The following is a 70,427-nucleotide window of genomic DNA, read 5'->3' as shown; positions in this document are numbered from 1 at the left end:
GTTGACAAGTAAAATGATTTAAATATCAAACATCACATATTATCAAATTCAATTAAAATTAAGAGAATCGTCTGTAATCCTCAGAAATATTAAATGTTGAATGAGAGATCTTGTCCCTCTAATGGTCACATCTATCACCTAAATATTATAGCTAATGGGTCTACCAAAAGGATTGAACCTAGGGGAATCGGTAATTTGCCCAAATATCCTTGTGGGTAAGTAGTATACCATAATAAAATTATGTGATATTATCTTCATCTATTCTATAATAAAAGAGCGACTTTAGATTCTACCCAGTAAAAATTCATGTAATGACTTAGACCAAAATGTCTATTTACAGATTTCATATTGGACCAAAATGATCCTGCTACAGATACTGATCCGACCAAAGTAACCCTGCTATAGTTCCTGGGTTGGGCTAAAGTGCCTATGCTACATATCCAAACGGACTAAAATACCTATACAACAAATTGAATCAGATAGAAACACCAATGATCCAAATCAAACCAGCAAATGATAATTAGAAATCTCCAAAACTCTCAAGAACCATCTTCATCTTTAACTTCTCTCTCTTTCCCCACTTCCATCTGCCCTCTTCTTGTTTTTCATTCTTATATTCTTGCAAAGCTATATTTATTAGTCGACCATGGCACGACCCATGGCAAAGAGGGACAACCGCTTCGACGTAACTGGATTTGACCACAAAGAGACTCACGACCACGACAGAGACAAAAATATAGAGAAACAATTAGAATATTTTCACTTTCACACTAGAGACCCACGACGTTGTCATTGTCGTGGGTTTTAGATGGAGATTTCTAATGGGTATTTATGCTGTCAGCTTGATAGTTTTGAGATGGAGACTATTTGTGGGTATTTGTACCTTTAGCTTGATGGTTCTGAGATGGAGATTTCTGGTAGGAATATTTGCCTTGGACTTGATGGTTCTGAAATAAGATATTTATGGTTGTTGCGCTACCATTGTCGTGGTTCTAAGATGAGGTGCAAGCACATTTGCTCACCATGGGTTTCCAGCACTTTGTGTTTGCCCCCATAGTGTGAGCACTTACCTTGCTAAGGGATGAGCAATTCTTTAGTATTGTCACTCGCCTGGGGTTCAAGCGCTTAACTCACCCTTTTGGATGCGAGGACTTTTGCTTGCAAGGAGCAAAGTGCTCGCAAGATGTTGTTGCTTGCCTAGGGTAGCAAGCACTTTTGCGCGCATAGGACGAGCACTTTTGAAAATATCACTTCATTTATTTTTTCGAATGTTCACCTTTAAGAGGAGCACTTTCCGAGATGGGCTCATTTGCTCACCCTTCAGGAAGAGCACTTTGCTCGCCCTTCAGGAGGAGCACTTTGCTCCCTGAGAGGCAAGTCGTTGTTGCTAGCCCTAGATCAAGCACCATTTCCTCACCATCGGGTGTGATAACAATTTGGTTTCCCCTACTTATCCCATAGTTCGAGCTATTTTCACTTGCTTGAAGCTTGAGTTGTTGTCGCTCACTCGGGGTTCGAACATTCCTTACTCCCCCTTCATGCTCTTCAAGGAGTGAGATTTGTTGCTCTTCAAGGGGCGAGCATTAGTGCTCACCTTGGGCACGAGCACTTTCGCTTGCTTGTGTGAGAGTTATTGTTGCGCGTCCTGGGGTTCGAGCACTCATTGCTTGCCTGGGGTGCAGATACTTTTGGAGAATGAGGTACACTTTACATGCTCCAAAGCTCCCACGTTGCTCAACCAAGGGTGCAGTTAGGCTTTGTTTGTTTTGGACCGAGCTTCCAACACCCTTTGCTCACATGGGGGTCGGTTACTTTTTGAGATTAGAGTATGGTGTACATGCTCAGTAGTTGAGCTTCCACTATATTTGACCAATTTGATTGAGATTGAATACTTTTAGCAAATGGATACCTTATACATGCTTGAGAGCCAAGTTCTCCCTTAATTCAACCAATTTGAATGGGGTCAGATACTTTCGGAGAATGGGTATGCTATACATTGAGCTCCCATTGTATCCGACCAATTTAATCGGGGTCTTGGCGAATGGGTACCTTATATATGCTTGGGAGCTGAGCTCCCACTTAATCGAAAACAATTTTATTTGGGTCGGATACTTTTGAAAAAACGGGTATGCTATATATGCTTAGGAGCCAAGCTCCCACTTAATCTGACCAATTTGATTTGGGCCGAATACCTTTAGAGATTGGGGTATGCTTTTCATGCTTGGGAGTCGAGCTCTCACGTGATCTGACCAATTTTATTGGGGGTCAGATGCTTTCGCACATTGGGGTACGCTTTACATGCTCGGGAGCTCCCATGTTGATTGAGGTACTCATTGGTCGCCTTGGTAGACGAGCAATTACCTCCCACAGTGTTTTTCAAACATAATTTTTTTTCTTCAAATTTGAAGTATTCTATATAGGAGGAACCGAGCACTTGCCTTGCACGTACCCTTGTACTAGTTATCCAAAATGAAACAGCTCATGATAAAACAAACAACTTCATTTTCATAAAATCATTTTGGATGTCATAGGTAATCAAGTCATTAGACAAGGTTAAGAGAATGTGAGTTTCACACTCAGTAAACAAATCAACCAAATATCAATGTGAAATGAGCAATGAAGTTAATATAACGTAATAGCTATGTTCAAAGAAAAATTCTACATCCCACACTCACATCCCACTAGTATTGTGTAAATCCCACTAGTATTGTGTAACACTTTTATTACTTTTCGATCATCCTTTTATTTTTTTCAAAAAGGAGCAAGGAGAGAGATCAGTCAATTGATAATAGGAATGGAAGTGACGGAATGAGAGTGAGATAAGAGTACTAGTGTTATGCTATAAAATGTGATATGAGCCATGATTACCTTTATGAATGAGTTAGAAATGATACGGGTTGTGAGCCTAAATGGATTATGAGTCCAATGAATATGGGCTATGAGCCCAATTAGAGACCATGTGAGTTCAATAAGATATGGGCCATCATCCTAAATGGACCGTTAGCATGATAAGATATAACTCATGAACCCAATTGAACCATTAGTCCACTAATATATTGGGGTCATGACCTTGATTGGGCTATGAATCCACTAAATTATGGACAATGGGCATTGGACCACAAGTCTACTAAGATATGGGCCATGAGCCCATGGATCCTTGATGGAGATCTTGGGCTTGTAGGATTTTTGGGTTCAACATGATTTGTTCCCTTTCAACTAAATTGGTTTGTGTGCCATGTGTCCTAAGGGAAGAAATTTGATTCCTCTAGAAGATCAAATACTAAAATACTAAAATAGTTTATATAATTTACTTAATTGACAGGTTAATCATTGAGGTTTAAAAATGATGGGAGGAGGGAGTCATCTAGTGGGATAGAATGGGAACCCCACCCCTTCCTCCACCCCCTCTCAATTAACTCTATAATAGACCCTTTAATGACTGAGCTCGAAATCGTCACTCTCCAAGAACAGTGAAAAGGGAGAGAGAGAGAGAATTCAATTGTGTAAACTTTCGTGATGATCTTCTTCCCTCTGATTATATTTTTATATCACTTCTTATCTCTACACGACCTTGTTTCACACTAGAGTTTATACTGGAATTGCACTTGGAACGACAACGTTTTATTTACACTACCTATATTCACAAAACGACAATGTTTTCATTAATACATATGATGCCGTATTAACTATCATCTTCCTCTACATTCTTTCTTCTCCTTTCACTCCAATGTACAATTCTTCCTCCAGCTATGCCTTTGTGACGCCCCCAGATCATCGCTTGGGATGTAACGGAGACTTGGAACGTTGGGACATGCAACACATGGTTACACACTCTTGTTCATGATAGCGAATATGTAATGCATCCTAATATGCAACTAGTTTCAACAGTTAGATCAACTCTTTCAAATGCTCTAATATATGAAGAGTTAGTGCTATGAACATCATAATCAAATCTAATCTTCACACCATGTCCGGCTCCTCCTCAACCACTCGTATCCATTGGTCCATCCTGGTCGGTCTCCTCCGATTCTGATACAACTTCTATCATTTCAGGGGGAATGGTAGTGGGAATACCATAGTGAGATTCCTTGAAATCTTAGTAAGTTAACAACTAACATGCATAAAGATATATTATGTATGAAAAATGATAAACATGACATGTATGCATGCAGAAAAATCTGTATTATTCTCTCATCCATCTTTTCAAAATTTCTTTCAAGTCACATGAAAAACATTATGATGCACTTTTTCTTAAAGAAAACATTTTCCAGATCATCTTTAAAAAATATAACCTTTCATCATCGTTAAAGCAATCATTAACATTAACATTAACATCATAACGTATGGTATAATCTTAGTTCCCCATATGTACTATGAGTACTTGTTGGCGACCATAGTGCAACTCATGTTGAAACTACTTTGTCTGCAGACTCGTTTTCAATGTATTGGTAACATAACATTTCATCATAACATCATTATCGTAACATCATAATATCATAAACATGCACCCACTAGCCTTAGGTGCCATAAATTTAACTTCGCTCTAGTATTCTTTAAAAAGAATCAATTCAAAGCCTGTTAACTGTTCTACGTCAACTCAGGCCGGGTTACCACTCCATTTTTACTTGCTCCATAGTGGATAGAGGAGTTCCACTAGGATTATTCCCCATCTTAGCCATTGGGGTCGTGATAAAAAAAATTTTCATGCAATGCTAAAAAATATTTTTCCTGACATTTGTTTGTAAAGTATGTTTCATGTGAAAATGAAAATTTCATAACATGATGTTAGAGACAAAGTAGTAATTTGGCACTTTACATTAAGTGGAAAATATATTTTCAAAATATTTATATTTGAGCCTTAGTAGTAATTTGGCCTTATCATGTATGTAACCAATACTCAATGTATCATATAACATGATGTTTTATGCTTAAAATGACATTTATATCATGAATATGACATTTATCAATAAATCATAAATAAATTATCAAATTGTAAGTTAGAGACTAACTTGCAAACTTTCCAAAGTTAGAGAATCGATGTGGTTGTAATCAAAGTTATTCTAAGTTAGGATTTGAACCACTAAGGAAGATATTCATAATCAAGGGTTTCTAAAATTGGTATTACCTCAAAATTTTTCAAAATTGCCATTAAGGCCCTAAATTTTTACTATTTGCAATCGAGCCCCAAAATTCACCAAATTTCACAAACCCCATATTTTGTATGTTCTAAAACCATATATGCCTTTAGAATTGCAAGATTCAAGTTAAACATATACCAAACATACCCAACCCGTGGCATGCATCTCTTAAGGCCTATATATGATTTCAAGTTTAAAACTTCTATGGATGCTTGCGTGCTCAAATTGCATCAAGTGGAAAATATAAATATAACCTTAGGGACAATTTAAAAACTTTAATTCAGGTCATACAAATTCATCCCAACACTTAAGCAAGGGTTAAGGCCAAATCACTACTAAACCATCCACTAAGCATATGCATGATGTTTTTAGCTTTTCTTTTACAAAGAAATGTTTTGAAATCTAACTAAATCATGCATTTCCATTCCTATCCCAATCACAAGGCTTTTATAAATGCTCATTATTCAAGCCTAAGCAATCTAAGCAAAACCCCTCATATTAAACTTAAATCAAGTAAAAGCGATGCATGCTAGATTCTCAACATAAGATAGGAATTTATAACCTATCATGACATGCTTTCAACCTCAAATGTAAACCTTCAAAGTTTATTCCAAGAAATTAGTGAATCATATAAAATCATATTAAGACATGTCATGGTTAAAAATTCAATCTAAAGCAATTTATTCCATCAAAGCACCAAATCTGACCCGGTTTGCATCTTTCTTGCTTAACCTTAATTAAGCTCAATCAAAATCTCATTCTCAAGCCACAAATTAAAACCTAACATGTCATTCTAATACTTAACAAAAGATGGGGCAAGATTACTTACAAAATCATGGCCCTTTGAGCTCCAAACACAACTCACTTCAAGAACACTCTCAAACCCACTTGGTTTCACTCTGTTCTCACACTAAGAGGGAATGACTTTCAAGAATGCTAAAGGAATGCTTTGAGGAGTGGTGTGAGTAAGTGAGGAGTGAAGGGGGGTATTTATAGGATTCATTGGAGGGGTGAGGGGTGAGAGGCACAACAATGGTTAGGCTTGGGATTGGTGGAGGTGGGCAGTGGAGTGTGGAGGTGCAAAAATCCAGTTTGTGTCATCCTTGTGTAGGTGAATAGTACCCTATAACTTCATGATTTCATAAAGACCAGGTGCTACAATATGTCTATGGGTGCAAGGGCTGGCTTGGTTTACAAATAATAGCAAAACAAAAAAAATAAAAAATAAAAATAAAAAACAAAAAAAATGAAACACAATTCTGAAAGGGAATCATGCTAGCCGACGGGTTGAGGTCTTCCAACCTTGACCAGTTTTTGCTTATTTGTTTGTCTCATCTTTCTGGTTTGTTTAGCAGGTATGATGACCTGCATTTGAAGCCTTTTTAGGTGAGGAAGTAAGGCTTGATTGGCTGCCATGTGATTATACATGAGCAGAAAATGGAAGGGAAGCAAATAGATGAGGGTAGCCGAGTGACATGCAGAATTTACTACCATTGCCAATTGGTTTGGCATTTCTTTGGGGACTAAATTGTCAACAAGCTCATGAGTGCTTTGAGGGACCTCTTAGGGATTGGAGGCAAGGGTGGTGGCATGTGGAGGTGGCTCAATAAGGAGTAGAAAATCCATGAAGAAACTAAGGGCATTCGGTTGGGACTCAACTACACCTCCAAAGGAATTAGTTGGGTTTTGGTTTGGTTTCTTGGAGCCATTTCGCCGAATGCCAAGTCTAAACCTTGAGTGCTATGGTGAGGTGTGAATAGTAAAATTTCCCTTGAAAATGTGGTGGAAATGGCATGGGCTAGGGGCTGGTTTGATGAAGTGCACATGGTGGTGCACTGTTGATTGGTGGTTATTTGGGCATTGACATGGCTTGGTTCCAATTGGCATGTGTTGGGTCAATCCTAACCTTCTAGGTTAGTCTAAGAACAATACAAATTAATAATAAAAACAAAAAATTTCAGATCATAAATGTGACAAAAATAATTTAAAGAAAACTATGCAAAAATCATGGTTTTGAGGTTACTATTCATGTGTGGGATGAATAGTATTTTTTAACTCAAGTTAGAAGCTTAACCCTGGTTGGGTAGGAACCCTTGGGTGTGTGGTTCATTTTGAGATTAAGAAAAACCAATGGTATGGTGTATGTGGGCCTCATTTGGAAGGATGAAATTAAAGGCAAGGCTTGTTGGGTCTCATAGGTTGGGCCATTTGTGTAGGTCTTGGATGTGGGCTTTGGTGTCGATTATTATATGGGCCTTTTGTCAAGATTTGTGGGGCTTACCTATGGACTCAAAGGTCTACTAAGTTGGGTCTCAATCTTTGATCTTTCTTAGGTTGGGCCAATGGCCTTTGCTCCCATTAAGTTAGGCCCAATGGCTTCATGCCCATCACATATTAGACCTAATTTCTAAGGTTCTTCAAGAAAGGTCTAGAACCTTATAATTTCCAAATGGGTTTAGGGCTTATGGTACCTATTCTTAGCTCATCTCATTCTTAGTGAGTTAAGGCCCTAAATAAAACATTCTTGGGCTATTCCTACATCCATCCAACACTTAGCCTTTTAGCTTAGTCCATCAATATGCCATGTGTGATTACCACTATTGGCCTCTTGGTAGTCATCCTAAAAAAAATAATATTAAAAACACTAAGTTCTTCCTATAATTCTAACTAATCCCATTGTGTAAATCTCATGCCAAACTAAAAAAATAATAATACAATAAAAATAATCACATCCTAAACTAGTTAGGATCTTAGTGCTAAACTCAAGTCCTAAAGTGAGTTTAAAAGTGTGTTATATCCTCCCCCCTTAAAAAAAGATTTCCTCCTCGAAATCGGGGTCTTAGTTAGTGCAAACACAAGCATACATAAGTACCAAGCATATACTTACCAATGGCTCTATGGTTTGGTGCTTGACGAGGAGTCTTCGGTGTCGTCCTCTGATAGCTCCTCCTACATGTGGTAGAAGTACCTATACTCATCTGAGTCATAATAGGCATTCATTCACTCTTTAATCGCCCTTCATTGCTCAATTTCAACACTTTCGATTTCTGTAACCGCTTCTTATCAGTAGCGCACATAGCTTGTCAAAGAATTAGACATCTTTGAAGTATCAATGGAAGGGGGAACAAAATATAGTCGCTCTTGCTCTACCTGGCGTAACCCTAAAGCGTGATTGGACTCAGGTCGAGCTATTCTAGTGTCCAAGCCAACGAGTACTAGTCTAACCAATCCATCTAGTGGGGTCAAAAAGTTGACGCTCTTTGTGGGGTAGGGCTCTCCTTGTCTTGATGTTGCCTCGTGATGTAAAACATGAGTCCGATGATACTCAAGTCTTTCCTGCTGGGTCCAATAGATATCAACCATATGGTTGAATCTTCTTCTTTGGCGCTTGGCTCTAAGTCTCCAAACTCAACTAGGTATCATGGAGAATCGTTGTGCAGCTCTTCCGTCTCCGGCCATGGTGATGCTGTAAATAATGAGGGAGTTCGGGTTTCACGTGCGAAAAGAAATGGATGCCATGAGTGCATGAATAAATGCGGATGCTATGATGAAATTCGATGCACACAAATTACAATCCAAACAAGTAGGGGTATTTGGTCTTCATATCGTCTTCTTTCTCCCATGTAGCTTCTTCAATGTCATGATTCCACCAAAGCACCTTAACCAGAGGAATTTTCCGATTCCCGAACAGGAATTTCCAGTTAGTAATTTTAATTGGAATTTCCTCATAAGTTAGGTTGGGTTGTAACGAAATATCTTTCGTACCTATGATTGCTGGTGTTTGCTTTCCAAAACTTTTCTTAAGAGAAGATAGGTGGAATACATTATGGATTTCTTGGAATTTAGTTGGAAGGTCCAATCTATATGCAACTGATCCCACTTTTTCCAGTATTTCGTACGGTTCCACGTATCTTGGACTTAGCTTACCCTTCTTCCCGAATCGAACTGCCCCTTTCATTGGTGATACTTTGAGGTAGACCAAATCACCAACTTCGAACTCAATGCTCCTCCTCTAACGTTTGGTATAACTCTTCTGTCTAACTGTAGCAGCCTTCATCCTTTCTTTTATTAACAAAATTTTCTTTTTCATTTCTTACAGAATCTCCATACTATAATTTTTTCCTTCTCCCACTTCATCCTAGTATAAGGGAGATCTACATTTCCTTCCATACAAAGTTTCAAATGGCGCTATCTGAATGGTGGCTTGGAAGTTATTATTGTAAGCAAGTTCTATTAGTGGCAAGTGCTTTTCTCAATCGCCCTTCCCTTGCAGGACACAAGCTTTCAATATGTCTTCTAGAGTCTGGATCGTTTATTTAGTTTTCCCATCAATTTGAGGATGATAGGCACTACTGAATTTTAACTTGGTGCCCATTACATCCCCAAGACCTTGCAAAAAATGAGAGGTAAAATGTGTATCCCTATATGATACGATTGTCTTCGGAACTCCGTGCAGCCATATTATTTTTGTTACAAACAACTGAGTTAACTTCTCCATAGGGTTGGTATTCTTTACTGGAAAAAAATGAGCACTTTTTGTTAAGTGATCAACCATGACCCAAATAGATTTATTAGCCATTGAGGTCCTTGGTAATCCGACCACGAAGTCCATTGAAATATCCTCCCATTTCCATTTTGGGATTGAAAGTGGCTATAACTCACCAACGGGTTTTTGATGCTCTGCTTTGACTACCCTACAAACAGAACATTTATTTACATATTCGGCCACCCTTCTTTATACCTTCCCACCAAAAGTGTCCCTTCAGATCTTGATACATCCTTGTACTTCCCTAATGAGCAGTTTACGAAGTCTGATGTGCTTCCCTCAATATCTTGTCTTTGATCTTAGGATTAATTGAGATTACCTTTCGGAACTAATAGTATAACAACCCATCATTCCTAATTGTGAACCTTTTGGTCCTTCCTTCTTTTCAATATTTTACCTAATTTCTGATCATTTGGGATCTTCCATTTGTTGCTTCTTCACTTCCCCCCATTCTACAGGTGCAATCTCTTGTATTGCACTGAGAGTTGCATCAGGATGGAGATCTTTAATTAACAAACTCCTCATACTATACAGAAGTGACTCCATCTTTGAGGTGGATTCTGAAGAATCACCCTTTTGTGCTTTACGACTTAGCGCGTCTGCCACAACATTAGACTTTCCAGGATGATACTTGATTTCACATTGGTAGTCGCTAATTGTTGTCAACCACTAATTTCTTTGCCTCATATTTTGATTCTTCTAGATGAATAAGTACTTAATGCTCTTATGGTCGATATAGATCTCGCAAGTTTCGCCATACAAGTAGTGTCTCCAAATCTTCAAGACGAAAACTACAGCGGCTAGTTCTAAGTCATGGGTGTGGTAGTTTTGCTCATGGTTCTTCAACGAACATGAAGCATAGGCGACAACTCATTCTTCTTGCATGCGCAGGCATCCAAGCCTTGATTTAGACGCGTCGCTATATACCAATCCATTTCTCGACATCCATAACATTATAATTTCCATCAAAGGTTGGGGGATATCCCCGTAGCATTCCTAGCACCCATGACTTGACTGTTGGAAATGGCCTCAAAGAAGCGTGTAGTCGAGACAACAAGAACTTCTGAGCTCTCTAGTGAGAGTCTGATGATTCCTTGTGATATGCCTGACTCTAGGTTGTGGGTGCCATCTCTAAAGTGTGTTTTAGTGAAACAAACATTTAAAAATAATGCATATGAGTCCTATACGAACTCTAAAGCATGCCAGGGCACACCATTGTCCTAAAAAGTCTTTTCTTCCCTCTTAATATGAGTCTAAATATTCTCTTAAACTTGAGTTTTGGTACCAAACTTGTAACACCTTCTTCCATTAGGGTTTGGTCATAACATTAGATAGCACCAAGTATAAGGGATCGATAATTGCAATCCAATAAAAAAAAGGATCAATAATTAAAATACCTGAAACATAACTGAAAAAGGAGCATAGATTGCATGCCAAATTCAGCAAGTGTTAATTTTGGCTTAAGGAGGTGAAATTTTTAGGGCATGTAATCTCAAGCGAAGGAGTAGCAGTTGATCGAAGCAAGATCGAAGTTGTAGTGAATTGGAAGAATCCGACAAATGTGCATGAGATCCTGAGTTTCCTAAGATTAGCAAGTTACTACCGGAGGTTCGTAGAGGGTTTCTCTAAGCTATCAGGACCGCTCACTACCTTAGCCAAGAAGAATGCCAAGTATTTCTGGACGGAGAACTGTGAGCAAAGCTTTCTCGAGCTCAAGGAAAGGCTAACAACGCACTGGTGTTAGCACTAAAAATTTGGAAATTTGGAAAATTTGTAATGGTGAGATGAGATGAAACACTTACACTATCCAAACTGTTAATATTCTAATAATATTTTATTCAACTTTCAACTTTAATCTAAAACCATCTCATCTTATGTCACTTTAGGCCTTAATGTTTACAATGCCAAGCAAAGATGTTGCTTATGCTCCTCCTTGCTTCTAGAGTAGATTAGTATGTTGTCAATGAAAATGACAACAAAGCTATCCAGGTATGGTTTGAATACTTTGGTCATCATATCCATGAATGCATCATATCCATGAATGTGGCAGGAGCATTAGTTAGACCAAAGGGCATTACTAGAAATTCGTAGTGCCCATATCTAGTTCTCCGTCTTAGGGATATCATGTTCCCTAATCTTGAGATGATGGTACCTCGATCTTAAGTCTATCTTTGAGAACATCGATGCATCTTGTAATTGATCTAATAGGTCATCGATACAAGGTAAAGATACTTGTTCTTTATCGTTACCTTGTTCAATTCCCTATAATCAATACACATTCTTAATGACCCATCCTTTTTCTCTACGAATAGAATTGGCGCACCCCAAGGTGACCAACTAAGATGAATAAATCCTTTCTCCATAAGTTTCTCTATCTATTTCTTTCATTCATTTAACTCTAACGAGGCCATACGATAGGGGCTCTATGAATAAAGGTTGTAGCAGGTTCTAGCTCTATTATGAATTTTGTTTCTCTTTCATGGCCGAGGGGAGGGGTGTAAACTTGGTAGGTCGTCAGTGAACACCTCAGGATAATCCTCAACTATGGGTATTCCCTGAATTTCCTTATTTCTACCAGAATCTTTTGCTATGAACGCCAGATATTCCCACACTTCTTACAGGTAGTAGGTGGGGTTGGCATGATACCTTTGACCTTGTTGGCTCATTGTATTATCTTCCTTTTGGCATTATTCTCTCCTGCAAAGAAAGGAGAAGCCCTGTACCATTCCAGGCTAATCTGGACTGTAATGCTTCATTGCTTTGCTTCTGTTATAGAGGCCACATTAACCAACTCTGGAAAGTTACTAATGTGAAATCCGGCAACGTAACTGTGAATCCGAGGTTGCAGTCCTCCTTGAAAATTTTGTGCCTGCATCTTCTTGGTGGCGATCAGGTCTGAAGCAAACCTTCCTAACTCTATGAACTTCGCAACGTATTGTTTGACCGTGAAGTTTCCTTGCACTAGAGTGGCAAATTCTTGGGCCTTCTGTTGTTTCATCGATTCTGGGAAGCTTATTTGTCGTGAGAAGTGTAACGGGGCTGGGTGTGATCCCCAAACAACCAACCATGTTTCACAACCATGAACCACCACCACTTCGGGACGTAGCTGCCCCAACTTTACTCACCTATATTTTTGTGAACTCAAGAGGTCCTTCATCAAACCCAGGCTTAATAACATCTATTATTCAATCAAGAGAATAAACATTTTCGCAGGTGAGAACTTAGAGCACGAGAATAGAGGCAATGTCAAGAAAATTGTATTGAAGAAAAAAGCCTATCTACATCTCCATCTTTAATTAAAAATGGATTGGCAGATCATAACAACACGCTCAGAAGACCCCTATCTCTACGAAGAATCGAACTGAGTAACAAAAATAGAATTAATTCAACAATGGAAGAAGAACAAAAAAGCCAAGGATTCTTAAATAGGAGTTCACCCCCATTAAACAGAGAAGAAACCCTAACGAATAATAGAATTATAGTTTGAAGGCCAAGCAAATATGTAAAAAATAGAAACCCTAGAGCTTCCACATGTATCTGTATTACTATCAGGACCTAGGGTTTGAATAGCACAAAATTCATACCATAAATACAAGGAATTTCAGAGAGAGAAAGGCACTCGCGTAGGGAGCGATAGAGACCGAGAACTAACCCTAGCCTCAGTCGATGATAATCATGCCAAAACGTAACCGCCTCAGTATATTCTCAACCAGAACAATGCGTCTCACAGAGAGAACCAAACAAGGATTTTTGGGACTATGGAAAGCGATAGCGGCAAGAGAAAATTGGAGCAAAATGAATTTTGGTTTCAGAATGGAGATTAGGGTTTTGGTTTCAGGAGATATATAGAATGGAGAGAGCCGTGCTTGGGTCGGCATGACGTTGACGACGGCGCGAGTTGGAGAGGGGATGTAGGGTGGCATTTTGGGTCTAGAGAGAGAGAGGGGGGAAGAGGGAAGACAAAAAAAAATAGGGAACTAATCCACAAACAGAATAAAACCATTCTCTTAATTTCCTTCAGATGATTAAAAGACAATTATATCCCTAAACTACATGAAAACACATGCACTAACTTAATTAACAGAAGGATAAAATTAGAATGAAAAACATAAACGGAAGAAAAAAACGGATGGACAAAATGCACTGTAGCCGGCTCAATAGTAGCTTATAATAATAGAATAGATATTTAGAAAAATAATATTTACAGTTGTGAAATGTGTAAGTCCCGTGTAATTTTTTTTTAAAAAAAGTAAATAAATACCGAGTCTATATATATACATATAAAAAAAAAACTATGGAAGCTTATTTTTGAATTTCAAAGAAAAATTCAAAATTCAGCAACTAAAATTAATTAAATAGTTGCTATTCCATATGTTCCCTGCATTTTCTCGGCATCCAAACATCATATTTACGCATTTGACCAAACTATGTGCAATAATAATAATAATTGTTACTCGTAGTCATAAGGAAGTATAGTCAACAAAATACGGGAATTATATATATTCACATACGAGACCATCGTTTCAGTTTCACAGTTTGATCGCCAAGCCACAGACACAGACACACACCATGGGAATCATTGGAAACCTCAGTCCCGAGCAGCTCCAATTCTTCAACTCTCAAGGTCACCAAAACCAGTTACCCAAACCCCGGAAAGCTTTTTTCGTACTGTTCAACAACTTTTAATGTTTTTATTTTTCTTGTACAGGTTTTATTGTGATCGAATCGTTTGCGAGCCCCGAAGAAATGGACGCCATGAGGAAGAGAATGGAGCAGTTGCTGGATGAGTTTGACTGCTCCACCGCCTCTATTTTCTCTACCAGGAACCAGGTTTTTATTTCAAATTGATTCAGCTTCTGACTTTCAAATTGGTATCGTGTTGTTTTCGAATTATAGGAAATCAAACGAAACTATATTTGAGTTTTTTTTTTTTTTTTTTCAGCAACAGTTAACCGACAATTACTTCTACGAAAGTGCAGAGAATATTTCTTTCTTCTTCGAGGGTATGCATGTACTTGTTAATCTTGAGCTATTTATTATTAGAATTATAATTTTCCTGCCTTTATAAATCTCGAAGGACCTTTTTGATACTTCCGGGGGCCTTGTATTAATTTCCTTCTGTCTGTCTGTCTGAGAATATTGCAAAGAAAGTCTCGTAGTTGGGTATTCTGTAATAGTTCAAAAAGTAGATCCTAATATTTTAGTGAGGAGAGAGGTTCATGTGTTGGTTGATGAATTGCTGCTTTATAAAAATATATTGGAAATTGCGTTTGCCTTTTTCTATTTTTAATTTGGTAAGAGCGTATGAATACTTTTGGTGTTTCTGAGATGCCATCTATAGAGTGCTGTGCTCATTGATACTTATAACTTTTGTCAGAGAAAGCTTTTGGAGCTGATGGAAATTTAAAGCAACCCAAAAAACTTTCCATCAACAAAGCTGGCCATGGTTAGTTGTGAGGCGTTGTGACTTCCACTATTAGGAATTTTTTTTTGAGGGTTTTTTTTTTTTTTTTTCTTTTTACATATTTTTTCTATTAAAGTTTCCTGCACACTATTCATTGACAAGCAATCTTGTAACAAACTGGGTTATATATATGCAGCGTTACATGAGATTGACCCAGTATTTAAAAAGTTCTCGTGCTCCGAGAAACTGTCAAGTTTGTTATTCTCCTTGGATTACAAGAGGCCAGTGATCATTCAGTCCATGTACATTTTCAAGGTATTCCTTTTTCTTGTTCAATGATTTGTCGCTTCTTTGACATAATGTCCTTATGAAAACTCATTTGCTTAACTGAGATATTGGGAAGGCTTAAATCATAGAAAGACATTTAAGTCCAATATTAACTCTCACAGGGGCTTGAGTGTAACACATTGTGTTTATTAAAAGTTGATGGAATTTTTCAAAGATGTTTTTAGATGTATGCTACCTGTAAAAGAAGATGCACTTTAAGTATGAGAAAGATGTGCCCTCTTTGTGCAAGGATTTTGACGATAAGGTATTGAATACATGATTCACCTTTCAAAAAAGGTATTGACTACATTATTGATGATATGTTATTCTAAGGGAATACTTAGCATGATTGAAAATTGGAGATGCAACTTGATACTCACATATGTACATACATCTATGTGTATAAGTGTATTTTAATTATATAGGAAAGAGGGAAAAGTTTTGATTTTTAAAAATTACGGTAATTCTTCTATACACTTTTTTGGACTTGGGGTTTAGAGAATTTGTGGATTTATGGTTTAGGATTTGTAAGGTAAAAAAGTTTTGACGAATAGTGCCAAAATAGCTATTTCTTGGGGGCAAACGTGTTGTTTTATGGCAGCAGCAAGATTTTGTATTTCAAGGTTGTTCAAAAGGTTTAATTGATAGGGTAAAGAGAAAATGATTTTATTTTATTTTTTTTTTTTGGGGGGGGGGGGGGGGGTGGATTCTAATGGTTTGGGGTTTCATTAGGGTTGAAACCCTCTTTTGGTTGACCAAATAGTGTTTTGGTTGGATGGAATAGTATTTGGTGTAAGAGGCATGGTGGCATGGCTTGAACCACACTCCATTTAATCACATTTGTCCTCTACTTGACATGTGTCCTAGAGTTTCCAAATGGATGGCTAGGATTGTGCCATGTGTCCAACCAAAAGGTAATCCTAGTGATCCTTTAGTGAACTTGGATATCCTACATGGCGGTTTGATAGCTGTTTGAACAAGTTGCCACGTGGCGCTCTCCCCGGGTGTTACTATTCACCCAAAAGATCTCGAAACTTTTTATTGCACCATAAAATCCTAAATATTCCTATGAGTATAATGATGCAATTTGTTTCACAAAATTATACTCCTAAGTGCCTTAATTAAGTAGAAAGTCACTCCTGTCCACTATTCACTCGAGAAATTCAAAATTTTTTATTTTACCATAAAATCCTAAATATTCATCTGAATCTAATGGTGATTTGTTTCGCAAACTTATACCCCTAAGTGTGTTAATTAAATAAAGGGCAACTCCGCCACCATAGTGGATCGGGATCCAACTACACTAACAGACTAAAACCTAATCAATCACTCAATTCATGAAATCTTTTCGGGATTTCATGACGTTTCTAAGGTCTATTGAATTTCTTTTGGGTCATTACACATAGGCTTCTAATGTGGGGTTGTTTCAGGTCAAAATATGATGTAGACTACCTATAAAAAAAATGATATAGACACGGCATTAGGAGTTGATGGTGTAAACGGCTCTTTAGGTATAGATTTTCTCATTGCTCATTTCATATTATTAGTTTTGAAATCATTGGATGTTCTCTCTTATCAAGTTTCAATATTGCTTCAAAATATGCAATGCACACTGTGGTAGGGATTGGAGTAAATTGCTCTTTAGGCATAGATATGCTCATTGCACTTGTTGTGTATTATTATTATTATTATTATTATTTTTTATCAATGGACAATCTATCTTATCAAGCTCTAATATTGCATAAATAAGTTTGCATGACAAACCCTTTTAGAGCATGGAGTGTGTAAAAATATTTCTGGGTTCAGGCTAGTAATCTTCTTTTGTTTCAATCTTAGTTGCAAACTTTGTGCTTATGCAATGGCACTTTCTATTCCGTCCTCTGTATCATAGGAATTCTTCACATGCTCATGATTTGTGACTATTTTCCCTTGTTATTTTTATAATTGCAGCTTTGCTGGAAAGACAATTTTCCCCTTGTATATGTTTTTCGTTCTACATTTTATTTTTCTAGTGAATGGACAAATGTTTACAGGAGTATAGTTTACAAGCCAGACTTATGTCCCAAACCTACATTTTATTTTCCCCTGTATCGTACCTAAATGATAGTTGTAATAATAGGTTTGGATATGTTATACAGACTAACACCACGACAAACTAAGGCTACATTCTTAGTTCTCGATACTTTACTATGCAGATTAATAGCAGAAACTGCTTCAGGTGGTTTTTTTTATTTTTATTTTTATTTTTTTATTTTTATCACTGCACCAAATCTAGAATTCTTAACCTGGTTACTTTCTTCCAAACATGCTCATCTTTCTCGTAATTTTAAAAGAAGCATTTGGTATTTTATTTGCAGCAACCAGGTATCGGTGGTGAAGTAGTGCCACACCAGGATAACTCGTTTCTTTTTACTGAGCCACCAACTTGTACGGGGCTGTGGCTTGCTCTTGAAGATGCAACAACAATAAATGGTTGCCTTTGGGCTATTCCTGGATCTCAGAAGAGTAGAAACTTGCATCCTTCTAGCCTTTTCCCTCTATGGAACAGGAAAAATTGGCATGTTTGGTGTGATCTAACTTTCTTCTACGCTGTGTGTTTTCCAGATGGACTTGTTAGAAGGATGATTAGAGGTGAACAGGGGGTTTCCTTTGACCGGCCTTCTCCAACATACAACCAAAAAGATTTTGTGCCTATTGAAGTTAAAGCTGGGTCTTTGGTTGTGATTCATGGTGATCTTATTCATCAAAGGTTGGTAGAAGAAATCCCTTTTGTATCTCTTTCTGAAACAATGAGGAAGAGTTTCTTCGGTAGCAAGATGGCCTCAAAACTTGCTTTTTCCTTATGTTTGCACTGCAGTTTTGAGAACCAGTCCTTACAATCCAGGCACGCCTACAGCTGGCACGTGGTGGATACTGATGGCTGCAAATGGGCCCCTGATAATTGGTAAGCATCCAAGAATTTCGCTTAAGTATTCATTATGTTAGACTATAAATTAAATGATTAAATTCCCTCCTTTCTATTAGCTTAAGTTTTTAGATATAACATTGTATAAGAGTAGAGATCTTAAGTTTGAATCCCTCCCGACTTCACACTGTTCTCATTTTAATCAGTATTCCATGTCTTGGGCTCATTTATTTACGGGTAGCCTGACCCACACTTGATGGGGTGTTGGAATATAAATTAAATGATTAAGTTCATCTCTTCTTCCTACTACTTAAGGTTTTGGGACAAGTGGTGATATAACACCTTATTCATATTTATCAATGGCTTCTCCAATCCACACACAGCACCGGTTCATAATGTATGAGATTTGAACATACTCGATATACTTCCTTATGATTTTTTCCTGAACTTGTCTGAATGCTCTGTCTTTAACTTTCATCTGGTCAATTGAATTGAAAAGATCTGATTTGATGGGAGAGAGAGAAAGAAAGGGGGTGGGGTTGAATAACCTTAATTAGTTTTATCCTGATTTGTTTCTTTCTGTTTCATTGTATCCATTTTAATCCATTTTATTAGTGAATTAAATACGTCTTTCTACTAGCTCAAGTTTTTGGAACAAATAGTGATGGAACATTATATTTGAGCAGAGGTCTCTAGTTTGAACTTTGACTGTACACTTCACTCCCATTTAATTTAATATTTCACTTTTGAAACCCACTTTTAAGAGGAGTTTGGCCCACACACGATGGGTTTGTTAGAATGCAATTTAAATATATTGGTCTTGCTACATAAAGGAAAACATAGGCAGAAACAATTGTATTAAAGAACTTGTGTTCATGTTCTGATGCTAGAAATGTTCTTGAAAATTCTTCTTCCCATTGGGCTATTTGTATCTCTATGGAGAGAATTATTGCATTGTCGGTGACATGCTTTCCTTAAACTGTCTCGGCAAAAAAAAAAAAAAAGAAACAAAACAAAACTTCAGTAATGCCCTCCACTCCCGTTCTATTTCCCTTTCCTCCTCAATCGACCTGGTTACCAAGACAGGTGACCTTGTTCTGTTGGATTTTGAAAGGTTCTGAATGATACACTTCCACATTTCTCTATCTTGAACTGCTTTATTCTGAACAAGAAATATTGATCTTAAATTTCCTTTTCAGGATCAGAAGAAAAGTGGAGCCAGAGCCCCTCTATGTATCTTAATATGTCCAGACAATTCATCAACAGTGTTTTACAAATGAACTACTTTTGCATCTCTTTTATATACCTTCCATCGTTAATAATCTTATAATGTATATGCAATACTTATGATTTATGCTTGTCTTGAAATAAATTGAGGTTATAATGGTTGGTTGTTAGAAAAGTAGAATTTTGATACTCTCTTAGATTTTTCTTAGTGGAGATGGTCAGCTGTTTGGTCTTATTTTTGCTTCCTTTATGGATGGCTAGACTCAGGACTGGCTCAATGCCTAGGCCAGTTAGGCAATTGCCTAAGACCTCCACTACTCAAGGCCTCTTAAAGTAAAAAAAAATTAATGAAATCTATTTAAAAGCCCTTAAAATTCTCTAAAAAATTAATAGACATTAAAATTATTTAGGAAATAATATTAAAAAACCCCAAGAAAGAAATTCTCTAAAACAGAAATTAGAAAGATTATTAAGAAATAAAAACTTCTAATAAAACTATTTCGGATTAACGAGTATAAATAATTATTAACCTTGTTAGTTTCTATAAGAGAAAAAATTGTTAGAATAATCAAGAAAAAAGCTAAATGAAGACAAATCTTGAGATCGATAAAGTATTGGATTCATGGGTTGGTATTAAGATTCACAAGGCTTCTCGGCTAGTGGAAAATGATGTACAGATCTTGAGGTCTTTGAATCTTTCTATTAATTCAAGAAAGAATGAGGCATTAATGGCAGTGAGATGGGAGAAATTGTAGAAATATTGGCTTAAATTGAATGTGGACGGAAGTAATATTAATAATCCTGGAATTTTGGGTGCCCGAGGAGTAGTCAGAAATGAATTTGGGAGAGTGGTTTTTGCTTTTGTTGAATCCATTGGTAACTGGAGCAATAATCTTGTGGAAGTTATGGCCCTCCGGAGAGGTCTTCAACATTGCAAAAGATTGAGGCTCAATAATATAGTTATTGAAATGGACTCTCTGGTGTTTGTTAATTGGATTCAGAAAGGAAGTTGTAGCCTTTGGTACTTAGAGGATTTTTGGGAGGACATTGTTAATATGTTGGTAGAGTTGAATTTTTCTATTAAGCGTATATATCGGAAAGGAAATAAGGCCGCATATTTTTTAGCCCGTCTAGGTAGTAATAGGATATCTCATGATTGGTCAGGGCAGATAGAAATTCCCCATCTATTAAAAGGTATATTAAGAACAAATTCATGTGGATTGGCATACCTCAGGAAATGTTGATGTTTCTGGAGTGGGTACTACATGGTTTTTTGGAGTGATGGCTTGTGACATTGGTTGTCATTTTGCTTACTCGAGTAGGAATTTATTTTGTCTGGTTAAATCCTTTATAGGCTTGTTTAGATTGTTTTATTCAGTTATAGGTCTGTTGAGATGTTTTCTGGTTATAATTTTTGAATTATTTGATCTAGTGTTCTGGTTCTTGGGGGTTATTACTCTTGTTCATATTATTGTAAAACTCAAATATCTTGATTGTTACCACGATATTCTCCTACCACAAGTGATGGCTTATTAATAAATTTGGGCGGGATCACTATTGGATAGGTGACTACCCTCTCTTAAATTAAAAAAAAAAAAAGACAAATGGAAGCAATTCTAATAGTTATAATGTAATTATTAGAAAAGGTAAAAAATTGTAGTATTTATTTTCACATTATAGTTTATTATATTATTATATTAAAATTAAGAACGCCTTCTAAAACTCTCGCGTTTAGGCCTCAAGGCTGGCCCCTTGCGAGACTGTGTCTGCATGAAAGTTGTCGGAATAAATGTCTTTCCTGAGCTGCACGTATTATAATGTAATGTACTTTTCATAAAAACTTATTTCCTTCCAAAGCAAGTACGTTTTGTCTCTTATTTTTTTAAACTTTCTTTTTTATTTTGTCCTTTCTAAACTAATTAAATTTTTTTACTTATCATTTATACACCATGCATTTAGTAAGAGGAAAAAAAAAAAAAAGTGGTTCAATGGTGGTAATTGACGGTTGAGAGGTGAGCAAAAAATAAAACAATTAAAGGGAAATTATCAAAATAAATAAAATAAAAGAGGTTGGCCGAAATTCTCAAGGATAAAATTGGTATTAAAAATATTTAGGGATTCGGCTTATTTTTTTTCCAAAATCAACCGCAAGGAAATCTTCACAGATAAATCATGGGACTGAAAACAGAGTTATCGTTGAAGAAAAATATTGAGCTAAGGGTATTTTAGTCCATTCCACACAAAGTATACATGATTGCCAAATGAAACAGTTTTAGAGTTTGACATGTCACCACACAAGATGACATGAACGAATGCTCAATAAAAAAATGCAAGTATGGCCAATGAATGCTAGAAATGGATGATCAAGGAAGGAAAATTCGAATCAAAGCTCAAAGAAAGAAATCGAACTAAGCTTACCTAACGAAAGTCAGTATTCTTCTAAGTAAGCGAGCCATCCTTCTAAAATCTAGGGTTAAATTAAGAGTTAACCTAATGGAGTAAGGAAGTGGGGCATTACAACTTGCACCCGGAATACTTCGGAAGCAAACGACATTTCTTTTAATGGTGTGCAACCATCAAACTCTTCAAATCATACCAACATCCTGTCAAAAGACCATGGTCTCCTAGCTATCACTCTAGCCTTGTCTTGCTCCTTCTGAAATTCCAAAAGAACCTCCAATCTCCTTGAAACGAATCCACCCCTCTGGTTTCCACACTTTTGACATGGTGGACCTGAATGCCTCTCTGTTGACAACTATATATGCAATAACCTGTGCTAAGAGACAAAATCTCCCTTTTTTCATTGACTCATGAAAATCTAACATTGGCATCACAACTTCTTGTTTCTCTTGATCAGTGAGAGAGAAACCTGCCCACAACTTCTTTAGTTCATCCTCTATGATACCCTGTACAAACCACCGTATAAGAGACCAATCTTTGCCAAAGTAAAGAGAAAAACCCCACCTTTCAAAGAAGGAGAAGACCTGTTGATGTTGTGTTTTACGACTTGGACAACTCCACATTGTTGGGCTCGGACTTAGTTCCTGTTGAGATTAAGTTACTTTCAGAGTAAGAGATAAGGAGAGAAATAATCAATCAAGGAGAATGATAGTAGAAATATTCAAGAATGTGACCCCTCTCCCTGGCCGTGGGAGGGGGGTATACCTGGCTGGTTGGCCCTTATGGTAGGGGTAGTGGGCGTGTCGTCTGTATGGGGTTGGGTGTCCTTGCCACTTACCTACTGCACCTCAGACTAATCAAACTTGTTACGACTGTCTTTGACACCCCAAGAGGCATGTTGTGGCGTGCCGAGCTCCGGGACGCTTTAAATGGGGTCGTGGCTCCCCTTCCTGGAATGGTCTCATTCGTTCCATTAATGAGGTGTGATCTCGGTCATGTACGTTCAGTTTGGGCACCGAGATTCAGGGTCAGGGGATGTCCCTGACTGTTGGCCAGTAATTGTGTCAGATAGTCCTGCCTTTCATCCTTTTGTCAGTGTACTTTGCCCGATTACTTCTCTTCTTGGGCTTCTTAGGCCGGCTCAGCCTAGCCTAGGCCTTATCCTTGGACCCAGGCCCGGGGAGTAGCTGGGGATTATTCCCCTCACAGTACCTCGTGAATTCCTAGCGCACGTGTGCGATGGGAATTTAAAAGATCCCTTCTTCTCCCACTGTTAATGTGTGTGGGTTCTTATGCTCCTGCCGTCTGTCCAACTTCCTAACCGTTGGGTTCCAAAGGCGCCTTTTCCATCCTGAGCCACGTATTGGCCCGTGATTGTCACACGCCTAACATGACTCCCCCTTGTCTACGTTGCCCTGCTCTGTACCGCTTGGGCTCCCCAAGGCCACCTGCCCATGTCATTCAATGCTGGCGTCACCTTGATTTTTATGGCCTCTACAACTCCCGACGGTTGAACTTGGCAGTTTAGCTTCCCGAGGACACAACGATTCGGGATGCTTGGAATGACCCCATGATGCCTTGGTCTCTCTATGAGTCGTGCTGACCGCGTGCCTACCTGGAGGCTGTTGGCATCATCCTGTCAGTCTGTTTACGTGCCCAATGCTATCACATCCCTTCGGCTTCTGAGCCGTTGTCGCTTCACTGTCTGCTCAACACCAACTGTCACCTACCCTCCTATTTAAACCTTCATTCCCCCTTCAATCCTTCCATTTTTGCCTCCAAGCTCCTGAAATTCTCTCGTTCTTTCTTTTCCAAGCTTTCCCTGAGTTTCTGAGATCTTCTATTCTTCCTCATTTCCTTCCTTCACAAATTCTCTCATGGTTGCTTCCAGTGAGAACGAAGGCGGCTCCTTTCCTTCACTGGGAGGAACTGGGAGTCGTCCCTCACTATCAACGACCTGCGAGCGTGGTGGAGGTCCTATCAAGGAACTATCTGGGTTCATGTTTCTTGGGTATCCAGGGTACCTGTAACAACTTCTACCATTCCGGTTGGAGAATGGTAGTGGAAACTACCACAATGAGATTTCAAGAAGTTTCAGCAAGTAATCACATAACATACCACAGTTAACACAAGTATACAAAAGGTATATCATGAAATGCATGTATGGACATGTACTTGACTTATGCACTTGACCATTTTCAAAATATTTGTAACAGGGACTTTAGCTTTTCAGAAAAACTTATTAACTTTTCTTAATCACGTGATCTTAATCAGAATTTGTCTTATTAGAACACATCACAAGATTTGCATCGAGTGATCCTTAGAACATAAGCTCATATTCTTATTCAGAAGGTGGACACAACACAGTTCCCCTTAGCATCGCATGTTCCTGTTAGTTACGGCACCATCAACAGTCCGTACACCGTGTCATAAACAAAGATTTATATTAACTCGACCTTACTTCGTCAAGTTACATGCCTTATGCACCCACTAACATTAGGCACTTCCTCGCCGACAGTACTTTGTCGACCCAGGGGTCACCACTCAATTCTTAAGCACTCTAGAATAGACAGAAGAGTTCAACTAGGACATTCTCCCGCCCTAGCATTTGGGGTTGTGATAAAACTTACAAACTCTTTTATTTGAAAACATTTTCTTTGAGAACATTTTCTTTGAAAATATTTTTTCCCAAATGCATGTGACATGAGGCTTATAACATATGTACTTACACTTGACATATGACATGTGAAATGCCATGCAAGAAATAATCAACCATAACATGTTCATTTTATAGCATGATAACATAAACTATATGAGATATCAAAACACATACATGGAATCATGAAACTTGCTTAGGCCAAGACTCATAGGCACAAAAACATGAAGAATCATCACTTAAACATTTTCCAAACTTCAAGCATATAATATAGAAATCAAGATATAGTGAAACAAAACATGAAGTCATAGGTTTTTGACCAAGGTCCGAAACTTTCAAGACATGTTCAAACCAAAATATCCATGTTGCATAAACCATCAACCTTAACCAAGTAAAAACCGAAACTTATAGGAGTATTTCATGACATTTTCATCACAAACTAAAGAATATAATTCCTTCCATAGATTTACTTAAGATCATATTAGCATATTTAAACAAACAATCAAGAGATAACAAACAAGGCAAGCACAATGATTAAATGATTTACACAATCATATACAAATATTAACTAAGAGTAAGTTGAGTGTATACTTACAAAAATCCGAACATACTATATTAGAAAGAGTAACTAAAAACCCTATCTCATGTTCTTGAGTGTGTGAGGATTTCTAGGGCATCACTTGATCTTAAACGACTCGGCTTCTAGGGTTTTGGGTTAAAACCCCTTCATTTCACTCATGAAGTAAAACAAAGCCTAAGGTAAAGCAAAAATACGTGTGGTGGTCGAAAACATGAAAGATGAACTCCCCCCACTAATTGGCTTCAAGGGTTTCTTGAAAATCCTAAGTCATTTTCCAAGAAATCGGTAGAAAGTGTGGGTGTTATATCATTCTCGAAGTCTAATGAGATTAGAATCTCATTTTCGGGTTGAGGAAGTGACATGTGTGTGCAAAACTAAGAGAAAACCGATCCACACCTTGTCTATCCTTGATGGTGTCGAAATCCTCTTTTTTGAAAGGATCATCCTTGTTTGGTTGGAAAGAAAATATGAGAAAGTGAGAGAAACTTCAAGTGAACATGTGAGAATTGTGTGGAGAGAGTGAGAGTTCATGCAATTTCTGAAAAATGGCAAGGAAAAATCCCCTTGGCGTCTACCCCTTCCTTTTTATAGAAGACTCTTCACTTTCCTCCTTGGTTGCTTCTTGATGAGTGTATGAAAGTACACTCTAAATATCCTATTATTAGACTAAAATGCTAAAATATGAATAGAAATAAAAGGAATTAATGTTCATTCTTGAATTGAATTTCTAGTTACTTTGGAATACTTCTGAGCAGATTTTTATATTTAATTTCAGAGTTTATAAAAGACTAAGTCCAAACCTAGTCAAATTCAAAAGACTTTCAAGTGGGAAAGATGTTGAAACAACCTAAGAACTTTCAACGAGTGTAGGACTCTTCAAATAAGGATAATGATAGAGTTTGAGAGTAATTCAAATTAAGAGAAAAAGTCAGTCCGAAATTTGCTAGAAGACAGCATGTACATACTTTAGTATTCTGATAATAAATCTCTGCTAAAATATCGGATTGAGACGATTCTTGATGCATTGGAAAGCTATCTTAAAGGGCTAATAAGTTATCTCTAATAAGGATTTCCAAATTCAAACTCCTAAAGCATGTACGTGGCTACCAAGATGAGTCCTAAAATTTAAGCGATTTTGTATGCGGGAATATGAAAGACATCAGGGTTTCTTTCCTACTATATATAAGTATTTTATTAGCACAAAATTAGGGGTGAAAAAAAAGGGGAGACGGCTCAGTTCTAAAGAGGGGGAGTCGAAATTAATTTTCATGGCCGTCGTTTGCTTTATTTGTCTCTTGAGATTTTTGTTGTCCATTATATTTATGGGTAACTAAATTCTCAAATAGGGCTAGGGATGAACTTGCACATTAGATGGTATTTTTAATTTATTTTTGATTTATGTATTTGATTTTCAATTACTAAAACTCTTTTGTTTAATCATTCTCAATTCATTGTTGATGTTTTCTTCTCCAAATAATCATAGAATTTATTCTATTTTTGGATTCAGTAATACTTTTTCTATTGAATGGATTAGCTCTTTGATTATGTTTGTATCAATTATTTATCTATATTGATTTAATTCTTTGCTGCAATATCGCTTCCTGAGTACATTGTCGTCGTTGGATTTTCTTAATAGTGATAATAATTTAAATATTTTAAAAGTGGTGAGTGATTTTTCAAAGTGTTACATTTGGTTTAATCTTGATTTATAAAACTATACCTTCTGATTGGGAATTTTAGAAATTGCGTTCCCAATTGAGTTATTCAATGAATTAAGAATAATTAAAATATCAGACTTGTGCAAGAGATTCTCGACGCTTTATTATTTGTCAAACTTGAGTACTTTTTTCGTTAGTCACTTTGCTTCACTTTAATTTACATTTAAAGTTAATTTGTGTTCTCTATTAATCATTTAATATATTTCTTCTATTTCTTTGTTCATTCTATAATTCTTTTAATTTGTCTCTCTATGGAATCGACAATCTAAAGTTGTGCTACAACTATCGCATTATTCTTTGGGCATAATTAAATTTTGGCACTATTGTTGGGGAGGCGGTAAAGAATTGCTAGATAGTTTTTCTTTTTAGCAGTTTGTAAAGGCAGTATCTTTGTTCCCTATTTTAGCTTGCTGCATTATTTTTTTTCTTTCTTTTCATAGTATTTTTAGTTTTTAGTATTTTGTTACCTTGGATGCACATATATAGAGATACATTGGGTAGATTTGCTTGTAGGCTAGTGGAAGAGTCAGAATGAAGTTTTTTTAAATTCTTTATTTGACAATCCATCTAGTCCCAAGGAAATGAGTGAACACGAAGATCAACCTATTAGAACTCTTCATGATTTTCTCCACCTTACACGCATAGCCACACCATCATGCATCATGTTTTTAGCTAATACTCGCCAACTGGATTTTAAAATAGGGATGATACAGTTATTCCCTACTTTTTATGGTTTGGAAAATGAAAATCCATATATACATATTAGGGAGTTTGAGGAAATAGTTGAAACTTTTCATAGTCAAAATGCAACTGATGACGTTGTGAGACTTAAGTTCTTTCCTTTCTCTTTGAACGATAGAGCTAAGAGTTAGCTATACTCGCTGAGACCACGATCTATTGGGTCATGGAATGAGATGACTCAAGTCTTCTTTAATAAATACTTTCCCCAACATAAGACCAATGCTTTAAAAATGTAAATCTCCACCTTTGCACAAGAGGACAGTGAGACTTTGTATCAATCTTGGGAGAGATTTAAGTAGTTATTGAGTATGTGTCCTCACCATGGATATGAGAATTGACGCTTAATGAGTTATTTTTATGAGGGACTTACACCTAGAGAGTGCCAATTTGTGAAGATGATATGTAATGGTGAGTTCTTACAGAAAGATCCTGATGAGGCCATAGAATACCTCGACGAGCTTGCTGAAAAAGCTCACACTTGGATTGGACCTAGTGCTAGTGAGAACACAAATAGGTCACGACCTACAGGAAACCCAAATGGTGGTGGAATTTACCAACTCAGGGAAGAGGATAGCCTAAAGGCTAGGGTTGAGATGCTCACTAGGGAGCTAGATGTGTTAAAGACTAAGGACTTAAAGCTAACACACGTGGCTAATCATGCAGAGTCTTTTGGACCATGTTTTGTGTGTGGCGGGGTATATCACCTCGTACAAGAGTGTCCCACATTTGCTGAGATGAGAGGGATGCATGAGGAACAATGTAATGCCTTAGGTATGTACAATAAACCTTTTACATCTTTCTCTGATACCTATAATCTGGAGTGGTGCAATCACCTCAATTTTAGCTGGAAGTCTAAAAATCAGTAGTCTGCACAACCCCCTAGATCATATCCTGCACCATATCATGCACCTTCATCTTCTAGGAGTCTTTTAGAAGACACTTTACATGCTTTTATTGAGGCATAGAGTAAAACCAATCAAAAGTTTGAATCTTTGATTATGCAGGTTATTGAAGAAAATAAGGAGATAAAAAGCCATGTATCCAAGTTGATGAGCTCTTTGAGTGTGAATGAGTGTGGCAAGTTCTTTTCTCAATCTCAATCCACACCCTAAAGTCGACATATGGCTCAAGAAAATTTGAAGGAGGTCAATGCCATTGTGACACGAATTGATAAGTCCTTACACATCTAAACAACTGATAAGCCAAAGGATGTTGAATAGGAACAAAGCAATAATAGTGCTGAGTTGCCCAAGGAAGCTGAGGTAATCAAGAGCCCAGTTAAGGTACCATTTCCTGAAGCTTTAAAATCTAGTATGTGAATTTTGAATTCTAGCAATGAAATCTTGGAGAGCCTCAGACAGGTAAAGATCAATCTTCCTCTTTTGCATGTTATTAAATAAGTTCCTACTTATGCAAAAGTTCTCAAAGATTTGTGTATAGTTAAGAGGAAGTACCATGTTAAGTAGACAACATTCCTGACAGAGCAAGTTAGTGCCCTAATTGAGCGGCAAATTCCTCCTATATACAAGGATTCTGGTTGTCCAACCATTGCATGTAATATTGAGAATCATGAGTTTGGGCAAGCATTGCTAGATTTAGGAGCTAGTGTAAATTTGATGTCTTATTCCATTTATTTGCAGCTTGGCTTGGGTGAAATTAAGCCTACTTCTGTTGTGCTTCAATTGTCTGACCGTTCAGTTAAGAAACCAAGAGGGATAGTTGAGGATGTTTTGATCCAATTTGACAAGTTTTACTACCCTGTTGATTTTTTAATTTTGGACACTCAGTCGGTTATTGGGTCTGACTCTAAGATTCCTCTTATATTAGGTAGGCATTTCCTTGCTACTGCTAATGCACTTATAAACTACAGGAATGTGCTGATGATACTATCTTTTGGAAACATGACCATGGAGGTCAACATATTCCACATCAATAATCAGCCCAAAGAGAATGATGAGTGCCAACAAACATACATGATTGACGCATTCATAGAAAAGGGAGTTCACACAACTCATGATTCTGATCCCCTTGAATACTTCCATATTAATTCTGAGTTTGGTACCATTAGTGATTCATCTTATGTTGTTGATATTTGTGCTATTTTTTATGAAACTCAAGATTATGGAACGCATGCTTGGCAATCGAAATTTGAGGAGTTGCCTAAGAAAAGTGAAAAACAAATTTCTTCAAGTGTGGAGAGTCCCAAATTGGAATTGAAACCGCCACCCTTAGGTTTAAAGCATGCATTTTTCGGCCTAAGTGACACTTTTCCTATTAGTATTTCTTCGAAATTGAATGCTAGTAAACTTAGGAATTTTCAGCTAACCGAGTTAGAAGAATTGAGAAATTATGCTTATGAGAACTATAAAATCAATAAGGCTAAAACGAAAGTGTTTCATGATAAGAATATTGGTAGGAAGACGTTTAAGCCTAATGACCTATTATACTTATATGATTTTAGACTTTACAAGCACCCAGGAAAACTTAGGTTTAGGTGGACCGGCCCTTTTGTAGTGAAGAATGTTTTTGCAAATGGGGCGGTAGAAATAGAGGATCCTAAGGATGGTTGGATCTTTAAAGTAAATGATCAACGCATTAAAGTATTAATTGATAGGCAAGTTCTAGAAGTGGAAGACATTCCACTTGTGGATCCGGTCTATCAACCTTGACCACACCGCACAGGTATGTTTTTCTTTATTTGTTTTGTTTGTATTGTTTTATTTTTGTTCTCTCTTATTTCTTTCTTTTCCTTTTTGTTTGCTGTTGTTTTCTTTGTTTTGTTTGTAGGTTAGTTTCATTTTGTCATTTCAGGTTACCATATTTGGTACTTAGTGAGCTACCCACGTCACTCATCAGGTATATTCTACCCTTTGTAGTTACTCCCCATTCAAATTTGATTTTTAAAAATTGAGGACAATGTTTCATTTAAGTTTGGGGGTAGATGGTGGTGCAAATTCGGTATTTAAAATAGTTGTTGGAACTCTGTGGCATATTTTCATGTGTCAATTTTTTTTTTAATTTGCATCACATCTGCATCATTTTCACATGTGTACTCATTCTCATTCATAATCGTCTTTGTGAATTCGCCAAACCCACCATAATCGTTTTTTCTGAAGTATTCATAGAACCTCTAATGCACTAATCCAAGGTTTGTGGTAAGATAGTGGTTTGACATATGTAGCTCAAGAACTATTTTGCTTAAGTATTCATGTGAATGTTGGAGAGGATTGAGAGCCTATAAATGCAGTAAATTGTGATAAGTGTTCATTGATCGGTTGAATTGGGCACTTCTTTTGAGAATATTATTACATGGTTGGTGGTAAGATGGTGGATATACTTGGGATATGACGAAGGTCAATTTAGGATTAACGTTTGAGCTTTTCAAGCCAACCCTTTGAATTATAGATCCCTAGTAGCCAACTTTGAGCTAAGAAACACATATAGCATTTTTTTCTTCATATACCTACATCATCCATACCTCTCCACATTGGATTATAGCTTATACACAAATTTTTCTTACCCTTGTTACTTCCAAGTATGTATTAGATATGTAATTTTTTATTTTTTTTGCAAGGAATAAGAAAAGAAAAGAGAAAAAAGGGAAGAACATGAGTTACAAGGTGTTCAAGTGAGTGGGTTTCAAAGGCAAAAATACCAAGGCTTGGTAGAAATAGCAAAATACCAGTGTGACATAATTGTTCGTCAAATTATTAAAAAAAAAGAAAAAAAAGAAAAAAAAAAGAGACATTATTTGATGATCTGAAAAGTTGGAGAGTACATTAAGTGAGAAGTGTGGTCTACTAAGATATTTAATAAGATTGCATTTGCATGTACTTGGAAGTTTTTGAATCATTTTTCATTTTTTTCATATAGTCCCAAACCAAAGCCACGTTACAACTTTTTGTATTGACTGTTATGATCCTTAGTAAACTCTTGAAAAGAGTAGTGGAAGTCTCATTTGTTAGTGTTCCTATCATAAGATCAATGTTTGTTTGTTGCTTATACATAATTGCCTAATTCTCCATGAGAGTGTATGTACACCCATTGTCAACTCAATAGAGATAATCCTCACACGAAACACTTTTTTACTTGTGAGTTATGGAGTTGAACCTTTCGCTTGAGATGTTCTTGATGTTACATGTTTCAGGGCTTCTGGTTAGATGGATATAGTTTGGAACACACACATACTCTATGGATTACTATAGGTGGATTGCTTGTGATATGGTTATTGAATTCCTAAGATTGCTTTGATACGTGAATCTAGAAAGTGTGACTTTGTGGCCTTTGTGTATGATTTCTTTGGTCTCATTTGTTATTCTGGCATGAAAATTGTTAGGGACTAGCAATAAGCAAGTTGAGGAGTGTGATGAGTGTGTGAAAGTACACTCTAAATATCCTATTATTCGACTAAAATGCTAAAATGTGAATAGAAATAATAGGAATTAATGTGTGTTCTTAAATTGAGTTTCTATTTATTTTGGAATACTCCTGAACATATTTTTATATTTAATTTTAGAGTCTAGAAAAGAGCAAGTCCAAACCCAGTCAAATTCAAAGGACTTTCAAGTGAGCAAGACGTTGGAACAACCTAAGAACTTTCAATGGCTATATGACTCTTCAAATAAGGATAATAATGGAGTTTGAGAGTAATTCGAATCAAGAGAAAAAGTCAATCTGAAATTCACTAGAAGACAGCCTGTACATATTTTAGTATTTTGATCATAACTTTCAGCTCAAATATCGTATTGATGATATTCTTGATGCGTTGAGAAGTTATCTTAAAGGGCTAAAACGTTAAATCTAGTAAGGATTTCCAAATTTGAACTCCTGAAGTGTGTACGTGGCTGTCAAGATGAGTCCTAAAATTTAGGCGATTTTGAATATGGAAATATGAAAGATATTAGGGTTTCTTTCCTACCCTATATAAGTATTTCATTAGCGAGAAATTGGGGTTGAAAAATAAGGGAGACGGCTCAGTTCTGAAGAGGGGGAGACAAAATTAATTTTCATGGCCGTTGTTTGCTTTGTTTTTCTCTTGAGATTTTTATTTTTTTTTTCTAAAGAGCCGGAAGCCACCCACATAGCAGCCCCGTCCCAATTTCATTAATAAACCCTCACTTGTGGCGGAGGAATACCGTGGTTACAACCCGAGGCCTGGGGGCTACAAATATAAAAAAATAAAAATAAACCAAAACCCAGGGCTCCAAAAAAACCATAAAAACTCAACCACAATACAATTGGGACCAAAAAGCTAGAAAAAAACTAAATAACTCAAAACCAAAACCTGCAAGGAAAGAACCTGCACAAACAAAGAGTAAGAAAAAATTAAACAGAGCGCAAAGAAAAAAAACATACCTGGAGGTAAACCAGTGCCCATAACCCACTAGCAACGTCTTCGAGCTTTCCGTATATAGGGAAGACCACCTCTATCCAGCCGAATATTACCTCTGATGGGAGCAGGCAGCGCAGATAAAGAAAACCAAGAGCCAGATTGACCTTTAGCTTCCATTTTAGCAAACCCATCAGAAACCGAGTTACATTCTCTATAGCAGTGAACAAGAGAAACATTAAGCCCAGCTATACGGCTCTGGATTTCATCCCAATAATCTTCCATGTACCACAGGCCACATCTCTGATTCCTCAACCAGTTAAGCACTAACATGGAGTCTAGTTCAATCTCCACAGAAGAAATACCCAACAAGCCAATGTGACGAAGCCCATGAAGTAAACCCATCAATTCTGCATAATTATTAGAATTATGCCCAGTGGCTTCAGCAAACCCACACAGCAAATCACCTTTATCATCCCGAATGATGCCTCCCGCACCCGAGGGACCCGGATTACCAAGAGAACAACCATCTATGTTCAGTTTTACCCAACCTTGCTTGGGAGGCTTCCATTTGACTGGGAAAATAAACTCCTTACTCATGACATTTAATGGCATATTAAAATATTGTAAAATACCTTCATCGCGCCTAGTAAGCAAGTTGACATCCTTGAGTTTTAAAGCAATCCAAGAAACCCAATATTTTATGGAGCACCAAACCTGTTGGACCGAATCCATCAAGCCTTCCATCCTAGCCTTACAACGACGACCCCAGAATCTCCAAGTAATGATAGCTGGAAGAAGGCCCAGCAATTGACCAGGGCGATTAGAATTTTTAGCCCGCCTATACCAACACTCCACCCTCTGTCTCCATGATCCACCTTCCCTCCAAGGAACACCAAGAACCACCGAACAAAGACGCCAAATTTTTTCAGCAAATTCCCCTCTCGCAAGACAATGATTAAAATCTTCATATTTCGGACTGGAACAACAATCGCATCTTGAGACAATAGAAATACCAATTCTGCAAATTCTGTCATCAACAGGCAGACAATCATGTATGGCCTTCCACATAGTAATCGACATTTTTTTGGGAAGAGCAGGATGCCATACCCATTTTGCCCAAGGGAACTCTGGACCCCTCATACGGATACAATTCTATGCACTTTTAGTAGAGAAATGCCCATCAGCATTAGGGAGCCAAATCAACATATCCTTCCCACTTTTAACCCGACCCAGCTTCAAAATGAGCTCCTCAGCTTTATGATGTCCAACCAACTGAGAAAAAAACTCCATATTCCAACCCAACCCAGTTTTACAATCTTCCAATTTAAGATTAGGCTTATCAGAAATCGTAGTATTAGCGCAAAGAGGGCCATCATCATCCCAATTATCATGCCAAAAAAAGAGTTTACCCTCCCGAACTTTCCATTTAGAATTAGCTTGCACTAAAGGAATGTTTTTCAATATCATCTTCCAAAAAATAGACCCTTTCTTTGGATCCACCATAGAAATATGTCTATCACCAATATATTTAGCAAGAAAAAACTGGGACCAAAGAGAAGTACCTTGCAACAGGTTCCAAGCTATCTTCATGTGAAGAGAGGACTGCACGTCTTGCAGGCTACAAATTCCAAGCCCACCTTCCGTGACCGGCTTACAAAGAGCCACCCAAGAACGCCATTTTTTCTTAGCTTTACCATCTTTAAAGCCCCAAAAAAAGGTACTGATGATTCTTTGAAGTTTCTCAATCACAGCTTTGGGCGTCTTAAGAATAGAAAGGCTATGCACAGGAATACTTTGAAGCACATGTTTAATAAGGATCAATCGCGCACCACTGGATAACAATCTGGTTTGCCATCCCTCCAATCTGGACTGAACTTTAGCAATCAAATCATCAAAATGAGTAATCTTTAGACCTCCAGAAATAATAGGAACTCCCAAATATTTGAAAGGAAAACTTCCTTCCGTAAAACTAGTGAAGCGAAGAAGAGCCCGACGTCTAGAAACAGAAACCTATGAAGAGAAAAAAATAGAGGATTTGTGTTTGCTCACAGCTTGCCCCGACCACAGTTCATACGTCTTCAACACATCAGTAATAGCTTTCAAAGAAGCCTTGCCCCCATTACAAAAAATCACCACATCATCTGCATAAAGCAAGTGAGAAATAATAGGGGTACCTTTCGGATGAACAAACGGAATGATCTTACCCATTTGAACCTGATTTTTTATCATCCTTGAAAAAATTTCCTCCACAAGAATGAATAAATAAGGAGACCTTGACGCAACCCACGACCACCTTTGAAAAAACCTTTGGGAACACCATTCATAACCACTGAGAACCAAGGATTAGTGATGCAATGACGAATCAACATACAAAAAAATTCAGAGAACCCAAAAGCTTTAAGAACATGCAAAAGAAAATACCAGTCTATACTATCATTGGCCTTGGCCATGTCAATTTTTAAAACAACATTCCCACCATGGGCAGGTTTATTAATAGAGTGAATCATCTCTTGAGTGACACTAATATTATCAAAAATGCTACGACCCGGAAGGAAGGCTCCTTGTTCAGGAGAAATTATTTTAGCAAGCAAAGGGGAGATACGATTAACCAAAATTTTAGTGCAAATTTTATAGAACACACTACACAGGCTAATAGGCCTAAACTTATCAAAACTCGTCGGATTATCCACTTTCGGAATTAAAACCAAAAAAGTTGCATTAAAAAAGCGTGGAAGAGCCATACCTCGAAAAAATTCTGCCACAGCATCAACAACATCAGTACCCACAATATGCCAACAAGATCGATAGAAGCCCGACCCAAAACCATCAGGACCCGGGCTACTATCTTTCAGAATGGAGCAAAGAGCATCATAGACTTCCCGAGATGAAGGAACATGAGAAATAAAATCATTGTCACACTGCGAGATAATTGGTTGAACTAATTCTCCCAGGCACGGCTCAACACGAGCAATGCCAGCCTCCAAGAATTGAGAAAAATAAGAAATAGCCCCTTCGTGAATCTGCTCTGGTGAGGAAAGAATGGAACCATCCTCTAATTTCATCTCTTTCACTTCTTTATGATTACGACGACTGATAGCACGAAAGAAATTAGAACTAGCTTCACCCTTCTGAATCCAACCTTGCTTAGCCTGTTGGGCTAAGCGTTTTTCTTCCCTATCCATCCAAACTGATAACTCTAACTGGGAGGCAACGAGATCATCCTCCACGTCTTCATTAAACTCAGATTGCAAATTTGCCTCCAAACCCTTTATCCGATCCTCAAGAGCCTCTATGTGAGAATCTGTTCTACCAAAAACTTGCTTGTTCCAAATTCTCAAAACAGTTCTAAGTCTTTTAAGTTTAGTAACAAGCATATACAACCATGACCCCCCAATAACATCACTATTCCAAGAGTGCAAAACACAATTGAAAAACTGAGCATGAGAAACCCACATTTGTTGAAATTTAAAGGAAGGATAACCATACCGAACAAACTGATTCTCCAACAAGACCGTCATCGGCGCATGATCAGAAGAGGTACGGGCCAGGTATTCCATAGTAGCATCAGGGAAAGTATCAAGGGCCGCTGTATTAAAAAAACAACGATCAAGGCGCGCCCAATGCCTTGAACTTCCAGAATGGCCATTACACCAAGATAAAGAATTTCCACGGAAAGGCATATCAAGGAGCCCACAAGTGCCCACCCAACCATTAAACTCCTCCATCGCCAGCGCCAACCTAGGCCTGCCACCTCTTCGTTCTGAATCATTTCTGATAATGTTAAAATCTCCCATCACCATCCAAGGTAATTGATGAAAATTAGCACCCATCAACGAATCCCACAGTCTACGACGCTCCAAATAGGAGCATTTCGCATAAACAAAAGTAATCCATAAATCATGCAAATTAGAAATACGAATAGTCAAGAATTGATCTCCCATACACTCGACAACTAGATTTAAATCCTTAGCCCAGAACATCCATAATTTTCCGCCTTCATCAACATTAGAACAACAACAATCAAAATGCAATCTATCACGCCACATATCTAACCTGGATTTACAAACCATAGGCTCAGCAATAACAAGGATTTTAGGATGGAACTTCGATACTAGTTTTTTAAGGCGCTGTCTCGACGTCCCCACACCCCGAGCATTCCAATACAAGAAAGAAATATTCATAAATTAAGACGGGAGGGCTTGCTAACAACCCTGGAAGAACCTCTTAATTTAATTCCTTTCCCTTGACATTTCTTTCCCAACTGAGTATCCGAGTCCAAGACCACAAGATTTTCCTTTGATAAATGTTCCAAGACCCCGTCTGAATCAGAGTCAGAACAAATAAAACCATCGATGCAAGTTTTCTCACGTGCAACGTCCGCACAATCTGGGTCACTACCGTACTGGGCAAGGGCACACCCATCATGGGCCAAATCTTCATCACCTTCTACGTTAAGCTCCTCAATTATAATCGGTTCAAAAGGAAGGCTAGGCCCATTTTCACCATGCACCACTGTAATAGGCTGCTTACCTTCATAGAGGACCTCAACACGAGCCTCCATGCCAAAAGCATCCTCACGCCACCCAGACTTAGACATACACATGGTTCCTTGATCCGCAACACCTTATTCGGCAAAGCTGTCCAACGGAAGATCAACTACATTCACAGCTTTCGGGATAACCTCATGAGTGCTCGCAGCCATATTCTCACCAACCAAATCAGGACCAACCTCCATCAAATGCTCCTCAGAGACCACATGCGCCTGCTCGACAATCCGTGGTTCTTCTTTACTGGGTTCTCGTTGTTCAGATATCACCACGCCAACAAACGGCACTAGAGTGTTCTCTGCTTCAGAATTTGACACAAAAACTGCATTCGGACAGCCACCATCAACGTTCTCCCCCTTAGTCTTCAATTGTTCAGATTTCTTCACCCAAATCTTTCCTCCTTTTTCCTTTGGTTGCTGGTCTCTTCCATACCGACAGGTCTTGTGATTGTGGCCTTGGCAGCGACACTTCAAGCAATAAGCCGGCAAAGTCTCGTAAATGATCTCCTGCCTACGGCTTCTTGGCATCCTAGGAATACCAATCCAAAAATGTGAGATTTGCTCCTTAGAGGCATCAATCTCTAAGCACACCTGAGCCCCATCTGTGCGAGTGGCACATGTCGTAGGATTATCGCAACGGATATATCTTCCTATCTGTGCCGTAAGCATCTTGAGTAAAGAGGAATGGTAAAAGTTTGGTGGAAGGCCAGGCAAGAAAACCCAAACAGGAATAGACGGCGGTTCCAGGTCTTCATCAAACTCGGGGGACCAAGCAAAGGGACGGTAAGGAACGCCCTCTATATCACACGACTCCCTTGACAAGGCCTTATGAAGGTCAGCTTCATTGGTCATGCGAATGAAAATATTTCTAGGGCGTTGCATGGCTGAGACTACGGGCATTGAAGACAGACCCCAACGGTTTCGGATGAAGGCACGGATGCCATCGAGAGAGGGTCTCTGTCGTAAGAATTTTACAACCATGGAGAACAGAAAAGGTTCGGCAGTTTTGAGAATTTCCTCCGATGAGAAGGAGAAGAAGACTTCACCTTCCATGTATTTTGGTTGCCTAAACGGAACAACCACCTCTGGCAGTGGTTGGGGAGCTGTTGAGAATAAATTAGCGAACGACCGAGGAGGACCAGCCATGGAAGGCTGGCCATCAACGGCCGCCATGCAGAGAACGAGAGAGGTTTACGAGAGAAAAAGTTAAAGCCCTAGCAGAGCGTCACTTCTTGAGATTTTTATTGTCCATTATATTTATGGGTAACTAAATTCTTAAGTAGGGTTGGGGATGAACTTGCACATTATATGGTAACTTTAATTTATTTTTTATTTATGTATTTGATTTTCAATTACTAAAATTCTTTTGTTTTATCATTCTCAATTCATTGTTGATGTTTTCTTCTCCAAATAATCATAGAATTTATTCTGTTTATGGATTCAGTCATGCATTTTCTATTGAATGGATTAGCTCTTTAATTATGTTTGGATCAATTATTTATCTATATTGATATAATTAATTCCTACAATATCGCTTCCTGAGTATATTGTCGTCATTGGTTTCTTAGTAGTGATAATAATTTACGTATTTTAAAAGTGGCGAGTGATTTTTCAAAGGGTTACATTTGGTTTAATCTTGGTTTATTATAACATTTAATTAAGAGCTCCAAGAATAACTTTTGACTCCAAGAATGGCTCCAAGAACGCTCCAAGAATGGCTTTCTCCTTGAAAGTTTTTTCTTGCTTCGTTTGACGCACGTAATGGCTGCTGCTGCTATCAACGGAGGTCGGCGTCCCTTCGTGGATCTAGTATCGGTGGTTCCTCAACCTCTTCCAGATATGTCTGTGGCTTTTCGTCTGCCGAAGTCTAAGGATGGATAAATTTTTTTCCAGTTCTCTAAGGAAGAAGTCCAACGTTCTGCCGAACCTTTTCGGTATTCCATCGTATTGAAGTTTCTGAGAAACAGACCATCATTGGATGCCATTCGGGCCTTCATTCATAAGCGATGGAATCTTGATGGAGTTCCAGTCGTCTCCAACATGCGGCATCCTCGGAATGTTTTTATTCGAATGATTTCAGAAGAGGATTGCAATAAGGCTCTGTCTCGTGAAGTCAATGATATCGATGGAATTCCTTACCGTCCATTCCACTGGACTCCAGAATTTAAAGAAGAAGAAGAACCTTCGCTTGTTCCGGTGTGGATTGTACTTCCAGGTTTGCCTCCAAATTACTATCATGAATCTTTCCTTAAAATTCTTACTGCACCTATTGGTAGATTTATTAGAAGTGATAACTCTACTCGTTGTGTTACTCGGACTGATGGTGCTCGCATCTGTGTTGAAATGGATGTTGCTAAGACACCGTTACTTTCTTTTTGGATTGGAATGCCTGGTTTGGGAACTAGCAGAAAGCAAGAAATTGTTTATGAAACGTTGCCAGCGTTCTGTTCTAAATGCCATATACAGGGACATAATTTAAAGACTTGCCGTGCTGGGAAAAAAAATGTAGGAAGTAATGTGTGGGTTCGGCAAAAAGATCCGATCGTGGAGGAGCCGACGGATAAGAATAATATTCCAGTTCTTGAAACTACTAATATTCCAGTTCTTGAACATACAGAGGTTGAGTCAAAAGAACCAGCTGAGGAGGATCGGGTGTTAGTTGTTCAAACGGATAATCTTGATCATTTGGAGTTGGAACCGGAAAAGGATCAAGAGGATAATCTTGAGATTCCGGAAATTGCGGAAGAGATGATTCCAAGAATTATGAACGGACATTTGGCTTGTGCGAACCGTTTGACGGAAACAGAATTAGAAACAGATATGAGGGAGGGAGAAGTTATTCCTAGTTCTGCAGAAAAAGAAGTATATGATGGACCTGCGGAAGAGGTATGTCTGGAAGATGGCTCGATGTCTGATCCGGAGCCTGAGAAATGTGCGGAAGTTTTTTTGCAGGAGAAGGAATATCACTCGGCTGCTGAAGATGAAGTTGTTAAGCGTAAATATCAAAAGAGGCAGTTTGAGAAGATCCGTAGTTCTAGGCGGGTGATCACTAGAACACAAAAGTTTTCTCAATGATTGGATCAATTTTAGTTTGGAATGTAAGAGGTTTAGGTACCTCTAAGAGACGATTACAAAAAATGCTGTCTAAATATAAGCCAAAATTGATAGTGTTGCTGGAACCTTTTCAGAGTGTGGTTAAAATCCATAGTTTCATGCGGTTATTGAAATTTGATGAGGCGATATCAAATGAGACTGATGGTGGTAAAATCTGGGTGTTTTGGAAAAATGAATTGGATGTGCAGGTGGTTCGCATGAGTTCGCAGTTTGTATCATTATGCATTACCGAAGGAAGTAATCATTTCTTGGGTAATTTTATTTATGCAAAGTGTAATAGGCTTGAACGACAGCTGCTTTGGGAGGAGTTGAATTTGGATAGAATGGGTGGGGAGCCGTGTTTCTTTGCTGGGGATTTCAATGTAATTCGGTCGGATATTGAGAGGTGTGGTGGGCGTCCGAGGAATAGAGTTGCAATTGATGAGTTTAATAAATGGATTCATCAGGGTGGGTTGTTGGAAATGAATTCACAAGGTGGTAAGTTTACATGGTGTAATGGTCAGCAAGGTTTATCTAGAGCTTGGGCAAAGCTGGATAGAGTTTTACTTGATGCAAATTTTCTTTCTCTTTTTCCGACTGCTCATTGTTTGTATCTTCCTAGGACTACATCGGACCATTGTCCTATGGTTATAGAATTTTTAAGTGATCCTTTCTCTTATGGTCCACCTCCATTTCGTTTTCAGCAAATGTGGGTTGAGCATCCGGATTTTATGACTCTTGTTCAAAAGGTTTGGTATGAATCGGTTATTGGTTCGGGGCTGTTTAAATTAGCCACTAAACTTAAAAAACTTAAGGTGGCGTTGCGTGTATGGAACAAGAGTGTATTTGGGAGAACTAATACTCAGATTGCTATTCTTGAAGATAAGATTGAGAATCTGGAAAATTTGTTGCAGAGAGGTTGGGATGATGATATTGAAAGGGAATTAGTAAGGACTTCTAATGAGTTGTCTTCTTGGAGGATTAGGGAGAATATTAGATTGGCACAAATGGCTAAAATTAAGTGGAGAATGGGTGGTGATAGGAATACAAAATTTTTTCATGTGTGGTTATCTAATAAAAAGCATAGGAAAATTCATCAGTTAAGAACCTCGAATGGGTTGGAGTTTAATTCTCCGGAAGCAATTCATCTTGGAGCTGTTGATTATTTTTCTGATTTTCTTCAAAGATCTAATCCGGTTAGGGAGGTGCCTGATTTATCTAGTTTAATTTCATCGGTTATTAATGATGAGGATTGTGTCCGGCTTTGTGGGATCCCTTCGTTGGTTGAAGTGAAAGAGGCTCTATCAACTATTCCTATTAATAGTTCTCCGGGTCCAGATGGTTTTGGCGCGGGTTTTTTTATGAGTTGCTGGGAGGTGGTTAAAGTGGATGTTTTAGAAGCCATTTCAGAATTTTTTCTATCAAAACGCCTTCCGAGATTTTATTCGGCTTCTTATATTGTGCTTATCCCGAAGGTAGATGTGCCGTCGGGGTTTGATAAATTTAGGCCAATTAGCCTTTGTTCAGTTTTCTATAAAATTTGTTCAAAAATTATTGTGAATCGCATGACAGGTTTCCTTCCCAAAATGATTTCTCTTGAACAAGGTGCGTTTATACCTGGGCGAAGTATTTTTGAGAATATCAGTCTTACCCAGGAAATGGTTCACTCTCTGAAGAGGACGTCACATGGTGGTAATATTATGATTAAAGTTGATATGGCTAAAGCATATGATCGGGTGGAGTGGCAATTTTTGCTTGAGGTTTTGAGGTGTTTTGGCTTTCCTTCTTCCTTTTGTGCTCTGATTAGTGCTTGTATTTCGAATGTGTGGTATTCTGTGATGCTTAATGGTACGACGAAAGGTTTCTTTCAAGGGAGGCGGGGTTTGCGCCAAGGGGATCCTCTCTCGCCTTACCTTTTTATTATTCTTCAAGAAGTACTTTCTAGACTTTTGAAACAAAGCTTTGATGGGAACAAGATTGGAAAATTTTCCCAAGCTAGAGGTACTCCTCATATTTCTCATCTTATGTATGCTGATGATATTGTTATTTTTCTGAATGGGGGTAAGAAATCGGTTAAGGAACTTTTGGTGGTTTTTGAAAAATATGAAAAATGGACAGGTCAGCAAATTAGTAAAGAAAAGACGGCTATATTTTATTCTCCTAAAATTTCGTTAGCAAGAAAGAGAGATCTTAAAAGGCTGACAGGGTTCTCTGAAGGTTTGTTTCCTTTTAAATACCTTGGGGTTCCGATTGTTTTAGGGCGTCTTAAGCATGAGCATCTAGAGAAGATGATTAACAAAGTCTGGAATAAAATCAGTGGTTGGAAAATGAAATTATTATCTGCGGGTGGGCGCTTAATTTTACTTCGTCATGTGCTGTCTAGTATGGCTTTACATATTTTTGCAGTTTTACAGGTTCCTCATTCTATTATTAAAATTTTAAATCGACTGTTGAGCACATTTTTTTGGGGTGAGATTAATGGTAAAGGAAAAAAAAAGTGGGTGGCTTGGGAGAATATTTGTAAGCCAATAGAGGAGGGTGGTCTTGGTTTGCGGAATTTGGGAGATATTCAAAGAGCGTTGCATATGAGGTTTGCTTGGAATCTTTTGAAAGGAGAATCTTTGTGGGCTAGTTTCTTTAAAGGAAAATATGTGGGAAATTCGAGTTGGTGTCTTATTGATATGAGAAAAGGTACGAGGTTTTGGAAAATGATTGTCAAAAGTATTCCGAGTGTTTTTAATAATTCTAAATGGAGAGTTCGAGATGGTAATATTTTATTTTGGTATGATAAATGGAGAGATGAGGGTCCTCTAATTGATGAGTTACAGATAGTGGGTAATCCGATGTTGCAAGTTAAAGAGTGTAAGTTGTCCAATAGTTGGGATGTGGAGTTTTTGAGTACGTTAGTTGGTCAGGATAAGGTGGAGAGTATTATTGAGGCTTTGGCTGGGTGTAAGGGAGGATCTGATGTATTGATCTGGATGAAGAATGACAATGGGAATTTTTCGACTAAATCCGCTTGGGATTATATTCGGGTTCAAGGTTCTAGTATGGAGTGGCATCCTTGGGTATGGCATAAATTACTTCCACTTAAAGTTTCGGTTTTAATGTGGAAGGTGTGGTTCATGGCATTAAGTGTTGATGATCGTCTTCGGCGCATTGGGATCCAGATTGTTTCTCGTTGTGATTGTTGTGATGAAGGTAATTATGAAGATCAAGATCATGTGTTACTTACAGGGGAATTTGCATCAGCTATATGGCACTTCTATGGATCTATTTTTGGTATTCCTATTGGTCGTACTTGGAGGGAGACGGTTCAAATTTGGTTTCGAAGGGCATCTTTTAATTCTCAACTGGGATTAATAGTGGGGATTTTACCGTCTATTATTACTTGGCACCTTTGGACTAGACGTTGTGCTGCACGTATGGAGGGAAGGTTCCAGTCTATTTTTTCGGTTCGGCTTTCTATTAGTAGATGGATGGGAGTTGTAGTTCGAGATATGAAAAATGTTAGTAATTGTTCCAGACATGATTTACAGGTTTTACAGTCATTGAATATTCCTGTTTTGGTTCCTATTAGAAAGCATGTACAACCAGTGGCTTGGCAAAAGCCAGCTCATGGGTGGTTTAAATTGAATACAGATGGGAGTAGTATGGGTAATCCTGGTTGTTCAGGGGTGGGCGGTATCATTAGGAATGATCGTGGTCTTATGGTTTATGCTTTTAATTCTTCTATTGGGATCGGTACAAGTAATAGAGCGGAGTTGTTAGCTGTTCTTCAGGGGCTCAAAGCATGTAAGGAGTTGGGGATTAATTTTGTGGAAATTGAATTAGATTCGCAAGTGGTGATTTCGTGGTGGCATAGGAGAAGGTGTGGTGTGTGGTATTTAGAAGATTTTTGGGAAGATACGTTGTCCCTCATGGATTCTATGGTGTGCGTTGTTCGTCATGTTTATAGAGAGGGAAATAAAGTTGCGGATTGGTTGGCTCGGAGTGGTGCATTGGGTCTTAATTCAGAGTGGAGATTTGTTAGGGAGGTGCCTAGGGTGCTTCGTGGTTTAATCCGTTTGGATAATTTGGGTTTGCCTTCTTTACATTATCGTTAGTGTCTTGTTCTTGTGTAATGTTTGTCCGTTTTTAGTAGGTTTGTAATTTTGTTTTGTAATTTTGACATCTGGTAACATTGTTTGTAATACTAGGTGTCGGTCTGTAACCACGGTATTCCTCCGCCACAAGTGAGGGTTATTAATAAAATTTGGGACGGGGTCACTCATGGACAGGTGGCTTCGGCTCTTCTATAAAAAAAAAATAATAATAATAATCTTGGTTTATAAAGCTATACCTTCCGATTGGAAATTTTGGGAATTGCATTCTCAATTGAGTTATTCAATGAATTAAGAATAATTAAAATACCTTCCGACGCTTTACTGTTTGTCAAACTTGAGTACTTTTTTTGTTAGTCACTTTGCTTCACTTTAATTTGCATTTAAAATTATCTTTATTCTCTATTAATCATTTAATATATTTCTTTAGTTTTTTTGTTTCTTCTACAACTCTTTTAATTTGTTTATCTGTGGAATCGACACCCCAAAGCTGTGCTACACCTACCGCATTATTCTTTGGGCATAATCACTTCCAAAATCTTTGCATGGATGACAAGTGGTATAGGTTTCTTCTTCCCTTTTCTCTTTTGCTGAAAATGCCTCTTAGAATTCCCCACTTGGATTGGATTAGGAAGGGACATCTTGGGGGCGGCGTGTAGGGTTTCTCCTTCCTTGGCCGAAATTCCATTCTTTCCCCTTTATGCCCTTCCTTTCCTTAAGCAAGTGAATATTTCTTCAAGGGTAGTTTGGTAAAACATCTCATGCCTCTTCCTTTTTCCAACAAGTAACATTTGGCATGGATGACAAGTGGCATTGGGCGCATGCCATAACCCTAGCTGTCCACTTATTCTTCTTTTCCCAAGTTGATGCTTCATCTTCCTCGTGCTCATTCCCTAGGTGACCTTTCACGTGCCATTGGTCCAAAATAATCTAAGTGACAAACGGCAAGTGAATGGGTGCTTGGGAGTGTGCTAGCCGAAACCCTAAGGGCATATTTGTCCTTATTACAAAAAGTCCCTTCATCTATTCTTCTAGAAGCTTAGTGCATGCTTGACACCTGGCAAAAACTTACCAAATTTGAAATCCTTTGTACCTTCCTTTGGTTTCCCATGCAGATTTCCTAGAAAAGCTCTATTTCATTTCCCTAGACTTTCCTTCCCAAGAAATCTACCTTGGAACTCAAATTTTGGGCAAGACAAGGGTCTAGGCGTGTGGGAAGATGGGCTAGCCGAAAATCCCTTAGTCTTCCTAGGTTCCTTTTGCCTCTTGATTCATCTAGAATGTTTCTAGTAAGTTGACAAGTGGCAATTCTTCTAGGGTAGGCGTGCAAGCCACTTCTTGGTGCTTCTATTAAACCATTAATTTGTTTTAGACTCAAGTCACACATTTCATGTAATACTATTGTATCATGAGATTTTCCAACAAATTATTATGCAATGCAGATAAGTGCTTTGAGCCATAAAATTTCATAACTTGTTTCAAAAAATATAGTGTACATAAACTTTTATTAAAAATACCAGATTAATTAAACCCAATTACCTGGATACTCCAATTACAACTTGACACGACAACAATATCACTTAAAACCTATATAGTAATTTACACCATTTATAAAAACTTCTAAACATCTTCAAGTAAAAATTCTTCTTTCTAAAACTATTCACATATATTTAAGAAATCTATAAACAATTAGCACTTTAAAGTAACTTAGGGTCTGTTGGGGTTGTGTTAGGAGTCTTAAAAAGTACTTAAATAACCTTAAAAACTCTTTCATAGAAAAATTAAGTTGTTTGGGTGTAAAATATTAAAGTACTTTTAATTTTAAATAAGTCAAAAAGTATATTTTGATATTTTTTCTCAAACGCGTTTTTTCGGATAATGAGGAACGTAATTCGAATTTTGAAAAGACCGTCAATGGACGAAAATACCCATACAACTTTCAATAATTACAATTTTCAAACTTTAAAGGATATGATCATAATCTTAAAGAATCAAATAATCGTCATTTCTATCTCTAAAAGTACATTTTTAATTTGTTTCCAAACAAATATAACGTGTTTGAAAGTTATTTAAACGTATGGTTACCAAAAAGTAAATAACGTTTTAATAGTAGAACTAATTACTTAAGCGATAAGTTATAAGCTCTAAAATTATAAGCTATATTTTTCATCGCAATCCCAAACATGCACTTAATTAAAACACTGCGTAAAACATCGTAACACTTAACCATAGAACCCAAACCATAAGCAAGTTAAATATTTTCTCCAAGTTCACTGTAGCTAAGAAAAATTACATATTCTTGTTTAGAAAAACAATATTGTAAAAACTAATCTCCACTAGTAACGGAGCAAGCTCCTTTCCCTACAAGAGAACATTTTTTGGGACAAGAATTTTCTTACCAAAAGCTTTTTTAGGAAAAAATCGTGCCGACCCATTTGAATGGATGAACCATTTTCATTCCTAAATCTTGTTCGAACAGAAGCTCTTTGTTCGAACACTTATTCTAATGTTCAGTCAGGTCAGAAAGTTTATTCAAATGACATGAATTTGATGGCTTTTGTTCGAATGTGATAGGCATTCAAACTAGATAATCATGTTCAAAGATTTGAGTTGTTCGAATAGATATAATCTGTTTGAATGTTCATGTGCATAGTTCGAATGAAACTATGACGTTTGAATGCTAGAACCAAACAATCATGTTTGAACGTTTGAGTTCTTGTTCGAATAGATATAATCTCTTTAAATGTTAATGTGTTTGGCTTGAATGAGATCTTTACGTTCGAATGCTCATAGCATCAAGGTGTTCAAACTTAGTAGTAATTTGTTCGAACACTAGTGATGGCTTCATTTTCATTTGAATGGTTTATTTTGTTCATTCGAATGGTTGGGAATAAATTTGTTCAATTGTTAATTCATAAATATGTTATTGTTCGAACACTAATCAAGGATACTGGAAATAAAAAATGAATTTAAAATAACAAAACCATTTTCAATTATAAGAAATCACATTGCTTAAATGCTGCCTTAAAACACATTGAAAACTTAGTACAATAATTGCATAAATGGCAACTTACAACAACAAATTCTAAGTTGTTGGTGGCATAAGTTGTTGTGACATCATTAACTTTATATGCTCGAACATTTGTTGGCCTTGAATTTCCATCTCCCCCCACAAGTCTTCTTCTTGTTGTTGTCTTAAGCGCACCTCCATACTTGCCACTTGATTTGATAATTGATCCTCCAACTCTCATTTCTTTGACCTCAGTTACTCAATCTTGCGCCTTACTTCTTTTAAGTACTCCCGAGATGTGTTATTTAGTCTTCTTTTAGAAGATGATGAGGATGAGGATCAAGGCTAAACACAAAATTCTAAACCTGTTAAATATCTAGAACGGGGTCTAGGAACCTGAGAAATTGTCTCAAAAATCATTGGTAGAGGATTCGTTAGACGCACTATCGTGCTGAAGTATGACCATCTTGTCCTACCAAAATAATCATTAAAGGTAGTAATAACATAGAGTAATGCTAGAGAGAAGCCACTATAGCAGTGCATACTTTGTACTCACTGCGTGGCTACTTCTAGTTGATTGTTCCCAACACTCACTTGGGGAGATGTGTGGTCTAGATGATGCCACATCATGTGTGCAAAATAGATGCTTCTAATAGTGACTTCTATCTATATTTATTCTAACATAAATATTAAATTAGACAATAAAAATGAATTAGACTTTAATAATTTGCTTCTATTTTGGAGTTGCTCCACACACCATCACGAGTTGTATGTGATTTAGCATACAATCGAATTATATTATAATAAGTTGGATTCTCTTTTTCTTGCGAAATGAAAAATGTGTAACAAGTACTTTCAAATTTCTCCTCAGTTTCACACTTATTCTCAACTCTCTCTCTCAGATCTTTTCCTCCATCAAGCTACAACTGGTGCACCACCCAAGGTCCATCATAAAAGCCCAAGTAACAGAAATTGAAGTACCAAGCAGCAGTTGCAACTAGACAAAAACAACAACAACAACACCATGGCTCACAGCAGCAACAAGTTTCAACTTTCTCCCAGTTTTGCTTCAACTTTTCTCTCTCTTCCTCTATTGGTGGCTAGTAGCAATTCAAGGGAAGACCAAGTGGTAGCAACACCACAATGGAAAAGATGAAATCAACATTTCAACAACCAATAATAGAGGAAACCAAACCTAGTAATTCACTAGCAAAACTACCACCTCTTCCTACTCTAGTTTCCACCATTGAACCCTTAGTCCATGGAATACATCACCTAAGTCTCTCCTGTACAAAAAAGCCAATAACCACCAAGAGTCAGCAACAAGAACAACACTAGGTGCTACAATCCTCTCGGTTCCCTCTCATCACTTCTTTTTAGTTTCTCTACTTCATGTCTTTCATTTGGTTTCATCCTTCACACTCAAGCAAGAGGAAAGGTAGTCTTTACTACAGCCTCGCATCATTGCTTTTTTAGCTTCTCTAAACTCACGGTAATCATAAGTTTCATGCAATATCTCTATTTCTTTAAGACGCCACTAGCTCAAGTTCTCTCATTTTCCCTTTCTTGGTTTTGGCTTGGATAGACTATTCTCCAGCCTTCTCCCTCATGGTACCATTTCCTTCTCTTTTTCTTTGTTTATATTACAAGGAATGTAATCAATTACTTGTTGAATGTGAATGAGTATTAAAGGAGGTGGTGTAGTAAGTATGTATTGCACGTTTTAGACAGATTGTGTTTAGTTTTATGGCTTATCGATTGATGTTTTATGAGATAATGAAGCATACTAGTTGGACAGATTATCTCTTGTTTGGAAACTGTTTTCATGTAATGTATATATATGATGTTTAGTGATTAAAGTTAGTTTGAAGTTATATATGATGTTTCATGTAATGTACATTTATGTTTGTTCAATGGAAGGTCTTGAATTTTGTTATGTAATAGAATATGAATAGTGAATGGAACTTGAATGAATATGTATTGTGTAGTATTTTTGGGCTAACTTTTGTGTAGGAATGGAGGAAGGGCTTTTTACATTGAGTTTGAATTAAATCGTGTAGCTTGGATTGATGTTTTAAATCTAAAATGGGCATTTGGATGGAATGATGAAGTTTTTGGATCTTTGTAATGACCTATAAAGTGAAGCATGGATGCTCATTTGGAGGCTTACTTTGAGAATTAGATATTAAATAGAGTTGTATTGAGAAGATGCAAGGGATGTGTAAAGCCATGGATTGGATGTAATAAGTTGGAAATGTGTCACTTTAAGGACTCCTTGATTATGGCTCTGAAGTTAAGAGTATGTAGTGAACGGAGCATGAAGTTTGTTTAGAAAAAATGGCAAGTCTATGGATTAGTTATGCAAGTTAAGTCTCTGATTCCTTATTGAGATTTATGTGCTAGAACCTATGTTTCAAGGTTATGAACCATGGTTTGCAAAAGTGTTGTAATGGTGTGTTTAGGTGTCGTTTGTTTTCATAACCCATCTCAACTCATCTCATTTAATCATTATAACTTTTCCAAATTTCTATGTAAAATAAAGTAAAAAATTGAACTTTTTCAAATCTTAAAACAAAAATAATATTAAAAAATATATTCTAACAATATTTTATTCAACTTTTAATTTTTATCTCAACTCATCCCATCTCATCTGTGAAAACAAATGAAGCGAGCACCTATTGGTGTAAGTAATAAAGCCATGGATGTTATAAGGATGTATTTAATGAAGGATGCCACAAGCCCTGAAGTTAAGGTTTGGATTTCTTGAATGCTTGGAGGGTTAATTGGATGATGGCAAAAGCTAAGTGTAGAAAATTTAAATGAAGAGTTTATGAATGATAAAGACTACGTGGCAGAGAAGGTTTAATATGTCAATGGTAGTTTCATTATAAGTAATTAATGGCATGGAGTTCTAAGTAAGTATTATGTTCATGCCCTAGTTCTATAATTTTGTAATTGAAAAAATGAAAATGAAAATGTTTCCTTAGAAATGAAAAGATGGTTTTAGAAAGCCATGGGATACGTACTAACGCTATAATGGTATTTACGTATTGACATTCCTTTGATAGCCCATTTTGAATGTTATCTCGTGTTTATGTGTTAATACTATGTAGTTAGTGAAATGAATGATGAAATGAAAGTTTAAAAAAATGATTTAAATGAAACAAAAGAATGAATTCATGAAGACATATATGAGGGGCCAAATGAATGTTATGAAGTTTTGGTACCAAATAAATGGGTAGATTGCAACAACGGGATGACTCACAAGGTGCACTTGATGATGACGGCCATCTCGATGCACTGGTTTTCATCTGGCAATCTGTGGAACTGTAGTCACAAGGACTGGTACCTCTAACACATGGGACATAACAGTATGGTACTAACCAATGAAAGTGATAGTAGAGAAGTGTATATAAATGAATGATGAAGGATTGAATGCTCTTTTATAAAGAAATGATTTATTTAGTGAAGAATGTGATAGAATGTGAATGCCAATGAAGAGATCTAATTGAACAATCTATGTTCATAAGTTTACAGTATGAAGTAATGTTTAGTGAGTATTCAACTCATTTTGTTTCAATGTGTGAATATCCTAGGTTTAAAGTGAATATGAAGCTACAGGACATGAGTTGGCCAAGGGAAATGCGACAGAAGCCTAGGCACACTTTTTGTAATTTGAAATTTCATGATTTTGTATTTAAGTTTTTAATAATTGTTGTTGCACACTCTCTTTTAATTTTGATGCATGTCTTATTTTTATTTGCAGAATCTTTTATACTTGTCGTGCTAGAAAAAGAAAAGAAAAGTTTAAGGTGAGTACCCGTTCTTTGACTTTTGTAAAATTCTCGTGTAAACCACACAAGAGAGAAGAATGTTATAACTCTTTGCTCCATGTTTTTTGGTATGTTTGTTTTGTCACTTTATCTCCACATGAATGTATAAAACTCAAACCACGTTCTTTGTTATGCCATTTCTCAAATGGGCTATCGTTGTTGCAATCCCATAACAAGATATCTTTGAATTTCTCATCATGTAACATTCTTAAAACATTGAATGTTTACTAGTCTTATAAATTTTTTCTTATTCATTTTCCCATTATTTTTCTGTTTTCACTAACACTTCCATCAATTTAATCCTTAACTTCTTTTTTTTTTTCTATATATAAACAATGCATACTATTTTATTCATCAGAAAAGAGAGATTACATCATTGTATCATGCCAGATGACTTGTGAAACAATTTTTGGAAAAGAGTCACACCAAATCACTAGATCATTAATATGCCATGAATGTCTTGCCAAACAATGGGCAACAGCATTGGCCATTTGACCTCTATGCAGGACTGTAGCCTTTGAAAATCTTTGTAACATTCTCCTAATCTCATGAACCAAGTTTCCCCAAATAAACATAGACTCCTGATCTCTATTAAGCTCTTCAACCAACAAAAATGAATCACTCTCCACTTGAAGCTCACTGATTCCCGAAGGAAAAAAATATGGAGACCCATCAATACAACCAAGAGTTCAATTTCCATAGGATCACTTATCTCATGTTCTGGTTTACTGGCTGTGAAGATCACCCTTCCAGCCTCATCTCGAAGAACCATACCTACACCTGATTTGCACTGGTCTTGGAATAGAGCACCATCAATGTTTAACTTCAGTACTCCCGAAGGTGGAGGCTTCCAACTACATTGAGGCATCAATCCTTTTTTTTTTTCCTGCTCCTCTGTTGTAGATTTGTACTCATTATAAATTGAGAGTGCATGATCCAAAACTTGTTCTAGAGATAACTGCTTATTCTCATAAATTAATTGATTTCTTCTGTACCATAATCCCCAAGCACATAAAGATAGTTTCTCCAATATTTCACCTGATTTGTTTCTTCTAACCATTTGAGCCATAACCTGAACAAAATTTGTTTGAAATTGACTCTCCGCCTTAACTCCATTGTCGATTCAGAAGCTCCTTAGATTTTGTCTTCTTGAGACTAATGTCAAGCTCCTTGACATCACTAGTGAACCTCATCGAGATATTACTCTCCACATGTAATTGGTTTGTAGTCTTATTTATCTAATTGTCGCACAACTAGATATTTTATATGTTGTGCATTTGGTTGACTAGTTTATTAGTGCTCCTTACTTTACCCATTATGTTTCTATCCTTTGAATATTGTGTTATGTCAAGTGAACTCGATTTCAAGAGCTTTGGGCTTATGTTGATGCTTATTGGGCTGGTGATCCCACTGATCTTCGATCTACCACTGATTATTTTGATGCTTTGGAACTTCCCTTATTTCGTGGCGTAGTAAGAAACAGTTTGTAGTTGCTCCCACTCTAGTACAAAATATGAGTATCGTGCTCTGATTGACACTATATGAACTTTTATAGGTGCCCTCAAATGATTTTTTCTTCCATCTATTGTGACAATCGTGATTTAATGGAGGTGCAAAAGGTGATCCGATGGAAATTAGCTTGGACTATACTCTATGGTAGCTCATTATGGGCGAAATTCATGAATGAAAAGTATTGTAAAAAATATCAACCAGTACAAGAAATGTGTAAATGGAATTCCTCTCCTTTATGGAAGTCGGTGGCATCATGTTTTGTGGAGGTCATAGAGCAATCAGGGTGGCGTATAAATGAGGCACAAATTTCGTTTTGGTGGGAGAATTGGTCTGGGCTTGGTATTCTGGGCAAGCAGGCAGGAGTTGTAGAGAATCCAAAATTGATATTGCGGGAGATGATTTCAGGAACAGAGTGGCATGAAGAATGGCTCACGAAGATGATAGGTAGAGAAAAGGCTCGGTATGTTTGCTTGAAGGTGAAGTTGGGCAGGCTGGAGTTGGAAGATACGGTTTATCGAAAGGCTTCAAATAATTCAAATGTCACTATTAAAGCTGGATGGGAAAATTGCAGAACAAAAAATGAGAAAGTTAGGTGGGCAAATGCTGTTTGGGATCCTGGTATTCCTCTTAGGATTTCTTTTATATGCTGGAAAGGATTACAAGGGGTTTTGAGTGTAGATACCAATATTCAATACCTGGGCATCTCTTTATGCTCGGCGTCTGTATGTTGTGACCAGCCAAAGATTGAAACGATGGATCACGTATTGGGAGAGGGGGATTTTGCGTTGACGATGTGGAAAAAGGCTTCGGATATGTTGGAGGTTGAATTTGAACAGCAGCAAAGCTGGAGAGAAAGGTTGTGGAATTGGGTTTCTAGAGGTAGAAGGACTTCGCAGCTAGATCATCTAAGAGGCATCACGCCTGTGTTTGTTATATGGATGCTTTTGGTTTCGTCGGTGTAGGTTACGCATGGAGAATAGAAAGATGTTGATCCAAGCATGTTGGGAACAAATCTTGTTTTGGTTCAGGAACATATCTATAAAAATGAGGAAAAAGAAAAAATTAAATATTGCACATGTTAATATTCTTCAGTGTTGTCAGATTCCTATTGTGGAGGTGCATAATCGTATTCATAGGCTTTAATTGATTTTTTGTTGTTGTTGTATTTAATACATTGTAAAGTTTTTTGGGAAAATAATGAGTTTATTGTAATCTATGGTATTCATCCGCCAAAAGTGAGAGTTTATTAATAAAATTAGGGAGGGGTCACTATTGGACATGTGACCCTAACTCTTTAATAAATAAAAAAAAAAAAATGAGCGCATCAAACATTTTGGAATTGATTCTGCATTAGACATCAACTTCAACATGGTACTTTACTCCTTCGAAGACTAGATTGATGACAATTTCATGAAATCTCATCCGCCCGATCAATTCCGTGATCTTCTTTTCAAATTCCAGTTGACTTCAACATCTCGAGTTTAAGAGAGGGTGTTTTTTTTTTTTTTGAAGTAATTTAAGAGAGGGTGTTATTAATGTATATTCAATTGCCTTCTTTTGATCAGAATATCTTTTTGTTTTTAGTATTTTCTTTTTTCACTTGGCCTATTTTCCTATAAATTGGCCTTTTTATTGTAAGAAATACAAGTTCCTTTCGAATTCTCTCTTTGCTTATTTTCATTAGAGGAAAAGATCACAATTAGGTGCTTGGGCTATATAACAGAATTCATTATATATATATATATATAGAGAGAGAGAGAGAGAGAGAGAGAGAGAGAGAGAGAGAGAGAGAGAGAGAGAGAGAGAGAGAGGTTCTATGTACCAATTAAATAATAGAATAATTCATTTTTTATAAAGAAATATAATGTTGGGCTGTCGTTAAATGACCAGTTTGTTGCCTTGGTGAATGTCTGCTTAGCCCACTCTAGTCCCATAGTACGAGGAAAATTATGAGCATTTAGAAGATGGGCCTGAAAGGTTATTTTCCATTTTTTCTCTCTTTTTCTTTAGTTATTTATTTCATCATACAATATTTTTATATATATTTATTTATTTTTATGATCCAAACTATGTAAAGATACGATAGTTGTAATTTACATAAGAGATCATAAGTTAAAACACAAATTAAATAATTTATACATAAACCAAAGTAATGGAAAATAAAATTAAATCCTGAATAATACAGAAAAAAAAAAAAAAAAAAACAAATCACAATACAAGGGCCAGGACAAGCCATTTTAAGGAATATTAATTGCCCAATATTAATGAGGTATTTATATTTTGTTGACAGGCCACGTGATCCAATCTGTATTCATATTAATTTAAAGAATTTATGAAGATTTGACATTGGCTAGCTTCTTTTATATATATATATATTATATATATATATATATATATATATGAGTAATGTCTGATAAAAGTTATTATAGTAATGCATATTTTATATTTACTGCATGGTTGTTTTTAGTTAATTATTTTCAATATTCACTTGAAAATATATGTGGTCTAGATGATGCCACATCATGTATGCAAAATAGATATTCTCAATAATAATTTTTATCTATATTTATTCATATATATATATATATTTAAATATTTTATCATTATAAATTTCATTTTTTGATATTTTATCTTATTTCACAAAATTCAAGATTTTGAAATTTGTGAGCCCTGCCTTCATCATCAATTGATCATGAACATCATTTCCTTTTATTTTTACTACTGAAACCGAATGACGTTTCTATCACCAATATAGATGTCATTATGCCGTTTTCCAGAAAACTATTTCTAGCCTGATGTGGAAAAGAAACTACCGGTTTCTTCTCCTACTCCACGCACCAGCTGACGTAGCAAACCGGATTTAAATGAAAACAGTCTAGTCTTGTCCAACCCACTTCTCTCTTTTACCCTTCTCCTTTTGAGTTCCATTTTCTCGTGTTTCCTCCCCAGTTTTACAAACACACCAGCTCTCTCTCTCTAGCTTTCTCTCTCTATATGTCTCTCTCGTTCTTTCGTCTACAGATTCTCAATGATATAAAAAAAAATTTACAATTAGTTTTGCTCCCTTCAAAACAAGAAAAATGGAGATAAACGGCCACCAATGGGTTCTTCTCCGAAAAAAAAGAGTTCATTTTCCATTAAAAAAAAATCTCAAAGTATAATGTTAAGATGTGATTCTTTCTTTTGATGCGAATCTTGCCCTTGTTTTGGCGATGAACTTTTACAATTTTAAATGGGTAAAACGCACGTCTTCACATTTTTTAATGCAATTCTTCACCTAGGATGATTCGGAATTTGGGAGTTGGGGCCCGAGTAAAGTGTAAGAGAAATTTCAACAAGTAAAACGTAAGTCTTGAAAAAAAAAAAAAAAAAAAAATTCCACCTCAGCCAGGTGTGTGGTGTTGGAAAAATAAAGGGCTTGAGAGTAGAATTACTCATATATTAAAGATAATGGATTTTAATTTGTACCAAACGCATGTATTTTCTTAAATTGGGTTGGAAAAAAAAAATTCTTCATTCTTTAAAGAGTTTTGCTATATATATATAAATCGATATTTTAACATATTATTTATAGTGAGATCTTTTATAACTTAAAAAAAATATATTAAATACTTTTAATATAAATGATGTGGAAAGCTTTTACACGATTAATAGTGTGTTAGGTGTGTAAAAAATAGGACTTATAAATAGATTTTTTCTTCTTCTAATTAATTAATTAAAAAAAAGCGTTTTTTAATATGATTAATTACCGGCGTTAAGTTTATAACTTCTTATCTTTAATATATAAAAACTCTTAATTTCCATTTGGATAATAAGATGAAATGAAATGATTTTAGATAAAAATGGAAAGTTAGATAAATTATTGTTAGAATATTATTTTTAATATTATTATTTTTTTTGAAAAAGTTAAATTGTTTATTATATTTTATGTAAAAATTTAAAAATATTATAATGATAAAATTGAATTGAGATAAAACATTTTTACTATCCAAATGAAACTTAATTTTTTCATTGCATGTAATAGTACTACTGTTAATGCTGAGAGCATTTCATCTGATTTAATTAATTTGGAGGAAATTCTTATTTATAATCGATATGATAATTAATTAATTTAAGAGCAATATTACGTATAATCTCTATTTGAAGATTGCATTGTAAGTCTAGTCAATTTTATTTTTAATTTTTTTAAATTATAATAATATCTTTATTAAAATTATATTTTTTTATTTAATGAAGGGTTTGCACATGCAGTCTTCAAATGAGGATTGCAAATAAAATTTCTCTTAATTTAAATACTAAGATAATAATTAGAGAACAAAGAGTACTCCGACCAAGCCACGCTTGAGTGTGGATATTAACATATAAATTAAAAATAAAATTCAATAAGCTTATATAAATACGTACCAAATAACTTGAATATTGCAGCAGAATTACTTCCAAGCAGACATGACTGATTGCCTGATTGGTGCTGTACGTAACAAGTCAAAGCTGAGCTTAGCAAGGACAAGGCTGAGACACTGAAATGGAAGCATAAAACGAAAAGGGGCAATTCAGTCAGATGATCACGAGAAAAGAAACATATTGTAATGTAATTGATCAAATGATGAATGATCATATGATAGCAGATCTCTGCCAATCAGGTAAAAAGACAACCCCGCCCTCGCTCCCTTGCTGTCAAAAAGCCAGAAATGGTACATACTATCTCCAAAGTTATTTGTTTACCCAATGCATGCCCTCTAGATTTGAATATGATCCCGGCCGGGGACAACGGCTATTAATACTGGACAGTCCCACACACCCTCTTCTCTCCTGATGATCTCTCCTTCTCTCCAACCCAAACATGACCAAAACTTTCTTATATAATTATGAAAGAATAAAAAATAAAAAATGCAGGAACTAACAAAGAGGTAGAAGAGAACCAGAGATGCTGTATATAATATTGGGAGAAGAAAACTCAAAGCTGAGGAGTTTCGATCGATCGTGTGAGTCAAAGGTGCAAATTTCGAAGATATTTCAGAAGTGAAAAATAGATATAAGAAATATTAGAAGGTTCCAGGAATCAAGGGTCAAGCTCGTGTGACTAGACCCTTAAGTCGAGGAAGCAGCAAGGCTAGCTGGTCTTTTCTCTCTTGCGCGCGCTCTCAGAATAATCATCCAAAACCCATTTTTATTTACTCCCTAGCTAGCTAGCTAGCTAGCTTGGCTACTCTCTGGTTTAGAGATCTGACTTCTGAGCTACTTTTTTATGGTCCTGCTCCTTTAATTTTCTGTTCTGAAGAAGCAGTACTGTTACAGCCACAGTTAATGCAATGAATATAGTTCCGTCACAAGGTCTAAGAGCAAGAGGGAGTACTGCTAGGCATGCTGGAGCTTCTACTGCAATTTTCCTCTTGTGGGTCGTATTAATTTTCACCCAGATAAGTTTGTCTTTCGCTGCTGCTCATCATGAAGATTCCGGAGGCCGGCTTTTTAGGTCTCCGCCGAGGAAAGAGAGGTTTTCCGAGACGCCGACGACGACGTTGTTTCATGCACCTTCGAGTACTACTAGTACTACTCCAGCTCAGGCTGTGGCCAATAATGGTGACCTGCGAGAGACCCTATATGGAGACGAAAAGAGAATAATTCATACAGGTCCAAATCCTCTTCACAACTAGTGAAAATCCGTGGGTAGGTTATTCTAGCTGCAGTGTTTATGGTAGAGTTATTAATGGTAGGAATTAATTAAGATGGAAAATGACTGTAAGATCTTTCTGTTATCTGCTTTTGTTCCCCTTTCTCACTTTAGTATTAGAATGAGAGCATAACTCTAGCCTTTTCAGTCAAGTTTAATGAGGTCGTGGTACAATGTATCAATGGTGACCAGAACGAGGGAAAGAAAAAAAAAAGAAAAAAAAAATGGAAGATAGTGAGCAGGCTAGTGTTAATGCTCTTGTTTCTTTTGCAGTCTCCTTTCTTTCTGTACCTTCTGTTAAAAAGCTATCAAGTTTTTAATGGTGTAGTTACTGTTTCATCGTGTACTTTCTTTAATTTATTTGTTTTGCCAAAAATTTATTCAAGCATTGCATGCATTCAGCTTGGGAGAGTTGCCACGTCATAATTAATTTCCTTAACAGTAGAGATGATCATCATAATTTTGGTTCTATCTATCATGAAATTGTCCCTAACATTACAAACTGAACAGTCCCAGTACTGCTAATGACTCTGGTTAACTTCAAGCAATGGTAGCCCACTTCTGCGCGCAGTTCATTGAGAGTGCATGGCGTACGTTTTATCAAAGGTGAGAGGAGCGCCCTCTCTCTGCCTTTATCATTGTTTGGATTGGGATGCTGCATCAGTACCCAAAAAGGAAGCAAAAAGAAATGAAGAAACATGGCCAATAAGAGAGACTATTGAAGCAGATTCCTTTAGTCCTCCAAAAGAATAGATTCTTCACAGCTAATTAGGTGGCCTAGCTAGCTGGTGTAGAGTCCTGATGATTGAAACTTGATTTGTAATCAAATTTCTAATGGAGTTCCGGCGGTTTGGGATGGGATGAGATTTATTTAATCTCATTTTATTTTATTTTATTTTATTTTATTTTAAAACATAATTTAAATATAAAATTTTTAAATTAATCATTATAACTCTTTCAAATTTTAAAATAAAAAATAAAAAATAATTCTAATTTTTTCAAATCTGAAGTAAAAATAATATTATAAAATTATATTTTTACAATATTTTTAATTTTATAATATTTTTTATTCAACTTTTTTCTATTCTTTCCCAAAACTCAAAAAATATTCAATTCAAACTGTTTCACTATTATTTACAAACGATCTTATTACTATTCACAAAATTATCATCTCATTAAATCCCCAAATGAACCTTCTTACCGGTTTTGATTAATGTCCATAATTCATATATATGATGTTTTGCTTAGAACCTGTAGAATTACCCTCCAGCGATGCCAAGAGATCAATGAAATAATCTGGAGTAGTTTATTTTGATCATTAATGCTATATTCAGACTTAAGTATGCAAGCACAGCAAATTTTTTTTGAAAAAAAAAGTAAGACTCCCTGTAAAAATATGGGTAATTTTATGATACTCACTGTAAAAACTATATGCCAAAGTAGTAGTACTATAGGTGGGCAGAAAAGCACTGATCAGCGTGTGTAGTTTCTTTGTTTTATGAGCAAGAAGGTGTGACACACTGGCCTGGCCTGGCCTGGCTAGCTGGCTGGCTGGTTGGCTGGACCGCTTTAACTATTAGTTGGATGTAGTTGGTTGATTATTCCTAGAAGTCCTATTCTACATATGTTATGAGTTAAATGCACACATATTTCCTTTTTCTTTTTCTCTATCTCCTGATCTCAAAGATCAGAGCTGGATGCCTGTCTCAAGGGCCAACACGCTTTCTTAAGATTTAGAACACTGAAAACCAAAGCAATTATTGGTGCATTCCCATGTGTTGAACTCAAATTCCCAAGCTTACCCTTGCAGGGGAGAGAAGAAATTAATGTCATTTGATTAACAGAACCTCTGACTCTAACATTTATTGCCTTTTGTATCTTTGCTCCAGTAGTACCATTCATTTGTTCAATAATATTAGCTTACGGAATGGAGTACTCTGATCTCTCTCTCTCTCTCTCTCTCTCTCTCTCAAAATATATATTACAGCGCTCTTGTTGTCTCAGTGTCACTTATGGGGCAAAACAAAGAACACGAACCTATAGAAACTTCCTTGGAATTAATGATCAGTTTTGTCAACTGAACCCGATAAATTTCCGTAAGAAATGGCCACCGTTTGTCCTATATTAAAGTTTTTTTACTATCTAGCTTGACCAAACTGGGATATATATATATATATATAGGTTTGATAAACCCTAAAGATTCTGTAACAAGAAACGAAGGCTTTATATAAATATATATATATATATATATATATATATATATATATATATATATTGTATATTGGCCCAAAGTCGATCGGTATCAGTAGTATTTCCCCATGCATGCATAATGACATGATATATGAATGTTTGCTTGCTTGGGGGTGGCAATTATGGAGCTTATAAATGGAGAGTTAAAGCAGGTGTCATAAGAATGCAACTACTTCCATCTTTCTCTCTCTCTAAGATATTCCATAAAATTACTCTTGTTTATTGCTTCCACCTACCTCTTATCCAAGTATTTGCTGGCTCTTGCATCTTGCAGTTTCTTTAATTTCGAAGAAAGATCTGACTACCCTAGCTTCACGGTTTGTTTTTATGCTATATATACGTGTATGTATATATTTGCATCATCACCAACATATGGAAGCAGCAATTAATATTTGTAATTAACTGAAAAGGGTCCCATACGAATATGGTTTTACAGAAGGTGGTTCCAAGGCTAATAAATTAATCATGATGATCAACCACTCAAACATACCGTATTTATAATTTGAATCAATGCATGTCGCATTCATATATATAATATATATACAATATCTCGACTGTCATGTTATAGTGATGATGCATGTTTGGCTTCAAAGTTAAGGCTCGTTCACATGATTTGCTAGCTCTTAGATATTAATGATGGTAATCATTTAGTCAGTTTTACCAATGATATATCACTTGATCTTAATTTAGAATTTTAGGACTCTTAGGGATGGGGATCTTGTGAGTTTAATTAGGGAATTAAGGGCTATCAATCTATAGATAATTGAAGAAATGATGTATTTATCTTTTATCAGGTGTAGAAGTGGCTTTTACACATTTAGGTCAATCACACACCATGATTACCTTACGATTTCACTAATTCTACAATAGACGTCGGTCTCATTTGTTTTCACAATTCCTCTTAACTCATCTCATTACATCTCATATAATCATTACAACTTTATCAAATTTTCACGTAAAATAAAACAAACAATTCAAATTTTTCAAATCTCGAAATTAAAATAATATTAAAAAAATAAATTCTGACATTATTTTATTCAACTTTTAATTTTAATCTCAACTAATCTGTAAAAACAAACGAGACAGTGTAAATAGGTCTTCTAACTCGAGCGGAATGATGAAATCCAAGAGGTAGCTAGTGCCAACGAGATCCTTGGACTGAATAAAATATGTGGACTCTGGCCTAGCAGAATTGATTGAATCAAAATAAATGTTCTTTGATGATGAGAAGATCAGATAGAAGACTATGTGAACGTGTTAGTAATTAGAAAAGGACGAAAATGTAAACCTCATGATGGAACATATTATGCTCCCTGAAAACGACATGGCTGGAAATTAATCAAATTTTGGTGTGGCATTGGATCAGAACATCGTTATTCCACCCCGTATCTTAGAAGGACGTACATATAATTAGGAATAAGGCTCCAGTTTTGTTCGTGAAGTAAATAATAAAAAGAAAAGTTAAAATGAAGACATAAATGTCACTACAGCAAATTAAAAGGCATTTTGCGGCCAATATTTTTTATATGACTCAGGTTTAAAAATTACTTTTTAATTGCTACGAGAACATGTTGTCATTAGATGTTGATACGTGGCTATGGAGTACTCAAAACATCCCTCCTAATTAAAGGATTCAATTAAAAGCAATATTACATACAGTCCCCAAATAGGGATTGCAATGCAACCCTAGGCAATTTTATCCTTAAATTTTTTTAAAATTACAAAAATATCCATCTTAAAATGATATTTTTTCTCATTTTTTATATTTTTTCTCAAAAATATCAGAGTGACATTTACTGAATTCGGTGTATAATTTCATTACATTGCTAAGGATATTTATACATAGTTTTGTACAATATTCTAAGGTATCAAAAGAGAATAAAACCTGTTATACAACTTGAGAGAAAAACTAACTAAGAAATGCTTATGTTTCCTCTGCAGTAGCCTTTGTTTGGGCATCAATATTGTATATGTTAATACGCCCCCTCGAGTCCAAGGGTGTGTCAACAACATTGAGACTCGTTCTTAACTTGAAAAATATGTCAGCTACTAATTGCTTGGTAAATATATCAACTAACTGATCTTTGGAATTGATGAAGGAGATATTTAACGTCTTGGCAGCAACTCGGTCTCTAATGAAATGGAAGTCAATATCCATATGTTTTGTCCTTGAGTAATAAACAGGATTGGCAGCCAAGTAAGTGGCTTCAATGTTGTCGCACCACAATGTTGGAGCTTGACTAAGAGGTAAGCCAAGTTCAGAAATGAGTGTTTGTAGCAAAATAAGTTTAGCTGCTGATGAAGCCACAGACTTGTACTCAGTTTCCGTACTTGACCTTGCAATAGTTATTTGCTTCTTTGAGCTCCAAGAAATGAGATGTTTACCTAACTAGATGCAAAATCCACCCGTAGAACGCCGATCATCAGGGCATCCAGCCCAATCCACATCCGAATAGGCTTGTAATTTAAAAGAGGATTGAGAGGAGAAAAATAGACCATGGTTGATTGTGGCTTTCAGATAACACAGTATGTGCTTTACTGCAACCCAATGTGGCAATTTAGGTGTGTGCATGAATTGGCATACCTTATTAACCGCATAAGATATGTCGAGTCGTGTGTGGGACAAGTATTGTAAACCTCCAACAATACTTCGAAAGAGAGTAACATCATCAAAACTGAGTGAATCAAATTTGAACAGCTTTAAGGAGGCTGCCATAGGTGAGGTTATTGGCTTTGCATGCAACATTTTACTCCTAGTGAGTAAATCTTTAATATACTTCCTTTGAGAAAGTAAAAAGCCATTGCTCAATTGTGTTATTTCCAACCCAAGGAAGTAGGACAGAGAACCTGAGTCTTTAATAGGGAAGGCCAAACTCAAGTCACTAATAAAGGTATCAATGGCAGAAGCTTGAGAAGTAGTTATTATGAATCTTCAACATAAACTAGAAGATACATGCACAGATCACCATGATTAAGAACAAATAGAGATGCATCAGTTTGAGAGGCCAGAAAACCATAATCGAACAACAAGAGCTCAACTAGGCAAACCACGCCCTCAGGGCCTGTTTAGGTCGTAGATTGCTTTTTGCAATTTACAAACATAATTAGGATGCTAAGGATTGATGAATCCTTGAGGTTGACATGTATACCTGATCAGTGAGTGTTCCATGGAGGAATGTATTCTGGATGTCAATTTGGTGCAGGGGCCACCCATGGGCAACAACAAGTGATAAAATTAGTCGGATTGTAGGAGCCTTGATCACCGGACTAAAGGTCTCATGAAAATCTAGGCCAGGCTGCTAATGATAGCCCTTGGGTACAAGCCGCGCCTTCCTTCTTTCGATAGCCTTTGTTCGGTGTACCCACCTGTAACCAAGGACATTAGAGGAAGGATTAGGAGGGACTAAGGTCTAGGTATGGTTTTGAAGAAAGGCTTGGTACTCCTGGTTCATGGCGTCAAGCCATTCCGAGTGTTTGGAGGTTGTGGAATAGCTAGTAGGTGTTTTGGGTGGTGTCACCGTGGTAGCGAGACATTTCCGAGAGGGATAGGAAACTATATCGTCCATTCGAATACGAGGCCTAGAGGAGTTTGTTTGTGCTCGTGTGATGATTGGGGAACTAGGTGGAGTGAGGATAAGAGGAGCAGATGTAGTTAGAGAAAGGGAATTAGGGGTTTGGGATCTGGGAGAAGAAAGGGGAATTGGGAAAGATGCAGGTGATGGGTTTTGAGATGAGAAGGGTAATGGGTTTGGGCCTGGGTCGAGAATGGAGGATAATGGATTCAAAACGGAGAATTGGGCGTGTGATGTGTTTTGATTATGATCCAAATTAGAGTGAGGAACTGTAACAGGCCGATGGGTTGAGGAAATGTTTCTTCATGAAAGATAACATCAGAGGAGAAATAGAGCCTATTGGTGTTTAAATCCAAGAACTTGTACCCTTTGTGGACTGAACTATAACCTAGAAAATACATGAGGTGGATCGGTAATTTAATTTGTGTTGATTATAAGGACGCAAATTTGGAAAACATTCACAACCAAACAACTTTAAGAAGTGATAATCCAGATCACGATGATAGACATGATAAAATGGTGTTTTATTTTGGCGAGATGGTGAGGGTAAAAGATTTATGAGATACACGGCCGTATCAAAAGCATCGGCCCAAAAGGTAAAAGGGAGAGAGGCTTGGGCCAAAAGGGAAAGCCCAATTTCGACTATATGCCTATGTTTTCTTTCAACAAACCTATTTTATTGATGGGTATGTGGATAAGAAAAACAATGATGAATCCCAAGTTTGTGGCATATCGGCGTAAGTGATTTGAATTCACCACCCACATCTGTTTGGAGGGTGATGAGTTTAGTATTAAAGAGTAGTTCAACATAAGGTAAAAAACTGGAAAATATATTTCAAACATCAAATTTTAATTTTAAAGGGTAAAACCAAGTGAACCGAGTGAATTGATCTACAAATGAGACATAATACTTGTAACCTTGTCTAAAAACATAATGGGTTGGGCCCTAAACATCAACACAGACCAATTCCAAAGGTTTATGTGAATGGGCCCAATTGGAAACAAATGGGAGTTGGTGGATTTTAGCTAGAGGACACTCGGTGCACTTGAAACTAGAGGTAGTGGGAGAAACCTTCAAACTTGTGGTATGCATAATGCATGAGTGTTGTGTGATGAGGATGGCCCAACCAACAAAGCCACTGAGCCATGGATGTTTTCTCGCCTAAGTTAGCAGATGAAGAGGAGAAAGAGGTGGAAGAAGAGTCCAACGCCAAGGGAAAGACATAAAGTCCGTCATAGATTGGCCCTGTGAGGAGGGTCTTCCCTGTCGAGATGTTCTTCACAGAAAAGAAAGAAGCATGAAATTCGAATTATTACTACAAAATTTGGAAACAGAAATGAGATTCTTAGTAATGCTAGGATCATGAAGAAGATTTTGAAGTAAGAAGGATGACGAGGGAGAAGACAGAGAGGAGTCACCCGTATTCTGAATGGAGAGGCCCGAACCATCCCCCACTCGAATTTGTTTACTACCACAGTACGGCTCAGAGGAGAGGTTGAGATTGTTGAAATCATAGGTTATGTGGTGGGTTGCTGCTGAGTCTGGGTACCAGGTGGAATCGGAGAAATTGCTTGGCCGTGTGAAGTTTTCAGAGAAGGAGGTGGGAGCTCCATACTGATAGCTATGGTCAAAGCGATGTTTGCATTGTAAGGCTACATGTTCAGCCTTGTGACACACTTGGCAGGTTAGGTGTTGATGGTAGGATGGGTTCTATTGCATAGTAACGGAGAAAATTCGATCACCATGATTTGGGTAGCTAAACCTGCCTCGCCCATTATGGCCATTTCGACCACCACGATACTGGTTGCGACCACAACCACTAGTGTTCTTGAAATTAACAAAAGGCTCAAGGGAGATAGAACTTCGTGCATTATGAGCAAACCTAATTTCATGAACAAGAAGTAATTGATACAGCTCATTAGAGGAAATGGGCTCTGCCCATGTAGTCACATAGGTAATAAAGGAGTCATATGTGGAACCAAGTCCAGTGAGAAGATATGTGACGAATTTTAGGTCAGGTAAGAGATTACTAGTGGCAACGAGTATATCGGCAAGAGATTGAACTTTGCCAAAGTAGTCAGTGATGCTTTGGTCACCTCGAGTTAGATTAGCAAGTTGAAATCGGACATGAAACTGTTTGGCTTAAGAGTGAGATGCAAACAAAGAAGAGAGGGAAAGCCAAATCTCACAGGAGGTGTTTGATGAAAGAACATGGCCGATGACAGATTCAGAGAAGGATGAAAACAAGATGCTGAGAACTAGTTGATCATTGCATTTTGTAGGAGGAATAATCTAGGTTAGGCTGGGATGAATTTGATAGTGATTATGCGGGATATAAAAAAGTTCCATCAACATATTGATAGAGGTCTTGACCACGCAAGTAGGCAGAAATCTGCACTTTCCATAGTGGGTAGTTTTCTGTGGTCAGCTTGGTTGTGATTATGTGAGAAAAGGAGGACTGTGAGTTGATTGCTCTGATACGATATCAAAGTGACATATTTATTGAATTCGGTGTATAATTTCATTACATTGCTAAGGATATTTATACACAGTTTTGTACAATATTCTGAGCTATCAAAAGAGAAGAAAATATGTTATACAACTTAGAGATTTCATCTGAAAAATTACATTGTCTACTTCCTGAGCAGTGAGCTCCTTGAAAAGATTGTTATTCATGTCTACAGTCACTTTGGTGTTCATGGAACTCAAGCATCCTTCAATGCCTTCTGGCTGGGATGTTGTAAAAAGATCTTGGAAGGCTGGAAATACCTTTGGAATTGGGCACTCACCTCCTCTGGTGTTGTTACATTACCATTCCCATGTGGAATTTTGTGAATTGTATTTGTTTTCCTTCTCTGACTTGCGCACTGGTGGAAAAGCTTTGTATTTCTATCACCTTCCTTTAACAATCTATGTTTGGCTCTTTGCTTCCATTTCATGTCTTCCTCTTCAAGAAGAAAATCCACTTCCTTCTGTACAACTTTGATTATGCTAATTAGATTACCTTTATATAGACTTTTGAAGCTTTGAGACCTGGTTCAGTTTGGAGTCCATAAGCCTTTTAGAATTCCCAAAGTTCTCTTAAGTCCATGCCATCAATTTTGCTTTGCATCTCTGTAGCCCACGGCCTATAGTAGTCATCTTCTTATTTGCTGCTAACATAGGTTTGTTCCATTCTTCCTTAATTAATAGGTGACACTCTTCTCAAATGGTTTGGTTAATGAGATCAATGAAACTCATATTACTCTTATTCCCAAGACAAAATGTCCCACCAAAGTGTCTAAATTTAGGCCTATTAGTCTTTGTAATGTTATTTACAAAATCATATCAGAAACTCTAGCCAATAGACTAAAAACTATCTTACTAGAGATTATCTCACCAACTCAGTCTATTTTTGTTCATGGGAGATTAATCTCAGACAATATAATTGTAGCTTATGAAGCCATGCACACTATGAATAGCAAATTGTCAGGCAAATGTAGTTATATAGCCTTGAAACTCGACATGAGTAAGACATATGACTGAATAGAATGGAAGTTGTTAAAAGCAGTAATGAGGAAGTTGGATTTTGCTTAGAGATGGATCGATTTAGTGATGAGATGTATTAATTTGTGTCTTATTCTATCCTGGTTAATGGTTTTCCTCAATGTTTTTTCAAACTAATACGAGGGATTAGACAAGGTGATCCATTATCACCCTACCTATTCATCTTATATGCTGAAGCATTGAGTTCTCTTCTTAGTTGTTCAGTAAAGTGAGGCTCTATCACAGGTGTTCCACATGCTAGACGCAAAACTTAGATGAATCACCTCTTCTTTCCATGAAAGCTTACTATTTTATAAAGCTAATTCTCTAAAATGGATCAGATTGATTAGTATTCTAAGCATTTATGAGAAGACATCTGACCAAAGGTTGAATAAGGAGGAAACATCCATTCAGTTCAATAGGAATACCTTAAGAGAATCACAAGATATTATTCTGAGCATTGCTAGAGTTAGATCTACAATGTCTTATAAAAAACACGTTGGCTTGTCGGCTCTTGTTGGAAGATCTCCATCAAGCTCCTTTAGAAGCATTATGGACAAACTAAGGCACATGATTAGCAATCACAAAGTGAAAACCCACTCTTAGGTAGGAAAAAAATTCTTCTTAAATCAGTAGTGCAACTACCCACTTATAGCATGAGAGTTTTTAAACTCTCATGTAGTCTCCTCAGAGACATTAATAAGGTTATGAAAAACTATTGCTTGAGACAGCAAGAGAATGAGAGAAAGATACATTGGATTTCTTAGAGCACAATGGGAAACGCCAAGTCAGTTGGGGGATTGGGATTTAGAGATTTGGAAAGCTTTAACCTTACTATGTTAGCAAAGCAATGTTGGGGATTGATCTAGTGTCTTCATTCTTTAGCTTCTCAAGTTTTAAACTTGAAATACTTTCCATATGTTTACTTTTATCAAGCTAAGCTTGGAAATAGACCATCCTTTTATTTAGAGAAGCATCCTTGCAATAAGATCTTTATTAGATAAAGGCACAATTTGGAGACATAAGGAATTGGAAAAAATTTTCATAATTGGAAAGACAAGTGGATTCCCAAACCCACTACTTTCAAAATCCAAAGTGCACTAAAGTCATTAGATTAAAATGTAAAAGTTCAAGAACTCATTGATTATGATATTAAGCATTGGAGTACCTCTCTTATTGAATGAATCTTCTCAGATGATGAAACTGAAATCATTACAAAGATAACAATAAACTACTCCAATAGTCCAAATAAGTTAATTTGGAAAGGATATTTGGTTAGTTTACACTGAGGAATGCTTATCATTTGCATATAAAATTGCAAGAACAAACCAAGAATAGACCTCATATAGTAGTAATAGAAGTAAAGTTTGGTCAGACATTTGGAAGCTGAAAAGCTCCCCAACAGAAAAAGTTTTCTTGTGGAAAGCATGTCTAGACGCTCTACCCATGAATTTGAATCTGTTTAGAAAGAAGGTTGTGGATAATCTAAACTATCGAATTTGTTTAGAGGTGGAAGAATTAGTGGTTCATGGATTATGGAAATGTATTGCAACACATGATATTTGAGGCCAGTGTTCCAAAAAAGTAATTTTTGTAAGAAGACTTTTATGGAACTTGTAAAAGCTATGTGTACTATATTTGAAAAGGAAGAGCTGTAGGAGATGGCAGTGGTTGCAAGAAGAGTTTGGCTAAGAAGGAACGGATTTGTTTCCAAGTAGAATTCACTCATCCAAATGTAGTGGTCCAATAATCAAAAGAAATTTAGAGGGCTTGCAGGCTATACATGCACAAAGATATAGCAAGTTAGGCATTTCTAGTAACATGGCAAAAAATGTGATCCTCCTTTGTAGAACACTTTTAAGATAAACGGGAAGTTGTTGTTGATAGAAATTACAACAAAATTAGTATTGGTATCATAGTGTGACCAACCGCTACTTTTTTTCTCGATTGATCACGAGTCTCGCCTTTGCGTCTTAAATCTTGAATTGTTGTTTTAAATAGTGTAGATGATTTTTAAATTGAACGACATGTTTTAAAATATCCCAAATATGTTAAGTGTCTAAAATTATTTTAAATGGGGTATTTTAGTATTATTGAACCAAACCTAATTTTCAAGTAAGCTTTTTTATATATTGAAGTCCCGAAAATAATATAGTTTTAGCAAATTATTTTATTTAAATGATTTTAGTTTTTTAAGAGTATTATTGAATATTCATTATTTTTATTTTATGTTAAAAGCTCTATTTATTTAGATGGTTTTATTTCTCTTAAAAATATTTAATAAACTTCATTATTTTATTTTATGATGAAAAATAGTATTTTGGGATTAATAAAACA

The 70,427-nt window shown here is 36.8% G+C and overlaps 5 protein-coding genes and 1 non-coding gene across 6 annotated transcripts; 3 read left to right on the top strand and 3 right to left on the bottom strand.

Annotated features, from left to right (window-relative positions):
• Positions 1-14,148: 14,148 nt before the first annotated feature.
• LOC108994097 (phytanoyl-CoA dioxygenase) lies at positions 14,149-19,725 on the top strand. The gene is made up of 9 exons (XM_018969193.2): positions 14,149-14,308; positions 14,393-14,514; positions 14,627-14,687; positions 15,062-15,130; positions 15,285-15,403; positions 17,773-17,920; positions 18,020-18,164; positions 18,273-18,359; positions 19,520-19,725. The coding sequence occupies exons 1-9, from the start codon at positions 14,254-14,256 to the stop codon at positions 19,560-19,562; spliced, it is 849 nt and encodes a 282-aa protein (XP_018824738.1). The 5' UTR covers positions 14,149-14,253; the 3' UTR covers positions 19,563-19,725.
• An 8,137-nt stretch (positions 19,726-27,862) lies between these two features.
• LOC118344386 lies at positions 27,863-27,970 on the bottom strand. Its single transcript, XR_004798159.1, has one exon. It is a non-coding gene; the product is annotated as a small nucleolar RNA R71 (small nucleolar RNA).
• A 5,055-nt stretch (positions 27,971-33,025) lies between these two features.
• LOC108994001 lies at positions 33,026-34,054 on the bottom strand. The gene has a single exon (XM_018969071.1). It carries the CDS (start codon positions 34,052-34,054, stop codon positions 33,026-33,028), a length of 1,029 nt encoding a protein of 342 aa, XP_018824616.1.
• A 72-nt stretch (positions 34,055-34,126) lies between these two features.
• LOC108994002 lies at positions 34,127-37,577 on the bottom strand. Its single transcript, XM_018969072.1, has 5 exons — positions 37,196-37,577; positions 35,718-36,968; positions 35,247-35,303; positions 35,024-35,115; positions 34,127-34,984 (listed from the first exon to the last, which is right to left on the bottom strand). Exons 1-5 carry the CDS (start codon positions 37,575-37,577, stop codon positions 34,127-34,129), a joined length of 2,640 nt encoding a protein of 879 aa, XP_018824617.1.
• Positions 37,578-39,281: 1,704 nt separating this feature from the next.
• On the top strand, positions 39,282-53,128 carry LOC118344240. Its single transcript, XM_035684378.1, has 4 exons — positions 39,282-39,385; positions 39,488-40,562; positions 40,709-41,945; positions 53,115-53,128. Exons 1-4 carry the CDS (start codon positions 39,282-39,284, stop codon positions 53,126-53,128), a joined length of 2,430 nt encoding a protein of 809 aa, XP_035540271.1.
• A 5,252-nt stretch (positions 53,129-58,380) lies between these two features.
• On the top strand, positions 58,381-58,725 carry LOC108994004 (CLAVATA3/ESR (CLE)-related protein 16). Its single transcript, XM_018969073.1, has one exon. The coding sequence runs from the start codon at positions 58,381-58,383 to the stop codon at positions 58,723-58,725; it is 345 nt and encodes a 114-aa protein (XP_018824618.1).
• The last annotated feature ends 11,702 nt before the right edge of the window (positions 58,726-70,427 follow it).

This window comes from Juglans regia, chromosome 13 (genome assembly GCF_001411555.2).
Source record: "Juglans regia cultivar Chandler chromosome 13, Walnut 2.0, whole genome shotgun sequence".
Taxonomy (NCBI): Eukaryota; Viridiplantae; Streptophyta; class Magnoliopsida; order Fagales; family Juglandaceae; genus Juglans; species Juglans regia.
This window is presented reverse-complemented; position numbering and strand designations above follow the sequence as displayed.

Excerpts from the sequence above, each read along its gene's own strand:
- LOC108994097 (XM_018969193.2), top strand. The coding sequence starts at position 14,254 with ATGGGAATCATTGGAAACCTCAGTCCCGAGCAGCTCCAATTCTTCAAC. Across the intron at positions 14,688-15,061 it reads TATTTCTTTCTTCTTCGAGG|AGAAAGCTTTTGGAGCTGAT; the intron begins GTATGCATGTAC and ends AACTTTTGTCAG. Across the intron at positions 18,165-18,272 it reads GGTGATCTTATTCATCAAAG|TTTTGAGAACCAGTCCTTAC; the intron begins GTTGGTAGAAGA and ends TTTGCACTGCAG.
- LOC108994001 (XM_018969071.1), bottom strand. The coding sequence starts at position 34,054 with ATGTCGATTACTATGTGGAAGGCCATACATGATTGTCTGCCTGTTGAT.
- LOC108994002 (XM_018969072.1), bottom strand. The coding sequence starts at position 37,577 with ATGTGTATGTCTAAGTCTGGGTGGCGTGAGGATGCTTTTGGCATGGAG. Across the intron at positions 35,304-35,717 it reads TGTGGCAGAATTTTTTCGAG|TGGTTATGAATGGTGTTCCC; the intron begins GTATGGCTCTTC and ends CTTGGTTCTCAG. Across the intron at positions 34,985-35,023 it reads AACTGTGGTCGGGGCAAGCT|GTTTCTGTTTCTAGACGTCG; the intron begins GTGAGCAAACAC and ends TTCTCTTCATAG.
- LOC118344240 (XM_035684378.1), top strand. The coding sequence starts at position 39,282 with ATGGCTGCTGCTGCTATCAACGGAGGTCGGCGTCCCTTCGTGGATCTA. Across the intron at positions 39,386-39,487 it reads GTGGCTTTTCGTCTGCCGAA|ACCATCATTGGATGCCATTC; the intron begins GTCTAAGGATGG and ends TCTGAGAAACAG. Across the intron at positions 40,563-40,708 it reads AGATCCGTAGTTCTAGGCGG|AGTGTGGTTAAAATCCATAG; the intron begins GTGATCACTAGA and ends GAACCTTTTCAG.
- LOC108994004 (XM_018969073.1), top strand. The coding sequence starts at position 58,381 with ATGAATATAGTTCCGTCACAAGGTCTAAGAGCAAGAGGGAGTACTGCT.